General features: G+C 35.8%; 5 protein-coding genes, 1 long non-coding RNA gene, 1 other non-coding gene and 1 pseudogene across 11 annotated transcripts; 4 read left to right on the plus strand and 4 right to left on the minus strand.

The window, feature by feature from the left end:
- Window positions 1-1398: 1398 nt before the first annotated feature.
- On the minus strand, window positions 1399-4662 carry LOC110817071 (vignain-like). Of its 3 annotated transcripts, none has more exons than XM_088209533.1 (5): window positions 3622-4662; window positions 2454-2820; window positions 2111-2343; window positions 1902-2042; window positions 1402-1826 (listed from the first exon to the last, which is right to left on the minus strand). In XM_088209533.1, exons 1-5 carry the CDS (start codon window positions 3643-3645, stop codon window positions 1569-1571), a joined length of 1023 nt encoding a protein of 340 aa, XP_088065659.1. In that variant the 5' UTR covers window positions 3646-4662; the 3' UTR covers window positions 1402-1568. The 3 variants fall into 3 exon arrangements, with proteins under 3 accessions (XP_021901158.2, XP_088065659.1, XP_088065660.1); XM_088209534.1 differs by having other exon boundaries at window positions 2454-2833; XM_022045466.2 differs by having other exon boundaries at window positions 1399-1826; window positions 2454-4662.
- A 328-nt stretch (window positions 4663-4990) lies between these two features.
- LOC110817146 (uncharacterized) lies at window positions 4991-6078 on the minus strand. The gene is made up of 2 exons (XM_022045567.2): window positions 5824-6078; window positions 4991-5368 (listed from the first exon to the last, which is right to left on the minus strand). The coding sequence occupies exons 1-2, from the start codon at window positions 5926-5928 to the stop codon at window positions 5282-5284; spliced, it is 192 nt and encodes a 63-aa protein (XP_021901259.1). The 5' UTR covers window positions 5929-6078; the 3' UTR covers window positions 4991-5281.
- Window positions 6079-18493: 12415 nt separating this feature from the next.
- On the plus strand, window positions 18494-20176 carry LOC110817224 (Transducin/WD40 repeat-like superfamily protein). The gene has a single exon (XM_022045670.2). The coding sequence runs from the start codon at window positions 18606-18608 to the stop codon at window positions 19890-19892; it is 1287 nt and encodes a 428-aa protein (XP_021901362.1). The 5' UTR covers window positions 18494-18605; the 3' UTR covers window positions 19893-20176.
- A 2183-nt stretch (window positions 20177-22359) lies between these two features.
- Window positions 22360-40334, plus strand: LOC110817109 (uncharacterized). Of its 2 annotated transcripts, none has more exons than XR_015813951.1 (3): window positions 22360-22551; window positions 22756-22891; window positions 40204-40334. It is a non-coding gene; the product is annotated as an uncharacterized LOC110817109 (long non-coding RNA). The 2 variants fall into 2 exon arrangements; XR_015813952.1 differs by having other exon boundaries at window positions 22379-22551; window positions 22776-22891.
- Window positions 22372-22443, plus strand: TRNAT-UGU (transfer RNA threonine (anticodon UGU)). Its single transcript has one exon. It is a non-coding gene; the product is annotated as a tRNA-Thr (tRNA).
- On the minus strand, window positions 23139-26324 carry LOC110817103 (protein SIEVE ELEMENT OCCLUSION B-like). The gene is made up of 7 exons (XM_022045502.2): window positions 26042-26324; window positions 25834-25935; window positions 25194-25642; window positions 24973-25082; window positions 24703-24842; window positions 24117-24605; window positions 23139-24046 (listed from the first exon to the last, which is right to left on the minus strand). The coding sequence occupies exons 1-7, from the start codon at window positions 26255-26257 to the stop codon at window positions 23429-23431; spliced, it is 2124 nt and encodes a 707-aa protein (XP_021901194.1). The 5' UTR covers window positions 26258-26324; the 3' UTR covers window positions 23139-23428.
- Window positions 37545-41154, minus strand: LOC110817104 (sieve element occlusion protein). Of its 2 annotated transcripts, none has more exons than XM_022045503.2 (7): window positions 40670-41154; window positions 40302-40430; window positions 39794-40233; window positions 39391-39500; window positions 39159-39280; window positions 38511-39002; window positions 37545-38338 (listed from the first exon to the last, which is right to left on the minus strand). In XM_022045503.2, the coding sequence occupies exons 1-7, from the start codon at window positions 40844-40846 to the stop codon at window positions 37742-37744; spliced, it is 2067 nt and encodes a 688-aa protein (XP_021901195.1). In that variant the 5' UTR covers window positions 40847-41154; the 3' UTR covers window positions 37545-37741. The 2 variants fall into 2 exon arrangements, with proteins under 2 accessions (XP_021901195.1, XP_021901196.1); XM_022045504.2 differs by having other exon boundaries at window positions 40302-40409; window positions 40670-41153.
- Window positions 41155-43976: 2822 nt separating this feature from the next.
- Window positions 43977-45889, plus strand: LOC110817107 (cytochrome P450 86B1 pseudogene; annotated as a pseudogene).
- Window positions 45890-58325: the final 12436 nt, after the last annotated feature.

Here is a 58325-nt window from a genome sequence, read left to right on the forward strand (position 1 = left end):
GCCATGGAACATCAGATTATGTAATATATGTATACACATACAATAACCGACAAATATACTGGGTTAAATAGTTCATTAATTATGATTAATTTTTAAATTAAAGCCCATATCTCCCTAATCACCGTACGGCATTTCATTAACGGGATTCTTTGTCCTTTTCTCGAGTATTATGTTTTACTTTCAACGCTTCCCCAAGTGCATTATTTTTTTAACCAATGTATTTTTAGCTTTAGATAATGGTATTGTTGTGTAATCTAAAATAAATTATATACCATAATTTTATATAAATTAGGATTAGTTAATATTAATTTGTATGTTATAAAAAAAAAAAAAAAATTAGTTGTTTGACCGGGAACGGGCAATGACCGGTTAACGGTCAAAGATTTGGCAATGCGTGCGGGGTGGAGGAGTGGGCTTTTTATGGAATCAAGGCCACACGGTTGGCCACTTGGTCCCATCTCCTACGATTATAATAATTGCTTCCAAACCCCATAAAAAAAAAAAAAGGTAAATTAAACTATTAACAACACACTTTGAATATATATATATATATATATGCACACACACCATGAGGACGGTAGCCTCATTTTCTTTTCTATTTTAAATTAAAATTTTGTGATAGTTTATAATCTTAAAATTTCAATAGGAACAAAACTATTCTATGGTCTGATTGTAAAATTTCAAAGTAATGAACTATTTCAAAATAAATTATGAAAATCTTCTAATTTGTTAATCAAACCAAGATATAAAGTGTAAAACTATAATTGATCTAATTTATACACTGTATTATTTTTATTCTTATTCATTGACAAGTTACTAAATCATTTTTATAATCTAAAAAGAAAATTGTAAAATATTTTGGTATTATTAAAAAATAATTATAAATAATATTTTACCAACTCACAAGATTAATTTATAAGGATGTGGGGCAATTTAGGAGGGTGGTTTTGACATTAATGTGTGGTGTAAAGTATAATTTATGATTAATATTTATTATTTAAGACTTAATTACGTTAGAAAAAAAAAATACTGATAATTTTTAAAAAAAAAATTAATGCACAAGCAACTCAAAGACTACAATAGATTGCATGAGGAATGATTTAAAGGCGGTTGTTGAGAATTGATATCAGCAACAGGAGATGAGCTGGTAGAAAGTGATCCTTACCCTATTGCATGGAAAATGTCAAATTATTATTATCATTATTTTTTAATATTTCCTCATATATGAAATTTTTTATTATAAGTAGAAATATAATACTAGAATTTGGGTTCCATTGTAACTCAACCGATTGATTCTAATATATACATATATTTTGTATATCAATGTACTTTTTATATTATATCTTACCCTATTAAATTGAATTGTTTAAAAAATTTATTAAAATTAATTACTGATATTATTGATAGTATTATAAATTTGACTAATAAAATTAATACATAATATGTTTTCACTTGTCAAACATCAAACAAGTGTTTATTCTGACTCAAACAAGTTTTAAATACACATACATATAAATCTTCTTGACCAACCTAAAAACATAATACAAACCCACAAACTTTGTATTCATTTATAATTCATCCTTGCTTGGTTGCCTTTTTTTATTATCATTATGCAACTTGATAGGATAGGATGCCTCCATGGCTATTCCACATTTACCTCCTCCTTCTTTAATATCTCGTTCCATTCTTATGTAACCTTTTTCTCCCCATTCAATTCCCCAAGAGTTCCTCACTAACCAGTATTTAGTTCCATCTGAGGTTGACCCATATCCCACGAGTGTTACTCCATGATTTAATTCTGTTCCACACTTACCAGTGAAGACTCCCTGCAAATTTGTTACCAACACTTATTTTATGCAAATGAATTTCTTTATAATTTTTTTTAGCGACCTATTTCATACCTCAGCATAAAATTGAAAATCCTTGCCACCAGCATCTATAGCAACTGAAATAGGTTGGTTGACAACAGCTTTCAAGAGAGCTTTCTCATCATTTTCAGGAACCATTTCGTAACCATCTATGACGATCATTGGAGCATTCATCTACAAATTGGTAAGAACCATGTTATTTATACCGAATTGTACGTTATTTATTTACCGGTCAGTATTACCTTTGATATTTGACACTTTTCGTCTTTGCCTCTGTAAGGATAATTTTTTTCAGTTGTTAATCCATCACTTTTCTCTAAGTACTTGAATGCATCTTCCATTAATCCTCCATCGCAACCATGGTTTTCTTTATTGCAATCAATCAATTCTTGCTCGGATAAGCTGATCAATTCTCCCGTTTTGATTTGGTTGATACCTTCTACTGAAGCTACTGTTGAAAACGCCCAACAACTACCTATAACATAATTATTTTTTAATGAATTTTCTACTTATAATACACAAATAAAAATATGAAATTTATAAATATTGATAAAGTAGAAATTTAAAGAGTGATGAAATACTTACCACATCTGCCTTGGTTCTTGATAGGAGCAACTGCTCCTTTTTTTCTCCAATCGACAAAAGAAGGAAAATCCTCAGTCTTCTCATGGATAAAGCCAGTAGAGCGCCTAGGACCATGGAGCATCCTATAGTGACTGACCTTTGAGCCGCCATAGCTATTTAAGAACTCATAGTTGGTCATGTCTGCATAAGCATTTAGTTTAAGCTTATAGGGTTTATCCATCTGATTCACCTTGTGAATATGCTTTAAGTTCTCCTTGAACACACTGAATCGCTTTTTCTTTTCCTCTAAATCACGAGAAACTGTGTGATGGCTCCGCCATTTCTCATACAAGTTCCACAGACTCTCTTCTGATGCCAAGTCGCTCTCCTGGTAATCGAAACTATTGGTGAAGCCGATTACCAAAAATAAAGAAAGTGTCACAAACACAACTTTATAAATATTCATAACTGTAATAGTCACGAAAATACAGAATTGTTTCTAAGAAAAAAAAAAAAAAACAGGAAATTATGGGGGAGAGTGAAAGCTGTTTGATTTGTTTTAGAAATGCAAATATGTCCTTATATAGTGCAGTAGTAGATAGTTCATGATTCTAGCTTTTTAGCTTTAAGCATGAATCAAGGTAAAGACGATTGTTCTTTTAGAACGTAATGCAGCTATTTTTAGGGTTGTTTTTGTACATTTTGTGCTGAGCTATATGCGTGCATGCTTAACATGCCATCCTTTTTTTTTTCCTTTTTCCATTTTTTTGACCTTTTTATAGAAGGAGACGAGTTGATTATGTTGTATAGATGGTTTTGAACAGCATGTCACTTGCAAGTTCAGGTCTGCTTAAAACGGTCTTGTCTTTTTTTGGTTCTCAAAGTGATTATCCTTTAAAAAGTAGCTAAACACTTTACACATTTCTTGATATAATTGTGGCAGACAACTGTTGATTTTACATGTCTAGCATAAAAAATTCATCTTGTAACTAGTAGTTAAAATCCATGGTTCCAGAAAGATAAGCTATTTGATTCAAGTCCTTTATTTATCCTTTGCCCTTATCTACCTGTAGAAGCTGTAATCAATGGAAAACCTCTTCGGCCCAGAAAAAAACAAAAAGCTAAAAAGCTGTTCAACTCATTAACATATAAATATCATTATGTACAACCCATTCACGCATAAATTCACCTCATACTCAACAAGCTGAAGCATTTTTCTTCACTGAACCAACCACCTAATCTTGGCGTTTGGGGTAGTAGAAAATAGAGTTTCCATGATCGGTTTTAGTTTAGGACCTTCAACCTCTTCAACTTCTTTATGCTCATAATTTGCCTATCAGGACAAACAAATGGAATGACAAGATGGGATATGGAAGAAAACAGACGCTCCTGCAAGGAAAATTTTTACACCGTAAAGTAACAGTATAGGCATATTACGCCCTTAACTCTGCTTGCCAATACATGTTCGCCAAAACTCACAAAGGAAAGATTAACTCAACAATGAACTCAATCATTTGCATACAAGGGCTTGAAAGCAAGCCCATGATGAAACATTGCCATAGTTTTTCACTTCCGTATACAAGGTAGTGTAGCCTTTCAACATCCATCCAGTTTACTCCCATTTAGTAGCCTCACCATAAAACTTGTAACTTTTTCAGGAGATAAAGACTAAAATTAGTTCCGGAAAGCAGTTAAATGCATAAACATTGAATACATAGTTCCCATATTCTAGATCTAGCTTTTTGCTCGGGTGAAGCGTGTTCATTCCTTATGGGCATAATTCTGCTTGGTAACGAAATAAAACCAGTGAATGCAATTGAACCATATTCCCAAACATGCTAAATTCACTCCATACCTTTTTTCTTTCCTTGTAAGGAGTAACGTTAAGAGGCACCACCCATTTAGAAAAGATTTTAAGAAAAGCCTTAAACCACATTGTCATTAGGTTTTCCCCAAATCCACACCATCAACAATGGGATGCTGTATCAACAAAATGGTCAAATACCTAGAACTAATGATCTCTAATGCTACTGAAAAAACAGCGAATGCCCTCAAACACTCTCTAGTTATTTTCTTTCAGGATTGACTTACAAAAATGACCGTGAGAATCAAGATATAAGAAATTTTTTGTTAGCTATAAACGCATTAATTCCCGACCATACAGAAGGTTGCTGTACAACCTACTGAACCAACACCAAAGACAAGTTAACAGGGCCTGTCCTTCCCCTGTCTTGCCTTCTAATTAGAGAAGACTAGCCTCATGTCAAAAGAAACTAAATAAATGCTTAACTTTCAAATCCAAATTACAGATATTTCTTCAAGATCAATTAAATATCATAATCTGAAGTCAGAAATATTAAGGAAAAACTAAAACCAGGAATGTAAAGGCAAGCATCTCAAAGTTAATCATACTGCCTTCTCAACATCATACCACAAATGAGTTGAGTTGATTTCCTTACATAAAGATTGATGGTAACCTCTCTCAACGTCATACCGAATTTGGTAGCGAGGATTTACATGCTCATACATAAACCCATAGAATTTGTAGACAAGCAGTATTCATCCATGAGGAAAAAGTGCTTGAATCATTCCCCTAAGCTACAGAATACAAGACAAGAATATGAAGAAACTTCAAATGTAACTTACAGTCTCCATAATGCAGAGCTAACCCAATAAAGCAGAAGGAAACATTAACATGACGTTCAGGGAAATCATCGTCTGATATGCAGCAGCTTTATGTGCTTTCTTATGAGGACTTTCTTGAGTCCAAAACGTTAATAATTCAAGGTGAAATAAACAAAAAACCATAATAGCAAGTACAAAGAGCAATTGCAATTAGATAAACAAAACTATGCAAGAGAATCTTTTTCCTTAGCTTGCTGAAGCAACTGTTCTCTAACTCTCCTGATCTCCGCTTCCTTCTCCATTCGTTCTTTCTATTACTTCAACATAAACAACGAGAAAGAAATCATTTTAACAACAATACATGCAAAAGAGACAAATTATAACAAAAAGAGAAAGCAGAACAACGCATTTGTCATCACAATGCGCATGGAACATACCAAACCACATGGTTCAGTTATGCAACTAATAACATCACATAAGTTCAATAATCTAGCACGAGAATTATCATAAACACCCAACAAATCAAGGTTGAACATCAAGTATATTAGGCGTTTCAGAGATCAATTTGGTGATTCGCTGTTGGAGTAATTAAATAATCATCAAGTACATTAGGCGTACGGTATAAACAGATTAAAATTCAATAACCTAGGGTTTTCACGCCTAAATCGATGACTAAGAATAGGGAGTACAAGAGGAATTAGAAAACTTAAGCCGTTACATAAAAGAACATTAGGAGGGAAAGAAAGTATTGAAAAGAAAATTGGACCTTTTCGTCTTGATGAAGAGCGATCCAGACGTGGACCTTCTCCATCGATTGCCAGAATATGAAGGCTCCAAATGTCATAGCGAAATATGTTGCTACTCTCACCATTTTATTTTCCTCGGTTACCTCTCTATGTCTCTGCTCTTGACAGCTTCACAAAATTAAGCTTACAGGAGAACAACCGATAGATCGGGTTTGAGACGAAGAGACAGAGGCTGGGGATAGAGGAGGAGGAAGTCTCTGAGAAATGTTACAGTGAGAGTCAGGTGGATGACAAGATACTGCAGCTACCTTGAAATGGGCTTTTTTCTGGCCCAAATATTACCAAGGCCCAAAATGACCATTAAATTTGTTTGACATCTTAATTTATTTGTCCAATTAGTTATTTGTCCAATAACTTTATAATAAAAATATTTTTAACATATGATACTAAATAATTCTTTATTTTTTGATGGTTTCCCCCCCCCCCCCCCCATGATGTAATAAATCATATTCTTAAATTAAAAATGATGGCAATGGGTCAATATTCCTATTTTTTAGTGTTAAAAATTATAATATTTTATTTTATTTGTTGATGTAATTTGAATATCTATTTAATTAATATTATAAATATTTTGGTCATATTAAAAATCAGTTGACATTGGTTTAGAAAAACTTTAGTATTTTTAGTGTATTAGGATTTACAACTTTCATTAGTAAATTTTTTTTCAAAAAGTACATATTTTTGCCAAAACATGTAAAATTTTCTGTTTTTTTTTTTTCTGTCTTTTACTATTTACTTTGTAATATTATGTGCCGTATCCAAAACTATTTTTTCTTAACATTATTCATATTTATATTATCTATAGTGTATTTTATTCATTAATTTTAAAATAAAAATTAATATATTTTAACTAATAACATGCTAATACATGACCTACACAAAACTATCTAACCAGAAAACTTACCTCAATCAATTAATACCTACGATTTTAAATTGTCAAGAAATGTAATTCAATCGTTGTCTCTTTCCAAGCAGCGAAGTTTAATTATTTTGATCAGTCACTTTACGGCTCAAATTAAATATAAATTAACCCAAGATATTTATGCGGTAATATTTAACCATTAATTAAAGCTATTTTGTTTGCTTGACCCATTCCAATTTCTCTTTTTTATACATTTTTTTTTGACTTACTGTTCATTCCTATGCTTCCTGCCATCAAACAATGAATATTCAATTAATTAAGCTTAAAATTATTACATAAGATTTTGCAACTTGTATAGCTTACAATAATTATTTGTAAAAATATCATTAAGTAAAGTCGTTTGAGATTTTCGATTACCTGGATCTGTTGAATATTAATCAAATATCTATGCTCAAAACTTTAATTCACTATATGTAGTTGGTCAATTAATGTAAAGTGCAAATTAAAAAAAAAATTAGATCGTAATCTTTAATGAAAGTGATATAACATGTTATAGAGAGCCTAACGCTCTATCGTGGTGTCAATTTAATCATAAAGTATTATTTTATTAAGATTATTTTTAAAATTAAAATTGATACTAATTTTAATATAATAAAAAATAAACTTAAAAAAAAAAAAAAGAGCACACAAAAGTAGTGTGGTGCTCAAATCAAAAGTATCTATAAAAAGATTCATTCAATTATTTTTAAAATTCCAAACAAATACAACTCATATAAAATACTATTAATAAAATTAATTTTCTTATCAATATGTATATACATATACACAATAGTAATAACTATATTATAGTTTTCTTATTATTAATTGACTCCAAAGCAACAACTTCAACATATATTATTTTTGCAACGTAATATTTATTAGATAAAATTTTGAATATATATATGTAATACCCAAAAATAATTTTAATGTAATTTAAAATTAATTTATACATATAATTTTTATTTTTTATTTTTAAATTTTAATGTAGTGTAAAAATGAAGAAAATTTGATGGGAAATGAAATTGAAAACAATTTTAGAAAAAAATAGGTAAAAATTTGAGTTATGATGGTATTTTTGAAAAAAAAAAACAGAAACTGGGGGTCAAAATATAGTTTTAAAAACTTATGCCACGTAGGATGCCTGGTCAGCAACTCTGACGAACCAGAACGCGCTGCGTAGCGGACGCTGACGCGGTGCCATGCGGGCGATCCGCGTACCCGCGATCGAACGGCCCATATCCGTTCCCGCGCGCACGGACGGCCTGGATGCGTTCCCTCCCCAAACGCAATTAGATGGCCAGATTTAAACGGGATCAATAATACATATCTTATTCCTATTTAAATACGATCGAAAGGCCCAGATTAGATCGTAATGGATGATCCAGATTTATTCCTTATTTAATCGTGATCGGACGATCCAGATCAAACGCGATGGACGACCCAGATAAAAAAAGAACGAGTATAAATAACCACTTTCATACCAAATCCTAACCCTAGCCGCCAAACTCCCCTCGCCAGAGAAGAAGATCTAGTCGTCAGGAAGGAAGCTGCCGCCACCCGCCGCCGCACCGGAGCCCTTTACGACCACCAAAAGAGATAAAAAAAAAAAACACCCCTACGGCCAAGTTGGAGCAAAAAGACTGGCGGATTGGCTGAAAACTACGGGCGAATTCTGGCGGCGCTATCGCGAAGAATTTCACAAAATGCCTTCGATGAGATCCTTCCCGATTTCTGTTATGCGTAATTGTTTTACCATTGTGATCACCGTTTCCTTCTCTACAGGTTGACCAGAGCAAAACATCCAACCGCAATGTGAGCCAGAGGAGCCGCCGCACCAGAGAGCCCAGCCGCCGGTGAGTTTTGATTTTTTGTGTTTTTCGGCCGATCGAGACACCTTAACGTATTTTTTCACTGGGATTGATGCAAAATCGGTCGAAAATAGCCGACCTGAGGTGGACCACTACTACGGGCGGCAGTGCGGTCACCGGAGCACGACAGAGCCGCCGTGTTGGAATTACAGAATTGGCCAAAAATGAATCCTGAGACTGATTTTGGATTTTTAGGATATTTATAGATACTTATAGTGCGTTTTAATTCCCGAAGAAAAATTCAGAGAACCGGGGGACCGCTAGTAAGCGCAGTTAATAGTTTAGTTTTTCGAGGATCAAATTGAGTAATAATCTCTCATTATATACTCTGTTATAGAACTGAAGTCAAATTAACAATAATACGGTATTTTGTACAATTTAAAAAATATTTATAATTAGTTACGGGTTACTAATAGAGCAGGATAGTATTTCATTGATCGATTTTATAATTTTGAATGCATTTATTATTTGATTTATGTGATTACCATTAAATTAGAAAATGGAGACTAAAAAAAACGAAAAAATTGTGTGATTAAATGAATGGATGAAACAATAGCCTTAATAGATATTTTAAGAGATTGTGGACGAACCGAGTACAATAAGAAATCCTACCATGAAAGTTGTCTCATATCGGACGGGGTATCGAGACTTGGTAATTTGGTGCTCATACCGGACATGGTATAGGGATGGCCCATTTCACCCTCATATCAGACGGAGTATGGAGACGACCCGTTAATTGAGAATGTTAAAGAAAAGGGTTCACGTGTAGTGGAGACATCCATATGAACCCCAATGGATAGCAGCAAGCTGATGGAAATAGACAATTGTTGTTTGATTTATTGATTATGGATTTATAATGTGTGCATGTTACTGATTGCATATGAAATAATTATAAGTGCTATGTTATTATCTCTATAGGTTGTTTTTATAAATCTCGCTGCGGTAAGTGGACGGTAAATAGTTTTATTATTAATAAATGCATTTGTTTAATTAAATACTCCATTAGTTGTTTTGATTTTCTACCAACCTTCATTTCTATGTCAGTGAGTAGCGTGATATTCTTACTGAGCTAGTGTAGCTCATTTCTTATTTAACCATTTCAGATTAAGAGGATCAGGATCCAAAGTCCGATCCACAAAAGGGTTGTGAGTAGGATGCTAGTTTCATTTATTTTTCGCTTATTTTTTTATTTTTTTGTATTTCTTTCAAAAGAGTAATTCCCATAACATTATTCGATACTTTAAGTTATTACATAAGGAATGTAAATCTTAACCATTTATTTCACTTATGCGCTTAATTTATAATTTATTTTCTTTAGACATTCCGGAGTCGTTACAGTTAATACTACGTTCCTCGGACTTGTTCCTTACACAAATCCTTAGGAAACACAAAAAATAATGAATTGTCACTCAACCGTTCTTTATGAAATGTAGGTACAGATAGATGAAAAGAGGAAGACCCCCATTAAACCGAGCAGCCCGGGAGGAAATGAGGGAGTTACCTGACCCTCCCCCGCTGCCACAGATTGAGCCACCCCTACAGCGGGAGGATCCCAAGCCATCCCGATATGACCCTGTTCCTCCATAGTACCACCCGACACCACTACAGTATAATCTAGTGTCCCAGATACTATGTCACCCGGCACCACCATAGTACAATTTGGTGCCTCCATCGTATCATCAAGTACCACTACCAGGCCATCCAGTCCATCCTCAGCACAGTCCAGTCCCTCATCCACGGGACCCAGCTCCTCTCATAATGGGCCCAGTCTACATAGAAATGTATAAAAAACTAAATTCATCTACTTTTGCAGGGGGATCCTCATTTAAAGAGGTCGAGTTCTAGTTAGCTGAGATAGAGAATGTCTTCAAGACCCTTGGAGTGATTCTCGAATAGAAGGTCATCCTTGCTGCCTACATGTTAGTAGGAGAAGCAGACCGCTGGTGGCAACTCATGCAGACCACCCTACACTTTCCAGTTACTTGGGAACAATTTCTGACAGCCTTTCATGCAGAGTACCTCCTAGAGTATCTTCGACATCTGAAGGAAATGGAGTTTGCACACTTAGTATAAGGGGACATGACTGTATCAGAATATACTCACAAGTTCCTAGAGATGGGTCGATCTTCTCCTGAGAGTATGATGGATGAAGGGAGAAAGGCTAGAAGGTTCGAGTGGGGTCTCTGTCCTGAGATCAGACAGCAGTTGTTTGTGTTTGTACTCGAGCTCAGTACTTATTCGACTGTTCTGGCCAAGGCACAATTAGCGGAGAAGAGTCTTTGCACATTCCTTCAAGCAGTAGGGAATCTCAGGTCCTCAGCCCCACACCCCGGACCAGCAGTTACTGCACCTGTTCAATAGAACAAGAGACCTAGGCCGATGACTCAGGCTCCTCCTCAAGTTCCAACAGCAGGATGCGACAAGATCTGTCAGCATTGTGGCAAGGATCATGGGGACCAACCTTGGTATCGCTTCAACAACACCTGCTGCATATGTGGTAGCGTCCAATATTATGCAAGGGAGTACCCGAGGAACCAGAACCAGACCAGACCTCTTATCCAGGGTAGGGCTTACAATCTTACTCAGCAGGATGCAGAAGCCAACCCGAATATGGTACAAGGTATGTACACTATCTGTAACCATCTTGCTCATGTCTTGATTGATACTGGTGCATAACATTCATTTGTTTCATATGTTTTTGTATCAAAATTAGATGTATTACCTGAAAAACTTGACTTTGTGTTGTTTGTATATATTCCGGGGAGTAGGACACTACTGGGAGAGGTTGTATACAGATAATGTGTCATAGATATAACATATAGAAAATTGAATATGGACCTAATAGAAATTGACACAGGGGACTTTGATGTAATTTTAGAAATGAACTGGCTAACGGCGTATCACGCCACTGTAAATTATTTTAGTAAGAAAGTTGTATTCAACCCTCCTAATGAGGATCATTTATAAATTAATAAAATCATTTAACATTTGTTCTCCCATGAAAAATTTTCTTATTATCAAGTACTTTAACTCAGATGTTTTCTCTAAGTAGGCAAACCTAAGAAAGAAATTTGTATTAAAGAGATTTCGATTGTCCGAGACTTTTCAGATGTGTTTTCGGATGAACTGTCTGGACTGCCAGTGGATAGAGAAGTCGAATTCACCATATACCTTCAGCCAGACACTCAGCCTATCTCGTTTGCTCCTTACTGCATGAGCCGCATTGAGATGGAGGAACTGGAGAAACAAATCACTAAATTGCCGAACAGTGGATTCATCCAACATAGTGTGTCCCCTTAGGGTGTCGGAGTCACATTTGCAAGAAAATGAGATGAGATGTTGAGGTTATGTATTGATTACAAAGGTCTGAACAGTGTCACGATCAAGAACAATTATCCCCTCTGCAGGATAGATGACCTCTTTGATCAGTTACAGGGTGCCCAGATTTTCTCCAAAATAGACATGCGTTTAGATTACCATCAGGAAAAAATCAAGGCAGAAGACATTCCTAAAATAGTATTTCAAACCAGGTACGGATACTATGAGTTCCTGTTCATGCCATTTGAACTAATCAATGCTCTAGCCATCTTCATGGATTTGATGAACCTAGTGTTTAGACAATTCTTGGGTCAGTTTGTCATTGTGTTTTATCGATGATATCTTGATTTATTCAAAAAGTAGAGAGGAACACACTCACTATCTGACTCATGTTTTGCAGGTTCTTAGAGAAAATAAATTGTATGCAAATTGAGTAAGTGTGAGTTATGGCTTGAGGAGACTATCTTATTGGGACATATCATATCAAAGAATAGAGTGTCAGTGAACCCCAAAAAAGTCGAAGCAGTTCTCGACTGGGAAAAATTGACCTCGATTAAGGAGATCTATAGCTTTCTGAGGATTGCAGGTTATTACCGCATGTTTGTGGAAGAGTTTTCTAATCTAACTGCTCCTCTGACTTGGCTCACAAAGAAGAACATCAAGTTTGAGTGGAACGAAAACTGTGAGAGAAGCTTTTCAGAATTAAATAAACGGCTAACTACCGCACCTGTGTTGGCCTTGTTGAGCGAATCGAGTGGATATACAGTTTACAGTGATGCTTCTTACCTAGGGTTAGGTTGTGTTTTGATGCAGCATGAGAAGGTCATAGTCTATGTGTCTAGGCAGTTGAAGAATCATGAAAAAAAACTATTCCACCAATGACTTAGAACTTGTCGCAATTATCCATACCTTAAAGACTTGGCGCTATTATTTGTATGAGAAGACATTTCAGATCTATAGTGATCATAAGAGCTTGATATACATACTCACTCAAAATGATCTCAACATGCGTAAGAGAAGGTAAATAGAACTCTTTAAGAACTATGATTGTGACATCATGTATCACCCAAGTAAGAGCAACGTAGTAACCGATGCACTCAGTAAAAAAAACACAGGTACATTAGCTCATCTGATGATTTCAGAATATAGACAGATAGGGACCGCACAACAGGTACGGCTTCAGAACCTAAAGAGGGTCACATGTTTGGGCCACCTAACTGTTCAGCCGGAGTTAATTCAGAGAATAATGGAAGCTCAGTCCGCCAATTCTACCCTTGCAGCTCTCAACAAAGATGCAAAACAGGGAGTTAACTCAAAATTTCAAGTCCTTGCCGATAGATTGCTTAAATTTCAGGACAGAGTGTGTATTTTAGGTGATAGTGAGTTGAAATGGGATATCATGACAGGACATCATGACAGTCGCCCGTAACTCAAAGTTTGTCATGTATCCTAAAAGTACTAAGATGTATCAAAGTATGCGATCTCGATTTTGGTAGAACGAGATAAAAAGAAATTTAGCTGACTTTGTTTCTAAGTGTTTTGTATGTTAGTAGATCAAGGCAGAGCATCAACGCCCAAGTGGGCTACTTCAACCATTACCAATTCTGGAGTGGAAGTGGAAACATATCATCATGAATTTAGTGACAGGATTGTTTAAGGCACGCTCAGGACATGATGCCATCTGGGTAATTGTTGACCAGCTTACCAAGTCTTCCCACTTCTTGGCCATCAGGATGACTGATCCCTTGGATAAGTTGGCAAGAATGTACATTCGAAAAATAGGCAGATTACATGAAGTGCCAGTGACAGTAGTGTCCGACAGGGACCCAGGTTCACTTCTCAATTCTGGTTTAGCTTCTAGTAAGCCATGGGAATAAAACTGTCCATTAGTACTGTATTCTACCTTCAGACTGACGGACTGTCAAAAAGGACGATCCGCACTCTTGAGGATATGCTCCGAGCTTGCGTTCATGATTTCGAAGGCTATTGGGATGACCATCTACCCCTGATAGAGTTTGCCTACAACAATAACTACCAAGCAAGTATTAGTATGGCTCCGTACGAGACATTATATGGTCGCCCCATGCAGATCGTTGATCTGTTAAGAAAAAGTGGGTGATAGAAAACTGTCGGCCTAGACCTTGTAGATGAGACTATAGCCAAAGTAGTTAAAATCAGGAAGAACATTCAGACGGCTTAAAGTAGACAGAAGAGTTATGTGGACATCCGGAGGAGGGATTTGAAATTTGAGAAAGACAATCGAGTTTTTCTTAAGGTCACTCATTTCAAAGAAATCAGTAGGTTTGACAAGAGGGGAAAACTAAGCCTCTGATTTATTGGACCATTCGGGATCTTAAACAGAATTGGTACCGCCGTCTATAGACTGACACTGCCTCTAGAGCTTTTTAGGGTCCATAATGTGTTTCATGTGTCCATGTTATGCAAGTACAACCTGAACCCCTCTTATGTCTTGGCCCACGAGTCTCTTTCATTTCAGGAGGATCTGTCCTACGAAAAAGTACTGGTCGGTATTGTGGACCGAAAGAGCAGATTACTCCGCAATCGGAAAATTCCCTTTATTAAGTTCCTATGGCAGAATAACACACCGAGAGAGGCCATATGAGAGCTAGAATTAGACTTCAGAGTCCAATATCTCTAGCTGTTTGATTGAGAGGCAGAAAGATAAATTTGCGGGATCAAATTTCTTTTAAGGGAGGAGAGTTGTAACAGCCAAATTTAATTATAATGTAATTTAAAATTAATTTATAAATATAATTTTTTATTTTTATTTTATTTTAGTGTAAAAATAAAGAAAATTTAATGGGGATGAAATTGAAAATAATTTTGAAAAAAAAGAGTGAAAAAATGGGTTTTAAAGATATTTTTGAAAGAAAAATCGAAAACTGATGGTCAAAATATAATTTAAAAAACTTATACCATGTAAGATGCTCGGTCAGCTGTCTCGACGAACCAGAATGCACCGTGTGGCAACGGATGCTGACGCGGTGCCACGCAGGAGGCTATGCGGGTGATCTGCGTGCCCGCAATCGAATGATTCAGATTCGTTCCCACGCGCACGGACGGCCAAACTTAAACGCGATCAACGGTCCAAATCTGCTTCTTATTTAAATGCGATCGGACGGCTCAGATTAGATCATGATGGACGGTCCAGATTTACTCTCTATTTAATCACGATCGGAAGGTCCACATCAAACGCGATGGATGGCTCAGATCAAAAGGGGACGAGTATAAATAACTCAATTGACATCAAACCCTAGCCCTAGCCGCTAGACCCCCCTCATCGGGAAAGAAGATCCAGCTGTCGGGAAGGAGGCCGCCACCACTCGCCGCCGCGACGGAGCCCTTTCCGACTGCCAAAAGATGTAAAAAAAATTTTTTTTGCTCGGAATTCAATTTTAAACACCCCCATAGCCAAATCATAGCAAAAAGACCAACAGATTGGCTGAAAATCGCGAGCAAAGCCCGGCGCCGTCGCCGCAGAAAATTTCACAAAATGCCTCCTATGAGGCCCTTTCCGATTCTCGTTCTGCATAATTTTTCCATCATTGTGATCACCGTTTCCTTCTCTACAGGTTGATAAGAGCAAAACATCTAATTGCAACGTGAGTTGGAGGAGCCGCCGCACTAGAGAGCTAGGCCACCGGTGAGTTTCAATTTTTTGTATTTTTTCGGCCAATCAAGTCCCTTTAACGTATTTTCTTGTAAGGATTGATGGAAAATTGGCTGAAAACAACTGACCTGAGGCAGACCGCCGTCGGAGCACGATGGAGCTGCCGTGTCAGAATTTCAGAATTGGCCAAAAATGGGTTCTGAGACTGATTTTGGATTTTGGGACATTTGTAGGTACTTATAACGTGTTTTAATCCCTAAAGAAAAATTCAGGGAACCTGGAGACCGCTAGTACATGCAGTCAACAGTTTAACTTTTCGGACATCAAATTGAGTAAGAATCTCTCAAACTATTCTCTGTTATGAAATTGAAATCAAATTAATAATAATACGGTATTTTGTACAATTTAAAAAATATTTATAATTAATTACAGGTTACTAATGAAGGCAGAACTGAGAATTATCTATTGTTGATTCTGTTGAATTATTTTACAGTTAATTGCAGGATAATATTTTATTGATCGATTTTATAGTTTTAATGCATGTATAGTTTGATTTATGTGATTACCATTGAATTGAAAAATAAAGACTAAAGAAAAACGAAAAATTGTGTGATTAAGTATATGGATAAAACGACAGTCTTACTAGATATCCTTAGAGATGGTGGACGGACTGGGTACAATAAAAAGCCCTACTGTGAACGTTTTCTCATACCGGACGGGGTATCAAGACTTGGTAATTTGACACTCATATCGAACAGGGTATGGGGACGACCTATTTCACCCTTATACCGGACTAGGTATTGAGGTTTAGTAATTTGACGTTCATACCGAACGGGGTATGGGGACAACCCATTAATTGAGAATGTTAAAGGAAAGGGTTCATGTGTAGCAAAAATATCCATACGAACCCCCATGGATATCAGCCGGCTGATGGAAATGGACAGTTGTTATTTGATTTATTGAATATGGATTTATAATGTGTGCATGTTACCGATTGCATATGAAATCATGATAAGTGCTATGTTATTGTCTCTATAGGTTATTTTTATAAATCTCGCTGCGGTAAGTGGACGGTAAATAGTTTTATTATTAATAAACACATTTGTTTAATTAAGTGCTACATTAGTTGTTTTAATATTCTATCAATCTTAATTTCTGTGTCGTTGAGTAATGTAATATTCTTATTGGGGTAGTATAGCTCATTTCTTATTTAACAATTTTAGATCAAGAAAAGCAGGATTCAGAACTCGATCCACAAGAGAGTTGCAAGTAGGATGCTAATTTTATTTATTTATTTGTATTTTTTTTAAAAGAGTAATTTTTATAATAATATTCGGTACTTTAAGTTATTATGTAAGGAATATAAACTTTAATCATTTATTTTGCTTATGCACTTAATTTATAATTTATTTTATTTGTATATTCCGGGGTCGTTACAATATAAATTAATTGGTTTTAACATCCTAAAGACTAACAAATTTACAAGAAATGGCTTAGAAATAGAATGATTTTTAAAGAAACAATAACAGTTCTTAACATTTTAAAATATAATAACAATTTTATTTAACATGAATAAGGAGAAAGAATTAAATAATTATTGCAAATACTTTATTTTTTTAATACACGTCAGTATCACTTGTGAAGTTTATAAAATAAATTAGTTGCTGATATTTAATTTATTAGAGTCGATTCTTAATTAATTATTATAATATGATATTAACAAAAATCAAGGGAAACAAAGATTTGGTGATTAGTCTAATAATATGATTTGATCAATTAAAAAGACTTTCAATTTTTTTTTTGGCTCCTTGGCTTCTTCTATTTTGTTTTAGTTTCTAGGGATTATAATTAGGTTGCTTAATTTTTAATTAAAGATAATATTTTACAATCTGATAATTTATAAAAAGCAGACTCTTATTTTTTTCTTGTCCTTCATCGATATTTTCTAAATTGCTTTCTAAGATGTGATACTTCATTTGAGACTGGAAGGGGGGAAATTAAAAAAAGATTTTAATTTAAATTGAGCTGATTCATTAGGTTTAGTGGATCATACTTCATAATGAACCAATTAAAACGTGGGCGAAATCCATAGGGGATAAGGAGAGTCGCAACTAACAGGACACGACCATGTTCATGTTCTACTGACTGCACCCTATCCCCATCACAGACCCACAATGTTTTGACTAAAGGTTTTGCTTCTACTGTTTTCAATGAAACAATTATTAATTTCATGTTTAAATATTAATTAGGGAAAATTTAGTCATAAATTTGATGGGTTTAGGAAATAATGCTGCAATAAATCAAACAGGAAATTGAAAAAAGTTAGTGAAACAGTTCTTAAAGTTTGCTTTTTCTATTTAACTGAACGGATGTGGTATTTTCTTCTTTCTTTTTTTTTTAATTAAAAAATAATAATAATAATAATAAGATATGGGTCCCACTTAGGATATGTTTTTATATGTATTTTTGTTTTAAAATTATTTTTTATTGTATTAAAATTTGTATCTAATGTATAAAACGTATGAATTTCTAGTTGACAAAAAAAGAAGGTACCTACTATGTTCCCTCGATAATTCATCAAAAATCGTATAATACGACACCGAATTAAAACCCAAATCCCAACTGGCCGTATTAAGAAAAAAACCCCTCCACGCGTATTAGTCGTAGCCAGCCGTACTCAACTGCTATATACGACAACCTGGTCCACTCTTCCACTCACTAATTTACCAAAATGCCCTCTTCACCCAAACAGCCGCAACCGAGAAACTTTTTACCACCCTATCTCCTCCTCCCCCTTCTCAACTTTCATGTCCCCTCCCTGCTCCTCTTCATTGATATATATTATATATATATATATATCCTCCGACAAATCGTACCATCCCCTTTTTTCTCCATGTGGTCCCCTCCCTTTCTTTCTATATACTTCTCCCAGTCTTCACCGCTAATTTGCTTATAGCTTCTTCTCTTCCTTTCCTCCCATAGCTGTATCCATCTCTCTGCAACATCCAAAATTTAGCTGCCAACATGAAGCTCCCATCATGGATACTCACCTGCTCCAACCCTAGCGATGCCTCAACCACTCCGTTTCCCAAACATCTTCCCCACTCTTCTCCCGGTCCGGCATCATCATCTTCTTCAACTTCTTCCAGCGACACTAGTTGCAGTAGCCTCCAATCCAACCTTTCTCTCCAGACTCTTCCCTCTGTCCCTTCTCTTCAAAACATCTTCCCCGACCCAGCACAACTCTCCGTTTCTCATCTCTGCCTCACCTCTCTCCACCCTCGACCCAAGCTTCCCATCACCTGCCTAACTATCCACGCTAATTTCCTCTACGCGGCTTCCGCCCACGAAATCAACGTCTACGATCCAACCTCTTGCCATCATCTCGATGCAATCAACGCCCAAGATTCCTCCTCCGGCTCTGTAAAAGCAGTCGCTTTCTGCAACGGCAAGATTTTCACTGCTCACCAGGACTGCAAGATCCGAGTCTGGCAGATGTCTTTCGCTACGAAACGCCACAGGCTGTTAACGACTCTTCCCACTGTTAACGACCGTTTGCGCCGTTTCATACTTCCTAAGAACTACGTCCACGTCCGCCGCCACAAGAAACAGCTCTGGATCGAGCATGCAGATGCCGTCACGGCGCTAGCAGTTAATAACGGTTTGATTTACTCCGTTTCATGGGACAAAAGCTTAAAAATATGGCGGGCATCTGATCTCCGTTGTTTAGAGTCTGTTAAAGCACACGATGACGCCATAAACGCTGTCGCCGTCTCCGCTGAAGGCGTTGTTTACACTGGATCCGCTGATCGGAGAATCCGGGTATGGGCCAAGCCGTTTAGCGAGAATCGCCACGCCTTAGTAGCGAGTTTGGAGAAACATAAATCAGCAGTCAATGCGCTTGCCTTAAACGACGACGGATCGGTGCTGTTCTCCGGCGCATGTGACCGTTCGATCTTGGTTTGGGAAAGAGAAGACAGCGCTAATCACATGGCCGTGACGGGGGCACTGCGAGGTCACGATAAGGCGATATTAAGCTTGGTCAACGTCTCTGATATACTCCTGAGTGGGTCATCAGATTGTACGGTGAGGATATGGCAACGCGGAATAGAAGGGAAGTACTGTTGCTTGGCAGTTTTGGAGGGTCACCAGAGGCCAGTGAGGTCGTTGGCGGCAGTTAGAAGAGGAGAGTCAAACGGTGTGGTTTCAGTGATGAGTGGAAGTCTGGATGGTGAGATTAAGGTATGGGAGGTCTCGGTTTCGAAACCTGAGAGTCCCTTGTCAAAACATGTATTAAAATGGAGGCAATAAAGATAATAGAAAGTGGGTTTTAAGGATTTGGGATCGTTGGATATGATTTTTTGATGTTTTGCCTACCACTTGTTTATTAATTCGTTGTCTCTAGTTGATTAAAGGATTGTTTGGCACGAAATTTCGTCCAAGTCATCGGGTAGGCGAAATTGCTTTGCCATTAAACTTTTTTGTTTATTGTGTACATTTCGTATGTATTCATTCCAAATGTGGTGCATTTTAGCACCTGCATATACATGATTATGACTACAATTATAATAATTCTTTAGCTGAGTTTTAATTCATTGGGTCTTCTCTCTTTGTTTAGTCTATCTTTTGTCTTATTCAGCAGCTGGGGTGTACAACGTATAATGATAATTGGTGCTAAAAATTATAAAAGACTTAAACCGATATTATTATTGTAATTAACGGCCAATTAAGTAAATGTCATATATAATATTGTTTATACGGCGAGGCAAATTGAATTATATAGTCTGTGAAGGATACAAACAGAAGAGACAAGTTGAGTGATAAAATACATTTTTTAGCAGAGCCAAACAAATTAATTAATAAGTGGGCTAAAAGCCCATACCCTAGCTTCTACAGCTTTTACCTAAATTCAATTTTCAATTTAATTAGCTAAGCTAATCATTTTAACCTACTTATAAGTACTCTAGATATATTCAGCTGTTTGTTTCTTGAAATAATCATTTATTTACTCATAGATTAATTATATTTACCTGTTATAATGATAAATTATTTTCTGAAAGTGAGAGTAACGTTAATACCCTTATTTATTTACTTGTTGAATGTGTTATTTATGTACTTAATTGCCTGGAATAACAGGTTTAAGAGTTAAAACTAATATTATTATATTACATAATTAATTAATTTTCGAGGGAGAGTTTTCTGTAACGAGTAGCATATTTTGACTTGCTTTTACGAATCCACCATTGCAAGTCAAAAAGGTTATTACGTGTTTTAAAAATGTCTCCTTTTGTTAGGCATCACTTGTTAATTCTTCCTACAAAACTATACATAAAGCAACTTTTGAATATGTAAATATTCAATAAATTAACTTAATTAATTAGGAAATTAAAGTCATGATTTGCATGGGTTTGAATCTGGATAAGAAGCAAAAGAAAAGATTGTCCAACTTGATATACATATACATATATATATATATATATTCCTTTTACATTGGAAGCAAAGTAATATTCTAAAAAGTTCTGGTCCAAAAGCATCGACATTACCCCCAGTCAGATTGTACATGTATACGAAATATTATTAGTTAATTGGAAACAATATATTAGGTCAGAAGAAAACTGGGATATATTGAATATATAGAAAAGAAGTGTCAGATCTAGAACCTCATCTCTTTCTACCTTCAGATTCCTTACAAAAGCAAGTCCACCATATACATATGAAGGTATATAATATTTAAATACATTTGGAAACAGTTTATGGGTTGGGATGAGAAAATCTATACATGCAAGTTGACAAGTTGCGGATGAGATGAGCGTGTAAGAAAAAAAAAAAAAACCATGGTTAAAGCACGCTCTATTCCTCAATACTATTCGCACACCGACCAATATTAATTATCATTATTATAATACGTAATTTATATTAATTTTAAATATATAATTTTTTTTTTTTAATTACCTGCAAGCCTAACAAATTAGAAATAATACTAAATTATTCACTTTTCTCATGTTTTATTTATTTTATAGAAAAATATACTTAAAATATATAAATTACATAACTAATATTAACAAAAAATGGATATAACTATAGTAAAAAAAAAAATAAAATCATAATTTATCTCTATTGTTGACATTCAGTTGTTTGTTTTTCGTGGAGGGTCGGATTCCCCCACTTCTATCCCTAAAAACAATAATAATTAAAAGATTTTTTAATAAATAAGATATTAATTATTTAAAAATAAAATAAAATGACAATTTAATAATAAAAGTTAATTTTTATAATTATATATATATATACACATAACGTGATTTTGCTACTGCTAAGGCTGAACTATCATTTTCAGTGGTTGTTGTCATTAATATATGTGATATTTCAAACATATGGTAAAGATTCATAGAAACATATGCTATATCCACAATTCTCCAATATTTGTGATTGGAAAGAAATGCAATTTTTTTTTTTTTGGCAAAACTATAGCTAAGAAAGTGAGGCTTTCATGGGTTTTTGATGAAAAATAATGCAAGATATCTAAAATATTTAATAAAATTTTATGTAAAAATTCATGTAACAGTTTATGTAAAGGTAAATTACTCATAAATTTTTAAGGTTTTGTGTTATGTTAAATTAATTAGGACCTTTTTGAATTATTACTCGGCCTAAGAAGGATTAGAATAATAGAGAAGTTTAGGAAATAATAGAAATTTCTATTTTGGAGGAATGTAAAAAATGAGTATGGCCTTACGAAGTGACGCTGAACCTTAAGATAGTCAAATAATTCATTTGATACCTTCATGAAGCCCCTATAGCTCAGTGGTAGAGCGTCAGTCTTGTAAACTGAAGGTCTGTAGTTCGATCCTGCATGGGGGCAACCCGTTTTAGGTAGAAATGTGAAATTATTTTGCCAACGGAGAGGCTAGATTAGGATTTTTCTTCCGTTAGCTCTATATTATTCCCGCTGCCATGGAGATGCGAAGAGGTTGGTTTCATTCTTAACCGAATCATTATGTTAGTAGCTGCATTGCTCTTTCGTTGTTTCTCTTTTTGATTCTCGGTTTTCATTTTCGATCAATTTGTAGCTTTGATTTGTAAGCTTATTGCTTTCAATAATTGCGTTAGTAGCCGCTCGCATTTCTCTCTCGTTGTTTCTTGTTTTGATTCTCGGTTTTCAATTTTCCATCAGTTTTTAGCCTTGATTTGTAGGCTTATTGCTTTCGATAAACATTGCGTTCTTCAATGGGATTTCGAAACCACGGGGCGCGCCAACGAAAGCGTAAATCAAACATCAATCCAATGCTTATTTGCAGTTTTCCTTATAGGTACGCATTAATCTAATGTTCGTAGTTTGTTTCGAGATTTTATTGGCAAAATTTCCATGTCGACATTGTTTCGTTGTGTGTATTCAACCATTGACGTTTTTAGAGCATGATCTGCGAAAATAAAATGAAAAGAAAGAGATTTGCATCTTTCCTGAGATTTGATTTAATTTTTCCAAACAGCGCAAGACATGGAAGGAACTGGTTGGTGTAAATATGGTTGCAAGACTTTAATTAGATGGTGGGAAAATTAATTTAAATAAAATATGTATAAGCAATTCAAATAAGCATAAGAACACATATCTTTGCACTCGAGACACCAGGTACATACGTCTATTATAATTATGAGGGACATCTGTATATATATCTATATGGAACTGGGTATTAGATTATATGTATAGGCATGAATAGAACACACAGAAAATCCGAGCTTCTAGGACACGAGCATAACTGTTTACGATATAAAGCAGGAAGCAGCGATTATTCTAGAGTAGAGTCCAACGCTGAAACATAGTGCAAACTTGAAGTACTTGGAAGATGTTAATCAGTGCAGCAACGGTACATGAGGAACTTCTCCATGGGACGACGACACTCAGAGCAGACTACCCTCTCAGGAATGTGTCTTGTGGTGCCTGGCAATATAAGGCGATTGCAGTGGTGGGGGCTGTGGATCGCGTCCAAATGCTCATTCATTGCTGGCACAAAGCCATTCGGTCCTACACGATCTTTCCATAAGGTGTATTCGTTGAGACACTTCAAGAATGTGTCTCCTTTTGCTCTGGCCATCTCGTTTGATCCTTTGAAGATCACAGCCCAACCAATGTCACTGCCGTCGAAGCTGAGCATGGTCATAACCTCTTGCATGATTGGGTCGTCATCCACTTGTTTGTCTTGCTGTGTTTTGGAGTGCCACATGCTCTCAAGCCGCACCCAGAAATACCAGATTAGTGTCAGATCTGGCAATGTGTGGCTCAGCGTCTCCACCTGAATGATTGCATTGTTTTTGCGAACTCTCTCTCTTGGATTACTCTTACCCACATAAAGCATCTCTAGTCCAATCTTGGCAGCTTCAGCCACTGCTTGTGCTGTAACTGTGAATTTCCTGATCCATTCTATATCTTCTCCGCCATACAAGCAGATGTATTTCCCATCTTTCATCTGCAATTTTTGTCAAGTTAAACAAAGAATATATGGACATCAATTACCAAAAGAATGTAAATAGATGTACCCAAGTAAAGATTAATGGTTCAATATTATCTGCGAGTAACTCAAGACTCCAAGACTGTTGTTTCCAAATAGCTTCCTCTCTTGCCCTGGTGAAAGGATAGGCAAGGCCTCCCCAAATCCACATCATGTGGATTGCATTGCGATTCACTTCTCTACCTTGGGGATCCAACACCACCAGCAAAGGTTTTTTGTTGAACAGCCACTCTTCCTTGATGTACCTTATAACCGCTGGGTCAATTATTGAAGGGTGATTCACCATGTACCATGGCATCATTGACTGCAGATACTCAAAATGTTTTTGCCTCTCCTCGTTCCATGCAACTGATCTGTCCACAACGGGCACCCACACCACCTCATACTCGCTCTCTGGCCTCATGTTCTGCTTCGATTCATTGTACATCAATAGCAGAATTTGAAGCTCATCTACTGACAGCTCCAAGTCTGAAATAAATAGCAGAACAAGCTTCTTCTTCAACACGTCAATACTGACCTGTGAATTTCACAAGTAACCATCCTATGGAGTCATCTTACGGATTCACAAACTGATCATATGTAATCATGATAATCAGCTCAATGATCAACCAAACCTTTTTCCCTGAAGAGCAATTGTAAAGTGGCAGACCATCTTTTGCATAAAACAAAGCTCTAAGAATCTTCATGTTATCAATATGGGCTGTCTTGAAGAGGCGGACAAGCGTTTGGTAAGCTTCGATATGTTTTCTCTCCTCTGCATAAGAAACATATATATGTGTGTGTGTATAAGAATTTCTCATCATAAAGATTTAACTTGTGCATTTTACACTTAGTAATATTCACAGTAGGATCCATATATTTATGTCTAACATAATGGAACTCACCTATTAGTTGATGGCAAATTTTGAGTTGATCGTTAAGATGGTCATGGATGCTGCTGAGTTTGTGTGCCAAGCTTAATAGCTCCCAAGTTTCTTGAGTAGATGCTATGAATCTAGAAACATATGATATTTAATTTATGTGTTTTAACTAAAAATCGAGTGAAATAAGATGTGAGATTGATTTTAGTTATATCAGGAAGCAATTTAGAAGAAGGAATGCATACTCATAACCCATGCCAATGAGTCCAATAATTTGTGCAGCAGAGGCTATAGTGCTGCGGATTGTCCAGTAAACAGCAATAGGGATATGAGCTGTGGCTGTTGATAATTCAGGCGAATCTTGAGCAACGTACTGAGATGGAAGTTGCTTGAACTCAACAATGCACCTACTCACATCAAGCATGGCCCGGATCAATTTGGTAACAGCCTCTAACCTTGGCTTCAGAGTATCGCTGCGTTCCAAGATTGTAGGGAGATGCTTGAGAATTGCTACTCCTTTGGCCAGTGGGTTAGTTTGGTAAAGCTGAGCGTCCAGCCAGAATTCTCCATAAATGAGTGCAAATCCTGCTAAACTCAGCACTACCTTTGCGTCCCATTTGTAATTTGATAAGATGTTGAGTATTGCTATAGTTGTTGTGTGTGCGTCTGCCGCAGAGAAACATTTGGAGCCCAACTGTCAAAATTGTCAAACTTTAACATAAGCAAAATAATAAAGTGATCAAACGAAAAAGATTTAGTTCAGATATCACAACACTCTTATTGGGGAATTAATGACACAAATATGAGTCCTAACGCTGCTCCTATAACAAAATAACGAAGTGATAAAAATTATTGTGAGGATAAAAGGGATGATGGTCCAAAAACCTCGCAGTAAATTCTATAAATGGTACGGGACACAAACTCAAACATGTCATCAAACCCAGAATGGAGAGCCTTCTCATCGACTGCCTCCAACGATTTCATTTCCTACACATCCATACCAAACCATTGTTATTTATGTCTGTTGAAGAAAGCAATGCATATGAACAGAGCAATCACATGTGTGTGTGAGTGTGTGTATAGATATATATACAAGGGCAACGCCAGGTGCAGCAGGAGTAGAGCGGTGAAAAATGTCTTCAACGATTTCAAGAAGAGGTTTGACAGTGAAGTCACGGTCATCAGGAGCATTAGTGGCTTCGATTTGCTTGATCATTGCATTGTCATCTGAGGACGAGAACAAGAAACGTTCCCTTCTGCGTCCTGCCGGAGGTTGTTGAGGCACAAGCTGTGATTGTGAGGATGCCATTACTTACCTCTTGATTTCTTGGCTTTTGCTTAATTTGAATATCTTGGTCGCACCACTCTGGCCTTTATATTGTTTCATAAAATAGAATTAATATACCTTGCTTGTAACTGGGTTTAAACAGTGAAGTACAGGTGGAGGATTAGGATATATATATTTTTAGTCACATCAAATATTTATTTTTGTTTTGTTCACTTTACAGGGTTAAAGGTTTTACTCATAGATTCTTGATATATGTTTGCCTTTACTTTTGAACTTGTGTGAAACACATTGATTAATAATTATGGGTTTCAGGCCTGGATTGCCTGATTAACAACAACCATATTAATGCCATTTCTCTTCTCAAAATGTAGCTCTATCCTAGAATTTGATAACCTAATAAATTAAGGTTAATACAGATCAAACCAAGAAAAACTGAGAAGAAGCAAATGAGTTTTGAGAAGGAAGAGAGCATGATTAGGTCATTAAAGCAAATTGTTGGAAGAATTGATGTTAATTAATTATACAAGAGATGCTTAGTATTTCCTGTAATTTTATGGTTACTCTTGGCCATATAGCTGGGCTCCTGGCTTTTCCATGAGAATTAATTGAGACCCAGTAGCATATTTTCAAAAAGCCTAAGGAACTACTGCCTACCTCTTTATCCACCTTTGGCTTATAAAAGATTCCCATATAGTTGAAGTTTACTTATAATATATTGTTGTGAATCACATTTATTTCTTTCTTTACTTTTATGATCTTATGTTATAACGACGTTTCAGTTCAATTTTATCTTATAGTGTGTATCATATTTATCTTTATCATTACTTTTATTATCTCAAAGTTATAACAGTGTTTTAGTGCAATTTTTTTCTATTACTGGATTACAATACTAATCTATATAGATTATTATTTAATTATATGGTTGATATATATATATATTTTTTATAAAACATTATAGATTTAATTCGAATTTTTTATCTTTGTATGTCTTCATTAAGTTGCATTATAATTATCATATATATACATATATCATATAATTAATAAAAGTTACGAATTTTTATGAAAAAATAAATAAATTAATCTTAATTTATGAAATGTAGCTATAATTTTTATATTTTAAATCATAGTTACTTCCATTACCTTGAACTATGTTAATGTCAATTCTCATTTGCCACTTAGACAAGCATGAACAAAAAATATCCAAACATAAAAAATTACATGCTAAAAATCTAACAATAAGGTCAATAGGGTCTAGGGTCTTCTATCTATTTTATGATGTAATATCCCGAGTTCGAGATGACTAAATTATATTAATAATAAATTTAAAAAATTTTTAAATTTAATTTTTTGAAAATTTTGAAGAAATATGCATTTTAAATGTATTTGAAAATAATTTTCAGAAGTCATACCCAAACTAGAAATAAGAAAGAATCTATTTGAAATAAAAATTTGAAAACTGGGACAAAAGTGTAAAAACGAAAAAATGGCCATGTTGGATAGTCACGTTAGCAACATGGCCAGCTGTCGTGCGTCGCGTGGCAGACACGCAGATACGCGTTCCATGTGAGAGGCCATGCGGGTAATCCGCGTGTCAATCGATCCAACGGTCCCGATTTACTCCCGCGTGCACGAACGACCCAGATCTATTTCTCCTTCAAGCGCGATCAAATGGTCCACGTACCCTCAATCGAACGGCTTTGATTCGTTTCTTACATAAGATAGATATGACGGTGGAGATTGGGCCACACAGTCTCAAACAGACGACCTAGATCGAAAGTAGAGAGGTATTTAAACCTCTCCACTTGGGCCCCCAAAACTCTAGCCGCTAAGGAGAACCGAAGAAAAAGAAGAGGGGTGGCCGGAAAGTGAACCAGTTGTCAAAGAAGAAGACCAGCCGTTGTCATCGCTGCACTGGAGCCCGTTGCCGACATCGAAAGGTGAATTTTTTCTTATTATTAGCTTCATTTTCTGATTTTAAACCATCCCAAACTCTTATTGGCACTGAAAGACCAAAGGAGAAGTCGAAAATGGAGAGCGGAGCTCGACTGAGCCGTCGCACTCGAAACCGAAAACTCCTTCGGTGAGCCCGAATCCTCTTTCTGTTCCCTTCCATTTTTCGACCATGGTTTCCTAACGTGTTTCCAGTGCAGGGAAACTGAAGGAAAACCGCGACTGTGAGGGATGAACCGGAGCTACAGCATCGAAAACCCTAAATTGCCGGTAAGTTCCATTTTTTTCTCTTTTTTCGCCAACAGAGGCTACATAACCCCAAATTTTGTAGGATTTCGCACAGAACCGGTTGAAACTGACCTGACCAAGATGAAAAAATCACCATAGGCAATGGAGCCAACGCCGAAGCATGGCGGTGACACCGTGCTGAAAACCTAAACCGACCTCTTGGAGAATTTTAACCCCTTTTGGCCGTTTTTCTCATATTCCCATGCTATTTGATGCATGCTTTGGTTTTTGCAAAAAAATTCAAGAAATTTAAAAATCAGGAACAACTGAGAAGTGCAGTGAAAAAGGTGGTATTCAAGACACTGACCCGGGGTAAGAATTCCTCGCCATTTCTTCCGTTACGGTTAAATTAAAGTTTAATAAATAGTAAACAGAAAATTATGAATGTTGGTGACCATTTGATTAATTAAATACAGGTTACCGATGGAGCTAGTAATCGGTCAGTGTACAATTATCTCTAGTTTATCTTTGTTGCCTATTTATTGCCATACTATTTTACTTGCTTACTGATATGTCGTGTATTTTAATTTATCGATTTTAATTACTTTTCTTATTTATTAGTTACTCAACCGTTTTCATCCTTATTTGTTAATTTGGTTTGAAATGAATGTCTTAATTACATTTTCCTAGACCATTAGGTCTTAGTTTATATCGCATATTAAATGATAGTTATATTTTTTGTAATTATGAAATGAGATTGTTGTACGTATTTAGTGACTGATGGTGATAGAGACATGTATGTATAAAGTAATGTTATTCAACTGAGGGACTTATCGGGTGTCATGAAAAATGGTGTACGAACCCAGTACATAGAGTAAACTCTACCATGGATGTTATCCTCAGTCGAACGAGGTTGAGAAGTCCCATATCGAAAGGAGTTGGGAGTTATTTTGGTTACACTTATACCAGATAAGGTATTGAGGCGGTTGTATATTTGACGCTATTATCGGACGGGGTATGATGATGGCCGGTTAAATAATAGAATGGATACTTGATCTATGTATAGTGGAAACCTTTATGGACCCCCAGCGGTATCGGTAAGCAAGTAAAAAGGTAACGTTTGGTTATTGTTGGTCTTTTAGAATCTATGATGTGAATTATTATTCTGATTGCCTCCTTCGTAAATAGTATCGGGGAACTTAAAGGTGATTTAAGAGATTAACGTTTTCAAGTTAAATGAATTTACTTAAAAAGAAAAATAAGTTCCATTGATTGTTTTATGATTTTTACAAACCTTTGATTTTTCCGTATCAGTAATAAAATGTTGATATTGTTACTGAGTTAGTGTAGTTCACCTCCTTATTATTAATCATTCCAGATCAGGACGAATAAGATTCGAATCCTAAACAACAAAAGAGTTAACAAAAGGTTGCCTCCTGTTTTTCTCAATTACACAGCGGAGGTCGACCTCATAGGTTTTCAGTTTACACTTGTCTTCTTTTTATGTATTTTTTTTTCAAAGGGCATTCTCGTATCCCTATTGGGCATATCAATTAAACTATGTAAGAAATGTAAACTCTAAATTCTGAATTGCTTCCACAAACTTATAAATTTCAATATTATTATTTAGTATAAATGTTTGGGTTATTATAGTTGATATCTGAGTCGCTTTCCTCGAAACCATTCCTTACACATAAAGTTAGAATAATTTAATACAACCTAAATCTCAATCCTTTGTTGTAAAACGTAGGTACAAGGACATGAGAAGAGGAAGACTCTCGCTAAATAGAGCAGCCCAGGAGGGATCGTTTCGAGAGGATGTTGATCAGCTTTTCAAGATGCTGGAGAGACTCATCTCTGCCCAGCAGACCAAGGAGGAGAGGAGGGAGCTGTCTGATCCCTATCCACCACTGCCACAGTATGAGCCACCTCCACATCGAGAAGATCCAGTGCCACAATGGTACAAATCTGCTCCTCTACTGTATCATTCGACATCGTCATAATACAATTCGGTGTCCCCACTGTACAATCAGGTACCACCACAAGATCACCTGGTCCCTCCCTGACATAATCCAGTTCCCCTTCAGTAAGAGCCACCTCCACCTGTGATGGATTCATACTACATCGAGAGGTACAAAAGACTTAATCTATCTACTTTTATACGTGTATTCACTTTTGAAGAAGCTGAATACTGGTTAGTAGAGACAGAGAAGTCTTCACAAATCTTAGAGTAGTTCCCAAATAGAAGGTCATTATTGCCACTTACAAGCTCGTGGGTGAGGCAGAGTATTGGTGGCAACTGAAATAGGTCACGCTACCCACTCAAGTCACCTGAGAATGGTTCATGACAATCTTTAATGTTGAGTACCTTCTAAAACACCTCCAACATTTGAAAGAGATGAAGTTTGCACATTTAGTCTAGGGAGATTTGTTGGTATCAGAGTATGCTTGAAAATTCTTGAAATTAGGTCGATACTCTCCTAAGAGCATGACAAACGAAGGCAGAAAGACAAAAAAGTTTGAGTGGGGTCTCCGTCCTAAAATTAGATAGCAGTTATATGTGTTTGAGTTTAGCACATACTCAGCAGTTTTGGCAAAGGCACAGTTGATAGAAAGAACCTCTGCATTTTTTTCTCCAACAGTGGGTAGGTCCAGGCCCCCAGTTCCACATCGCAGGCCAGCACCTACTGCAACGAATCAACAGAACAAGAGACTAAGGCCCACAACTCAAGCTCCTTCCCAGACCTAAGTGATATGACGTAACAAGATTTGTCAGTATTGTAGTAAGGATCATGGGGATTAATCTTGTTATTGCCTCAACAACACCTATCGCATATGTGAGAGTGCCCAACACTATGCAAGAGTATGCCCGTAGAATCAGAATCAGAATCAGGCCAGACCCGCAGTTCAGGGCAAAGTCTATACACTTACCCAGCAGGATATTGAAGCCAACCCAGACGTAATATAAGATACGTACATTATCGACAAACACCTTGCGTATGTTAATTGATATTGGTGCTTCACATTCTTTTATTTCACATGTTTTACTTGAAATTTAAATGTGTTAGCTGAAAGTCTTGATTCTGTATTGTTTGTGTCTACACTTGGAATGAGACACTAATAGGTAATTTTATATACAAAGCTTGTATTATAGAAATAGCAGGTAGGAAATTGAGTGTAGATTTGATAGCACTTGACATGGAGAATTTTTATGTAATTATGGAAATGAACTAGTTAGCAGCGTATCACGCTACTGTGAACTATTTTCATAAGAAACTTGTATTCAACATTCTTAATGAAGAGTCTTTTACAAATTAATAAAAGTCTTAGATATTATTCACACGTAGTAGCTGTGTTGTTTATCAAATGCCTTAACTTATCTATTTTTTTTACGTTAGGTAAGTCTAAGAAAGAGATTTGCATTCAAGATATTTCTGTTGTTCGAAATTTTTCAAATTTCTTCCCTAATGAACTATCAGGACTGCCAGTGAATTGAAAAGTTGAATTTGTCATAGATCTTCAGCCTGATACCCAACCTATCTCGGTTGTCCCATATCAATGAGTCGTGTCGATATAGAAGAATTGAGAAAACAAATCAAGAAGCGGCAAGATAATGAGTTCAGTTGACATAACATATCTCTTTGAGGTGCCGGAGCCACATTCGTAAGGAAAAGTGATGGGTGTTTGAGGTTGTGTATTGATTAGAGGGAGCTGAACCGAGTTACAATTAAGAAAAAGTATCCCCTCCCCAGGATTGATGATCTTTTCGACCAATTACAGGGTACTCAAATTTTTTTCAAGATTGACTTGCGTTCGGGATACCATAAGATAAAGATCATAGCAAAAAACATTCCTAAAACGGCCTTTAGAACCTGAGATGAACACTATGAGTTCCTAGTCATACCATTCGGGTTAACTAGTGCACCTACAATCTTTATGGACTTGATGAACGAGATCTTTAGTTCGTTCTTGGATCAGTTTGTCATAGTGTTCATTGATGATATTCTGGTTTATTCGAAGAGTAGAAAGGAACATGCTCAGCATCTGACTCAAGTCTTATAGGTCCTCAGGAAAAAGAAACTATATGCAAAATTGAATAAATATGGGTTTTAACTTGAGTAAACTTCCTTCATGGGACATATAATATCAAAAGATGGAGTGTCAGTGAATCTTGAGAAGATTGATGCAGAGATGGACTGGAAATAGTTGACTTCAGTCAAAAAAGTTTGAAGCTTTTTGGGTATGACAGGTTACTACCGCAGGTTTGTAGAAGGATTTTCAAGTATAACTGCCCTCCTAACATAACTTATGAAGAAAAATGTCAAATTTGAGTGAAATAAAAAATGTGAAAGAAGCTTTACAGAACTTAAGGAACGATTGACTACTACGCCAGTTTTGGCTATGCCGAATGGAATAAGTGGATATACAGTATATAATGATGCGTCTTACCGAGGACTTGGTTGCATTATGATGCAGCACGGGAATGTCATATCTTATGGGTCCAGACAGTTGAAAACTCATAGAAAGAATTACCCCACCTATGACTTGAAACTTGCTTTCATTATCCACACCTTGAAAACTTGATATCGTTACTTATATGAGAAAATATTTGAAATTTATACAGACTATAAGAGTTTAAATCATATATTTACCTAGAAAAATCTCAACATGTGTCAGAGGCATTGGATAGAGTTTCTCAAGGATTATAATTGTAAGATCTTGTATCACTCAGGTAAGGGTAATGTGGTAGTCGACACTCTCAGTAGGAAGAATGCAGATATATTAGCTTACATAATGGTTTTTGAGTGCAGAGTGATTAAGGTTATACAACAGATACAACTCCAAGATTTAAAAAAAGCCACATGTCTGATCCACTTAGCAGTCCAACTTGAATTAATCCAGAGAATAAATGAGGCTCAACTAACTGATCTCACTCTAGTAGCTCTTAGAAAGGATACATAACATAGTTTAAACACAGGATTTCGAGTCTCTACCGATGAGTTACTTAAGTTTCAAGATTGGTTTTATGTCCTCAATGATAACAAACTGAAAAATAATATCATGATAGAGGCTCAAAGTTCAAGGTTTACCATGAATCCGAAAAGTATTAAAATGTACCAAAGCATGCGGCTCTGATTATGGTAGAACGAGATGAAAAGAAAAATTGTCGATTTCGTCTCAAAGTGTCTTGTATGTCAATAGATTAAGGCAGGACATCAATGCTCAGGTGGATTACTTCAACCATTATCAATTCCGGAGTGAAAATAGAAATATATCACTATGGACTTTATAACAGGGTTGCTTAGGGCACGCTTGGGGTATGACGCAATCTGGGTGATTGTTGACTGACTCAATAAGTCTTCTCATTTCTTAGCGATCAGAATGACTGATCCCTTAAACAAACTAACTAGAATCTATATTTAAGAGATATTGAGGCTACATGGAGTTTCGGTGATAGTGATATCAGATAGGGACCTCAGGTTCACCTCTCGGTTTTGGATAAATTTTCAACAAGCAATGAGGACGAAATTATCTCTTAGTATAACATTCTACCATTAGATAGATGGACAATCAAAGTGAACCATTCGCACACTGGAGGATATGTTCAGGGCTTTTATTCTAGATTTCAGAGGGCACTGGGATGACCATCTGCCCTTGGTAGAGTTCATCTATAATAACAATTACAAAGTAAGTATTAACATAGCTCCGTATGAGGCATTGTATGGCCGACCCTGTAGATCGCTGATCTGTTAGAAAGAAGTGGGTGACAGAAAATTGATTGGTCCAGATCTTGTAGATGAGGCCATAACGAAGATTGTTAAAATCACGAAAAATATCCAGATGACCTAAAGTAGACAGAAAAGTTATGCGGACACTCGAAGGAGGGATTTAAAATTTGAGAAAAGCGATCGAATGTTTCTTAAGGTCACCTCCTTTAAAGGTATCATTAGGTTTGGAAAGAGGGAGAAGTTGAATCCCTAGTTCATCGGACAGTTGGAGATCTTGGACAGGATTAAGACATCCGCTTACAGGCTATCACTACCTCCAGAACTATCTAGAGTCCATAATATATACTATGTGTCAATGCTACGCAAGTACAACTTAGACCCCTCAAATATCTTATCTTACGAGCCACTTCCACTTCAGGAAGAGTTATCTTACGAGGAGGTACCAGTTGGTATTTTGGACCGGAAGAGTAGAATGCTTCGCAACAGAGAGATTCCCTTCATCAAGGTGTTATGACAAAATTATTTATAGAATGAGGCCACTTGGGAGTTGGAATCAGATTTCAGGACCCAGTATCCTCAACTATTTGACTAGTGAGATGGCAGCAATTTGAGGGACTAAATTTCTTTAAAGGGGAGAGAGTTGCAATACTCCGGCTTGAAATTTAGGCTCGGGATGACTAAATTATATTAATAATAGATTTAAATTTTTTTTAATTTTAATTTTTTTTAGGAATTTTTTAAGAAATATACATTTTGGATGTATTTGAAAATAATTTTCAGAAAAAAGGGCCAAATTAAAAATAAGAAAATACTTATTTGAAATAAAAATTTGAAAATTGGGACAAAAGTGCAAAAACAAGAAAAGTGACCATGTGGGACAACCACGTCAATAGCACAACTAGTCGCCATGTCCTGGGTGGCAGACATGTAGATACGTATTCCACACAGGAGGCTACGCATGCAATCCGCATGCCAACCAATCCAACGGTCTGGATTCACTCTCGCGCCCACGGATGATCCAGATATGTTTCTCATTCAAGTGTGATCGAATGGTCCACGTACCTTCAATCAGATGGCTTTGATTCGTTTCCTAAATAATATAAATCTAACGGTGGAGATTGAGCCACACAACCTCGAACGGATGACCCAGATCGAAAATGGAGGTATTTAAACCTTTCTACCCAGACCCCCAAAACCCTAGCCACCAAGGAGAACCAAAGAAGAAGAAGAGGGGCAGTCGAAAAGTGAACTAGTCGTTAGAGAAAAAGACTAGCCACCGTACCGAAATCCATCGTCGACGTTAAAAGGTAAGTTTTTTCTTCTCGTTTGATTCATTTTTTGATTTTAAGCCACCCCAAACCCTTTTCAGCGCTAAAAATAAGAGGAGAAGCCAGAAACGGAGGACAGAGCTCGGTTGAGCCGCCACACCCAAAACAAAAACTCCTCTGGTGAGCCTGAATCCTCTTCTCGTTCTCTTCTATTTTTCGACAATTGGTTTCCTAATGTATTTTTTGGTGCAGTGCAATCAGAGGAAAATCGCGACCGGGAGGGAGGAGCGATGGAGCCGCAGCATTAGAAACCCCAAATCGCCAGTAAGTTTTGGTTCTTCCTATTTTTTTTCTAACAGATGCCACATAACCCCGAATTTTATAGGATTTTGCACAGAACTGACCAAAATTGGCTTGACTGAGAGGAAAAATCACTGTAGGCGGTGGAGCTGGCGCCGTAGAACGACAACACCACCGTGCTGGAACCCTAAACTGGCCATCAGGAGAATTTTAACCTCTTTTAGCCGTTTTTCATGTATTTCCATGATATTTGACGCATGCTTTAGATTTTGTAAAAAAATTGAAGAAATTCGAGAACCAGGAACCGTCAGGAAGTGTAATGAAAAAGGTGGTGTTCCGAACATCTACTCGGGGTAAGAATCCTTCACATTTTCTTCCGTTACGGTTAAATTAAAGTTTAATAAATAGTAAACAAAAAATTATGAATGTTGGCGGCCCTTTGATTAATTAAATACAGGTTTTTGATGGAGTCAATAACCGGTCAGTGTACAATTATTCCTAGTTTATCTGTATTGCCTATTTATTGTTAGACTATTTTATTTGCTTACTATATGTCGTGTACTTTAATTTATCAATTTTAATTGTTTTTCTTATTTATTAGTTACTTAACTATTTTCATCCTTATCCATAAATTTAGTTTGAAATGAATGTCTTAATTGCATTTTTCTGGACCATTAGGTCTTAGTTTATATCGCCTATTAAATGATTATTCTATTTTCTTGTAATTATGAAATAAGATTGTTTTATGTATTTAGTGGCTAATGGTGATAAAGACATGTATGTGTAAAGTAATGTTATTCAACTAAGGGGCTTATTAAGTGCATGAGAAAGAGTGTACAAACCCAATACATAGGGTAAACCCTACTGTGAATGCTACTCTCAATCGAACGAGGCTGAAAAATCTCATACTAGAAGAGGTTAGGAGTTCACCATCACAATATTATTTTCCTCTGTCAACGCTTGCTCTTCATTTTCCCTTAGCTTTTTCTTACCCTAGCTAACCTCAAGTCTTTTTTTCTTCCTCTAACCAAATTCAAACTTCCTCTTGCCTTAATTTGCTTAAAAAGAAAAACTAAAATCTTATTTGCCCAAAAATGAAGTAAAATTTATTTTTCTATAATCAAATCAAGTTCTAAACTCTGTGTCTTAATGAAACAAAAACGTAAAATCAATTATCAAGATGATAGTTGAGATATAAATTATAAAAATTTTATCTATTTTTAAAATTAGAATATAAAAGGCAATGGTAATTCACGGTAGAGGTGTCTGTCTAATTCTTCAATACTCGTTATTTTACCAAACCTAGAAAGATTGATAAGGGTCTCACCAAGAGCTAAAACAAGAAAACAATGTATTGACATGTGCCATAACGCCAATTTTACCTATATTACTGTACTTTCCTCTAAATGAATATTATGATGATATAATAAACGGAATATATATATATACATACGATAAATTATCAACCAAATTTGGTTTATGCAATGTGAAACTTTAGTTTTTGTAATCAAGCAAATATTTTCTTTTTCTTCAAACCCATAAAAACCCTATTTACAAGTTTACACAATGCCCAAATACTAAAACCAAGTCGAGCCCAAATAACTCAGCACAGCCTATCAATTTGGCCCCAGCCTTTTGGTTTCGCTCACCTTTTTCGGGCGAAACGCACCGTTTTCATTCTTACCCATTACCTTTCCTGGAACCGTGGAGAATAAGAAGGGAAGGCGAGAGAGAGACAGAGTGACAGATGAATGGTGATAGAGAGCAGATAACGCAGAGAGGAGTTTCTGGCTCTCTAATGATGGCAGTTCGTCAATGGTGGCTCTAATTGACTTGAGGAAAAAGATTTCATTGACTCAACCAAGGAAAAACTGTGCCTTCAAAAACTTTCACACTAACAAATATATACATAACCGTTCTGTTCTTCATTATATAAATATATTATAATCATATGTAGATGCCAGTTTTTTGCCAAAGAAGCAAAAAATTATTTTCTGCAGAGATGTTTTTTAGTCTACTAGCCTTCAACTTCATTGATATACAATAAACTTCTTCAAGGGGTGTTTACATTTCTCACACGCCACACTTTCTTCCATGGATTCTTCGGTGTAGGGAATAACACTAGTGTGACCGCAAGGCTCGGCATGAAGAGGTGTTTCAATTGCAGTTCTAGAAGCTCCCATCAATCTTACATGTTCTCCCCAATCAGGAAACTTGTTCAAGAATTCCCTGAGCTTGTTTCCTGAAAGCTTTATGATGTCTGTGGATGACCCTTTTCCAATCAGCGCCCAACCCTTTTGGCTGTCATCAAAATCCAGCATTTCTGAAACTTGTTCTAGAATATGATCTGTATTTGCTTTCTCTGCTGGTCTCAGTCGTGATCTCCTCATGCTCTCCAGTCGAATCCAAAACAAGTGCAACTTTCTGAAAGAAAGCAAGTTTCTATGCATATTTCTGTTGGCGGTGAGTAAAATGCTTCTTATTTCTTCATCTGGGTTCTTCTTTCCAGTGTAAACCATTTCAAGTTGCATCCCAGCATTTTGAATTTCCTTCATTTTACCATTGAATTCACCAATCCATTCGAGGTCCTTGCTTCCATATATGCAAACATTTCTCCCTTCTTTTATCTGAAATCAAGCAAAAACGAAATCTCATCAGAACAAATAAGAAATTTTCTCCATATCATACTCACGGTAAGTCCAGTATAAACTCTATTATCTCTAGTCCGGCAGGATCAAAACCCTAACAACTGATACTAATTATTCTACAGAAATTTACAAGACTTGGTGATGAAGTTACCAATTTAGCAAGAAGTGGGTCAATGTCATCTATCAAAAGTTGCAATGACCAGTTCTCTCCTTCCCAAAGCTCATTTTCTCTTGAAACTGAAAAAGGATATGCCCTGGCACCCCATATGAATGTCATATCCAGTGCATTGGAATTAGTCATTTTGCCTTGCGAATCCAAGACTACCATGATGGGCTTGCCTTTGTAGCTGAATTCCGTTTGTATAAAGTTCACCACCGATGAGTTAAGCAGGTGGGGTTTCCGCAGTGAGTACCATGGCAAAGAGTTGGACAAGAAACTGAAACTTATCTGTTCAGCATCGGTCCATGTGAGTCCGTGAGATGATATGGGAACCCATATGATTTCATAGTTTCCCTTTATCATGAGGTGATAAGGATGATCATAAGTCTGTTGGACCAGAAAGAACAATTCTTCTGATGGAAGCAGCTCTGGCTTTGAAATCAAAAGTATGACAATCTTGTTTTTCAGCTCAGATACACCCATCTGCAAATGAATGCACAGCTGTTAAATAAAATAGAACAATCTTGCATTCAGAAGATACACTTCTGGACATCTGATTGATTATATGAGCACCCAGAAAAAAAAAAGAAATTGAAGAATGGAATTGAAAAAAAGAAAAAGAAAAGCAATTGGGTTTACGAGTTTGGAGCAATCTCTAAATGGCAAATCATCATTGAGAGCAAGTAACATGTGAAGCACCCCTTGGTTGTCAACATGGGTCTCCTTGAAAAGGTTCTGCAGCTTCTGGTAAATCTTTTTCTCTGTAAGTAATTCAAGAAAACAAGAAAATTTGATGCTTCTTTTTGCAAAAGCTGCATTATATGAATCTGTGAAGGCCTTCAATATCATTAAAAAGAGTGTAAAGATTCACCTATTTGTTGGTGACATGCCTCTACCTGCCTTCTCAGGAGACTGTACCTACTGCTTAATCTGTAAACCAAACTAGAGAGCTCCCATGCTGCAATTGTTGAATTTAAGGACCTGATATCCCATTAAAGAAAAAATAAATCATATCAGAAGTTATCAAAATGGTTTAGAAATGATCAGAAAACAGAAGAAGGTGATGCCTTTAGCAAGTGATGTTTTATATTTGTGGTGCAATAGCTTAAAAAGTGCTGATTGCTAGCAGATTCAGGTGATGGATCTGTAATGTTACAAAGATTAATGGATTGATTGAATGTTTGAATTTCTTGTGATGATCATGAATGCAATTAATTTAATAAGACGAAACAGAAACATTTGCAGGCTGATTAAAGGGAAAGAAATGCACTTGCTCTGGCTTCAGGGCTCTGAGATCGGTGATTTGAGATGAGCATGTTAAGGCACTTCTAATAACCCAGTAAGCAGCCATATAAATTTGAGACTTGGTAGCAGCCACCATCTCATCATCCAGCTTTACATTTTCCAGTGGCAGGCCTTCAAACTTGATGATGCACTTGGCAACATCAATCATGGCCTTGGCAAGCAAGTTTAAGGTCTTAAGCTGATGTTTAAATTTGCTTATATCATTTGACAATCCCTTCAAAATTGCTACTGATTTTGCTAAGGGGTTAGAAGAGTATAGTTGCCTTAACAGCCATAATTCACCATAGCATTTTGCAAAAGCTGTAAGTACTAATACCACTTTGTCACCCCATCTATAATTTCTCAATAGTTCAAATAACATCATTGATCTTGCATGCAGATCCTTTCCCCCGGAAAATCTCGAAAGCATCTGCAACCACGGAGCTTTAGAACGGGTTTGCATTTCCAAAAGAGATGGAGAGACAAGGAGGAAATTACCTGAAGTGAAATGTTACAAGTTGTGTGTGCCAGTGGTTCCTGTGATCCAACTACTTCAGTGCTGCTTATCTTATCATTTGATGTGGAACCAGGATCAAAATCAGAAACCTGAAAAAAATTTGAAATAATCTGAAGAAAAAAGATCAAATACTTCCTTCACAATCAATGATTAACCCACTAGCATCGTTCAGGTATGTAATAATGTCCATTATGAATATCAATTGTTGGATCATTCAGAAATGATGTACTGCAAGTTCTGATCAGGTTAACATAAAAGCCGATACTTTTATATATAATCAGAGTCAAATAATTAACTAATTGAAATGAAGAATGTGACCCAAAATTAAGTAGAGCCTAGCAAGAATTACTAGTTCTTGAGATGGTGTCCCAAAACGAATGACATTCTCTACTGTGTGAAGCAGCATGTGGGATTCAACAAGGCGAGCATCAGGGTCATGGCTAATCAGAAGCTTCTTTATCAGAATCTCTTCATTTAAAGAAGAAATATAACTTAGCCAGATGGGATCAAATTCAAGTGGCCTCATGGCAAAGACAAAATTGAACCAAAGGCAAAGTGGTACATCATTGATTAGATAACATCTGAGTCTATAGAGAAGAAATCTGGCCAAGTATCAGTTAATATTTGAGCAGATGAGTTAGAGAAAACTCTTTCAAAGTTTTGATTATAATTTGAATAGAGTCTGAAGATGAAGCATTCTGCTTTTCATGTGGAGACCACCAAAAGAGTACGTTTTTAGTTAAAGATTATTCAACAGTGTGACTAGAATCAATTCTCTTTTGCACTTTTTTCTGCAACCTTCCTCCTTTTTTATCATCAGAGAAACCACCAAAATTGTAACACACAAGTCTCAAACATCAATAATCCGATAATCTTTCGAACCCAAATCACTAATCCTCATACGTTTAAACTCCAGTTATTATTAAGTGTATGGTTCGAACTATCGCATTTAAATGTGAAATTGGAATATCACAAAAACAAAGTACGGAATAATATACAAGATTTGACAAATTTTTCTGAAGTCTAATTTTTTATTAAAACAAAATGATGATGCAGCCTGCAGGGATGAAAATAAAAAAGAATCTAATGGAGAAAATATTAACACGTACAGAAAAATAAAATGACAGTGATGGATACTTTATCTTTAATTACAGTCTCATATTGGGTAGAAAACTTGTATTTATGGAAAGGAATATTATGTTCCTATTAAAAATTGGCGTGTTTGTAGCACTTTCTAAGCTTCAAAGCAGATTAAAGTTTGGGCTTTAATGACAGTAATGGAGTTCCCAATTTTCCTACTTCAGATACCTTCCTACCATTATTATTTTCTCCACTGTATTATTTGTCTGATACGTGAGAAGAACAAAGTAATGTGTCTGTTTAGTTGAATTCTCCATATGAAAGGAGTAATTTTTTTGGTTGAAAAGAAAATTTGTCCCATTATTGTCTTCAAAAACTGTAATAATCTTGAGAAGTAAGTCTTGTTGAATGCATAGTTTTACAAGAAAAAACAAAGGTGTATGGTATTTATCTTCTGTTTATATTGATTTACTCTAGCTCGAAAAACCCACTTCATTAAGATTCCGGAAATTCAATTTGTTCTTATCTCCTTGGAAAATTAAATGGGTAAATGTTACATGTTTTATCTTTCACCAATCATTTTGTTCTAATTAATTAATCCGAGGTTATTAACTATGATTAAATTGAGTCCTCATCTACTTCATTAATACCCAACCGCTCCTACTTAAATCACTCATTTCCACTAATATAAACTGGAACTGCTACCCTAATCACACATCTCCCTTTATATTCTCTTAAGAATATTATTTCCCTGGATGGAATTTCTTCAACATATAGCTGACTCAGTACTCCCATAAACAATATGGAAAATTGTTCATTAATATTCATTTCATCTATATTTACCAACCAAGTCATTTGGCTCGAAAACGACATCCATCAAAGTAAAGAGACTGAATTAAAAGCATCGCTTCATGGTTTTCCATCAGTAAGATACCTCATTGAAGACTTTTTCTTAACAGTCTTGAGATGATCACTAATTGTTGTGTAATTAAATGAGAACTCTTGACATTATTGGCTTAATTAGAAATAATAATCCAATTTGAGAAAACTATAGCTGTGTATATGTATTATTATTACTCGTATGGGAAGCACTATCTTTGGGTGCATCCAGAAAAAAAAAAAAAAAAAAAAAAAAAACACTGGTGACATTGATGGTGAATATGAGGTAGACAATTCTTTTGGCTTTTTTTTGTTTTGTTTTGTGGAGATTGAGAATGAGATATGCAGAGTGAAGAATTGGAACGATGTAAAATTGCTACATGGGTTTTGTTTTTCACTGACGTAGAGACGAAGAATAGCATTTCGAATTTAAATTGTTATCTCCTGATACGGCAATTTAAGTCAAATATTATGGAGCAAGCGCCATAATAAACTTTCTCACTCGTGCTGAAAAAATGTTTCTTCTTCCAACTCTCTCCGTAAATGAAGATTGATTGATTATTTTTAATCGGAACTAAATTCTTGAAAATTTGTTAGAATTTATTTATATGTTATTCTAATTATAAACTAATTTATGTTAGTTAATTTTTTTTCTCATATTTTAATATAATTTATATTTATTTAATCATATTAATTATAACTTTTTTTACAAATAATTTCTATATATATATTTAAAAAAAACATAATTTTAAGATAGTTTTGAAATTTGGTAGCATTTTCATAGAGTTTATATGTGTGTATATATATTTATAGCAAAGATAGTGGCTGAAAATAGAAAAAAGAATAATTTTACATTTAAAATACGTCAGAAGCTTGCTGCTTCGCATATCACAACTATTTCAATTAAATGTAGTATTATATATCCATCCATACATTAAACAAATAAAGATTATTTAGTAATAAAATATTCAAAAATATATCAAGACATATATATTTTATATATGGTATTGATGCCAATAGCTAGTTAGACCTTTAAATCAATAACATAAAAATTATTAAATCCACATAAAAATTTATAACTACAAATTAATTAGTTTAAAGTGAAATAAAAAATTTAAATGAGATCTTAGAGTAAAATTAGGTTTGAGTAGATTGTACATAATCAAGGTTTTGTGAACGTAGAATTGAGTAAATTGTGCCGTTTTACACTCAATTAGAACTAAAATCTTTTTTGTTTGAGATCGAAACTTATTATAAAATTTAAAATTTTTAATTACAATACTAAATTGTCTACAGTTTTTATATATAAATTATTAATTTTTAATATTTTTTATTTAAAATTTACATATTTTAATAATTATATTGTTTGTCTATCAAGTTGTTTGTCGCTGATAGACATACAATACAATAAATTTCTTAACAAAAACATATATAAAATCCTACTAAAATTAAAAATTTTATAAAATTAAAGCAGTACAAGCATTGTTTAACTCAGCAAGTAAGTTGTCTCCTACCAAAGCAAATTTGATCCCATGAATTAAATGTGCAAATTCAGTACAAAGTGGAATGCGAATGCCACAGCAATCAGACAAGTAAAGCAATCAGCACCAAACACATGAATGCGATTGATTTCCTTTTCCATTCTTAAGCCTATAAAGTTTGTTCAATACGTCATATAACAATATACAGAAATGATTTCAGCACGCAAAAAAACTAATATAAACATACTTCCAGAGTCAATCAAGTTGGTTCCACCATTAATCAATAATACCTCCATATTCTCTTCCTTTCATTTATCATAGTAATTAACTTGTCCTCATTTCTTTTTCATATGTAATACCCATTAAACTACCACTCTCTCTCTCTCTCTCTCTTTCTCTCTATCTATATATATATATTTACACACAATATAAACTTCCAGAGCCAATGAATATTGCTGTGTCTTCAATGGCGTGGTTATATGTTCACTTCTGTTTCTGGGATGTAGGGATTGCATTATTGGGTCTATTTATTTTCAGCTGCATACTGGAGAGACGAAGGACCAAAGGACCGATTATGTGGCCGGTGCTTGGCATCACGCCATGGCTGTTCCTCTACGGCGACCAGCTTCACGATTGGGCTTCCAGGACTTTAACCACAGCCGGAGGAACTTATCGCTACAGAGGAATTTGGCTCGGAGGGGCATTTGGTGTCACCACCGCTGACCCTTCAAACATCGAATACATGCTCAAGACCAACTTTAACAACTTCCCAAAAGGAGATTCTTACAGAGAGAGGTTCCATGATCTGCTCGGTGATGGTATTTTCAATGTTGATGGTGATTCGTGGAAGGAACAGAGACGGATGGTGAAGGCTGAGATGCATTCAAACAGGTTCATGCAGCACTCGTTTCAGACCACTCAAGATTTGGTGAATAAGAAGCTTATTGGATTGACAGAGAAGTTTTTCAAGTCGGGAGAGAGTTTCGATCTTCAAGATGTTCTTCTTCGGTTCACGTTTGATAGTATTTGCAGTGTGGCATTTGGGGTTGATCCAGGCTCTTTGGCCATTGATTTGCCTCAAGTTCCTTTTGCTAAAGCTTTTGAAGAAGCAACAGAGCTCTCTCTCTTACGTTTTATGATACCTTCTCTGTTCTGGAAACCCATGAAGTACTTCTGCCTGGGATATGAGAAAAGGCTCAAGAAAGCCATTAAAATCGTTCATGATTTTGCTGATAAGACTGTAAGAGACCGGAGAAGCCAAATGAACAGCAACTCTGCTAACCTGAATCACCAATCCGATCTCCTTTCAAAGCTTATGCAGATCGAAAACAACGTAAAAGCCAACGGAAACCCTCTTCCCGACAAGTTCTTCAGAGATTTCTGCGTTAGTTTCATCATAGCAGGACGAGACACAACTTCAGTAGCACTCTCATGGTTCTTCTGGCTACTCCATGAAAACCCAGATGTTGAAAGCAAGATTCTGAGTGAGATGAAAGAAATCCTAGGTCAACGCAAAGCTAAAACTGAAATTTCCAACACAGTTTTCACAGAGGAAGAATTAAAACAGATGGTTTATCTACAGGCAACATTATCAGAAACCCTGAGACTGTACCCTTCCGTGCCATCTGAAATGAAACAAGTTGTAGAAGATGACGTGCTCCCAGACGGGAACATGGTGAAAAAGGGTGCTCGAATTTTCTTCTCAGTTTTCTCCATGGGGAGAATGGAGTTCATTTGGGGTAAAGACTGCCGGGAGTTTAAACCAGAGAGGTGGATTAAAGACGGACAGTTCGTGAATGAAAATCAATTCAAGTACGTTGTCTTTAATGCAGGTCCAAGACTGTGTTTGGGAAAGAGGTTTGCTTACATGCAGATGAAAATGGTGGCTGCTTCCATTTTGTTGAGGTACTCAGTTAAGGCCATTGAAGGGCATAACGTTGCTCCAAAAGTGACAACTACGTTGTACATGAAGAACGGGCTTATGGTCACCCTCAACCGTAGGCCACTTGCCACTGAATAAGAAATTATATATATATATATATATATATATATGTATCAATCATCAAGGAGATCATTCTTGTCCTATTTACCTACTATTAACATATATATATATTTTCCCTAAGCTTTCATTTGGTTGAAATTGAGAATTATGGTCTTTGAATCTCCAAATAGTGAAGATGAGTTTTCTCATAATGCAATATAATTATTATTTGACAGTAGACAATAAACAGATAATTTTTTAAGATAAATTTTTTATTTTAATTTCTGATTTACTATAAATGCTCTTAATGTAAAGATTATTCGTGTTATAATATCACGTTTTTATTAAATAATTTTACAAATTGATAGAGAATTATATAATTTTTTATCAGAAACTTATGTAATTATTAGACCTTTTGTTTTCTTTTAAGAAAAAAAATATTGAACAGGTTTTCAAAAGAGATTCTTTTTGTTTTTTTTCAAATAAAGCCTAAATTTATGTAATATGAACTAGTATAAAAATAGAAACATATTTGGATAAATAAAAATAGTATCTTTTATTATATAATGTAAGTTATTCATAACGAAAATAGAGATATATTTTTACTTTTATAAGTTGCCAATGGTGTTGATGTGGGCAATTTTGAGATTGGATTCTGTTTGATGTAAAAAATTTGTTACAAATAAACTTGTAGTACTATCAACAAGTTTGAATCACTAATTGATAGGATCACACCTATTATCTCTAGTTAAACACTTGCAATTATTTGTGACAATAATATTGTTTGAGTCCACATTCAAGTAAATAGATGTTTCATCGGTTAGTTTAGAAGAAAAATACATCTTAGAATCTGATGAGTTCTCATTTTGACCTAGAATCCATACAAACAATACTTAATTTCACAAGTTTTTCCAATTTTTCAGCTCTAAAACATAAATGCATTCCCTTAAGTAAGATAATCTGTTGAGATGTGCAGCTTTAACCATTAGATTTAGTACATAGACCCAATATTAGAGGATCGTGTAATGATTTTCTTGAGATACAAAGTCCTGTTGATTGATGAAAATTACGTTATACCTATTCTTTTCAAATAGTCCTAATCCTACAATTTAAAACAAATTAAATTAAGAAACTTACAATAAAAATAAATTATAAATTATTTTAATATATAGAAATAGATCATATGTATGTACCTTGAAAAGGAATTTGGATGGTAAGTACTTTATACAAGAAGCTTCAATTCTTCATATCACACAAATTCCAGTCAAACAATCCAAAATATTCATTTTCTTTAGGCACCTTCTCTCAAATAATAACTTACAATAAGTGTCCACAATACCCAATCTAGATCAAGATAAGTTGCCACACCCAGGAAATAATTCAAATACCTATTGTCATTCATATTTGTTTCTCTTTGATCTGCCACAAATTCACTCACAAACAATGGCCAACCTTGGTCTAATAAGAATTCTAATATATATTTCATATTACTCATTACTGCCACACGCTTGATTAGGGTTGCTACTTTCCCATGCACTACCATACGAGAACGCACACCAATACTATTTAAATATTAGCTTTCCAGCGAATGTTAAGTTTATTAGTTACATTCGAACAAAAGATAAGTCTATATCATAATTTAGACTAGAAACTATGACAAGAATATTTAGATTTACTTTATACACTAACTCTGCTCTTGCTATTATATACTTTCAAGTTCAATTTATTAAAATTACTACAAGAGATAGTGACGTGAAGACTATACTTTGGATTTAGTTTGAAGATGTTATTCTTAGATCTGGTGACCATTGGGTGAATGGAGGTGGAAGGGTGTTGAGCAAGTGGATCACTACCGGAGATATTGTGTTGGGTATCAATAGGTGATGAACAAGCGAACAGTGGTCCAGTGGAATGGATGTTCGGTTGGGATAGAGGAGACTCAAAGAAGTCGTGGTTGGTGGTATGGATTGGCACACTCAGTGAGGTAGGTATCATGGGACTTGGTGGGGGAGGTATTGGCAAGAGATGACCCAACACGGAGGCCTCCTTGGCCACTTTAGGCGGTACCATTTTCGATTAGTTGCTACTTGAGTCAATACCATCACTGGCTAAGAAAGAAGATTGAAATGGGAACTCAGACTCAACAAATACAACATGATGTGAAACGTAGATTTTTTAGATGAGCAGTCATAGCATAAGAAGGTACTTTGAGTAAGTGAGTAGTCGAGAAATACACATGGACAAGAGCGAGACTCTAACTTGTGAGATGTGTAAGGACGTAACCAGGGATAACAAAGGCAACCGAACACACGAAGTGTTAAGAAATTTGGAGGAGTTTAAAAGAAACATTCAAAGGATAATCTCATTGAGAGATTTTGTTTAGGCATACGATTGATGAGATATACAGCTGTAGCAAAGGCAAAAGGCCAAAATGAGGGGGAGGATAGAAGCGTGATGAAATAATGTTAAGCCAGTTTCAACAATGTGACCATGTTGGCGTTCAGAGAAGCCATTATGCTCAATTGTGTGAGGTGGGGTTGTGTTGGTTTGATGAGGATAAATATGCAAGCACATCAAGAAGAATTATGAGTGAAAAAGGAGATTATTTTTTGAATTGAAAACTACATTACAAAACTAATTCCAGTGCCTATTTATAGGCTTTACACTTAACTAAATTGCAGAAAATCTTGGATACTAACTAATACCTGCTTTGACTACAAAACAAAAAATCTACTCCAGATATTTTACTAACAACCATAACTAAAATTGAGAGATTTCTGCAGCTAAACTTGAGAGATTTCTGCAGAAGTTTGCTGCTGCACATTTTGAATCATATCTCCAACAATATCTCCAACACTCCCCCTTGATTCAAAATCACACACTCCAAGCAAGGCCTTAAGATATGCATGTCTTTGACTTGATAAAGCTTTTATAAAAATATCTGCAACTTGAACTTCAGTATTGCAAAACTTCATAATTATTTCACTTTTGGTGACCAATTCTTGAATGAGATGGAATCTCAGCTCAATGTGCTTTGTTCTCCCAGGAAATGCTAGGTTCTTTGACATTATAATTGTTGATTTATTATCACAATATAACTCAGATCCTCTTTCTTGCTTCTGTTGTAAATCACACAGCATTCTCCTGAGCCAAATGGATTGACAGGCTACTGTAGCAGCAACCATATACTCTGCTTCTGCTGTTGACAAAGCTGCTGTTGCTTGTTTCTTGGAGCACCATGTGATGGCACCTGATCCTAGCCCAAACACATTTCCAGAAGTGCTTCTTCTATCATCCAACGAACTTGCCCAATCACTGTCAGTAAATCCAACTAATCTGAAATTGGTTACTTGAGTGTACCAAATTCCATAATTCAATGTCCCAGCTATATAACATAGAATCCTCTTTGATGCTCCATAGTGTTGCATTAATGGATTACTCATAAATCGTGAACAACTCCAATCGAAAATGAAATATCCGGTCTGGTATGTGTTAAATAGATCAATCCACCAATTAAGCTTCTAAATTGCTTCTGATTAGCATTTTCTGCACCGTCCTCTTGCTGCAATTTTTGATTCACGTTCATTGGTGTAGCTACCATCTTGCAATTATACTTGTTCAATTTCTTCAACAGGTCTGCTGCATACTTCTTTTGGTAAATGTGAACACTCCAGCTTCATCTTGTAGTATCTCTGGCCCAAGAAAGTTATGCAGCAGTCCTAAGTCTGTCATTTTGAACTTGCACATCATGCTTGACTTGAACTCTTGCACAATTGCAGAATCTAAACCCATGTAGATTATATAATCTACATATAAGCAAACTAAGATACATAATAGGCTCATTTTCGCTCCTTGCAAAATCAGTTTCCCGAAAAAATGCATCAATCTTGTTGTACCACGCTCTTGGGGCTTGCTTCAAGCCATAGAGAGCTTTCCTTAGCTTATAAACTTTTCCCTTTTTTCCATTAATCACAAACCTTCAGGTTGTGAGACATAGACATCTTCTTCAAGTTCATCATTGAGAAATGTTGATTTTACGTCAAACTGGTACACCTTCCATATGAGTTAGGCTGTCAATGTCAAGAGTAATCTCACCATTTCAAATCTGGTCACCGAAGAAAATGTCTCCACATAATCAATCCCTTGTTGCTGAGAATATCCCCTTGCAATCAGTCCAGCCTTTTGCTTTTGAACACTTCCATCTGCATGAAATTTTTTCTTATAAATCTATTTTAAGCGCACTACTTTCTTTCCATTTGGCATTGTTAGTTGAAAAATAAAAAATTTGAAGATAAGATCAAAGTTGGAAATCTGGAAATCTGAAAAATAGAAATTTTCTGCAAAATAATTTTTTGAAGAACTATATTGCTACAAATTTAATTACAAATTAATGAAGAAATAAACTACATTTAAATAAAGGATCATAACTGTAAGAAGCAAGCCACGATCTCCACATACTGGAAAATAAAAAACTGAATCCTAAAGTCTAGGAACTGCTATTGACTTGGTAAAAAATAAACATGCAGGAGTGTAGTTTCTAAAGCACAAATAAATTACACTCCTCCTTGCATTAGGAGCTGCAAACTCCAAGTTTTAATCGAAGAAGCTCAAACTTGTTTGCTGGAAGCGACTTTGTAAAAATATCAGTAAGCTGATCTTCAGATTTGCAGTGAATCAAACTCACTTCTCCTTTCTTCTGCACTTCTCTTAAAAAGAAAAGCTTGATCTTGAAATGTTTAGTTTTACCATGAAAGACTAGATTATGAGATATTGCAATTGCGGCCTGATTGTCTACAAATACATTCGTTTCATTCAATTGCTTAAACTGAAGATCACATAATAACTTTCTTAGCCACAAAGCTTGACTTACTGCTGCTGTAGCAGCAATAAATTCAGCCTCAGCAGTTGATTGTGCTGTGATTTCTTACTTTTTGGAGCACCAAGAGAAAATACCTGATCCCAAACTAAAACAGTACCCTGAAGTGCTCTTCATATCATCCACAGATCCACCCCAATCGCTGTCTAAGTATCCTATGAGCTGCAAATTTTGACAATTTTTGAACTTCACACCAAAATTAACAATCCCTTTGATATATCTCACAACTCTCTTTGCTTCTTTAAGATGCATTTCACTTGCATAATGCATGAAGCGAGAGAGAATGCTTACAGCAAAGATGATATCTGGCCTGGTTGCAGTTAGATACATCAAACCAATCAAGCTTCTAAGATAGCCTTCATCCACCTTATCAGTGTCATCATCCTTGCTTAGACTTTCTTTTTGACTCACTGGTGTTGTTGTTGCCTTGCATTCTTCTATGTTGAATTTTTTCACTATTTCTTTTGCATACTTCCTTTGAAAAATAAATACTTCACCTTTACTTTGTTTGATTTCAATTCTAAGGAAGTAGGTTAACACATCAAGGTCTGTCATTTCAAAAAACAGCCTTATCTCCTTTTTGAATTCATAAATGAGCTTGGTATTGTTACCTGTCACCAACAAATCATCAACATAAAGTGAAACAATAAAAACATCATTTCCCTTTTGCTTAATGTAAAAGGTGACTTCGGACATGTTTCTGATGAACCCCTAAGCTTAACAGATAATCATCAATCCTGCTATACCAAGACCTGGAAGCTTGTTTCAAATCATAGAGGGCCTTCTTGAGCAAATACACCTTGTCTTCATGTCCTTTTTCATCTCCTCCTGCAATAAACCATTTTAAAATACTGATTTTACATCTAATTGGAATACTTCCCAACCATTTTGTGCTGCTATGGCTAGCACCAATCGAATGGTTTCTAATCTAGCAACAGGGACAAATGTGTCTGAGTAGTCAACCCCAAATACTTGAGCATATCCCTTGACAACAAGCCTGGCTTTGTGCTTGTTTATTGAACCATCTGCATTTAGTTTGGTTCTGAACACCCATCTTACACCGATCACTTTTCTATCTTTTGGCCTTTCAACCAGTTCCCATGTTTTATATTTTCTAATCATTTGCATTTCTTCTTCCATTGCTCTTTTCCACTTAGGATCTCTAAGTGCTTCTTCATTTCCTGAAGGCTCATATACTGCTACATTGCTTCTTTCATAAATGTCAGAGAGCAGTCATGTTCCACGAACTGGTGGCTCATCTTCTGATTCGGACTGCCAGTGATCAGCTTCTTCTTGTGGTAAGCGGATGGGAATACTCAGCTTTGAGTTTTTTAAATGATTCTCAGACTTTGATGAGTCTTTCCAATCCCATTTTTCTTCTTCATGAAACTGAATCTCCCTGCTAACTATCATTCTTCCTGTTTGTGGCTGGTACACCTTGTAAGCCTTTGACACTGTACTATATCCCACGAAGATTCCTGGTATAGCCTTTTTATCTAACTTGTCACGCTTCACTTGTGGTACATGAGTAAAACATATACACCCAAAAACTCTAAGGAAGGCTAGAGACGGTTTATAACCAAACCATACCTCAAATGACGTTTTGCCTTTTAAGGTTTTTGTTGGTAGTATATTTTGCAGAAAAATCGATGTATTGGCAGCTTCAGCCCAAAAATTTTTTGGCAATTCTTTTTCATGCAACAAGCACCTGGTCATCTCCATAATGCATCTGGTTTTTCTCTCACTGACACCATTTTGCTGTGGTGTATATAGAGCTGTCAGTTGGTGCTCAATACCTGCTTCTTCACAAAACAAATTGAATTTTTCTGACGTATATTCCTTTCCATTATCTGATCTGATGGTTTGTATCTTTAGCCCACTTTGATTTACTACCAATTTCTTGAATCTCCAAAATATACTAGCCACCTCATGTTTAAATTTCAAGAAATAAATCTAGCACATGCGGGTAAAGTCATCTATAAATATGACATAATACAAATTACCTTTTAATGAAGGCGTTCTTTGAGGGCCAGCAACATCGGTGTGAATAAGGTGAAGTTTCTTTGAAGATCTCCATTGGACTTGAGGAAATGGTGCTCTACTTTGCTTGCCAAATTGATAAGCATGACAGTCTACCATCAAAGGCAGGCAATCCGGTTATCATCTCATGCCTTTTCATCTGCAGCATACCTTAAAGATGACAATGTCCAAGTCTCTTGTGCCATATCTCGGTGTTATTGACTTTAGTGGAATATGCAATGTTCTCCTCCTTGGATGGATTGAATGAGAAGCTTTTCCCTTTCATTCTTACTTTGAGAATCTCTTGACCTGAGACATCCTGTATATAACATAAGTTGTCTTCAAAAAATACCTTAAAGCCTTTTTCAATCAATTGACCTACACTCAACAGGTTTTGATCAATATCAGACACATAAAGAACGTTAGAAATCTTTTTTGTTCCTGAATTTCCAATTATGACTATCGTTCCTTTCCCTTTCACAGATATATAGTCACCATTTCCAATTCTGACTTTACTGATGTCAGTTGGATTTAAATCCCTGAAGAGTTTTCTGTCGTTGGTCATATGATTAGTACACCTGCTGTCAATTAACCAACCATCAGTTGAACTGCTGCCGACAAAGCATGATGCTACAAAAAGATGATCTTCATCTTCTTGATTTGTAACTTGGGCTGCAACTTTCTGCTCTTCATCTTTTTCTCTGCAGATTACTGCTTCATGTCCAAGCTGGTTGCATTTGGAGCACTTAGCATCGGGTCTTCTCCAACATTTGAAAGGAGGATGACCCTTTTTTCCACAATGTTTACAAGGTGGATACGATTTTTTCTGATTTCCATTTTTCCCTTTGACATTGAATGATTCTGTACCAATTTCACTTCGTTCTTGATCCTTTTTTTTCTTCTTATTTTTGTTTGCATTTTGTTGCTTTGCCGCCAAAGCTCCTTCTACCGATGTGTTGTGTCTCATCAATCTTCTCTGATCTTAAGCTTGCAAAGCATTGAGCAATTCTGCCAAGATGATGTTTGATAGATCCTTAGTGTTCTCCAAGGTTGTAATGGTTACTTCATATCTCTCAGGTACAGTAACTAGAATTTTTTCAATAAATGTAGATCCAAGAAGGCTTACCTTGTTTGCAATTGATAAAAGTCTATCAGAATAGTCTTTAATTGTCTCAGAGTCCTTCATTTTCTGTAATTCTAATTCTCTGATCAAGTTTAGAGTCTGCATTGCTTTTATCCTTTCATCACCAGCATATTTCTCTCTCAGATAATCCCAAATGGCTTTAGCTGTTTTAAGATACATTATCCTTGTAAAGATCATTGGTGACACAGCAGCAAACAAACATGCCTTCGCTTTGGATTTCTTTGTCTTTTTCTCCTTATGAGTCTTGATTTGAGCAACAGTGGGATTATTTGGCAAGGCTGGAACATCATAATTTTCTTCCACAGCCTCCCAAAGGTCCAAGGCCTCCAAATATGTTTCTATTCGTACTGCTCACATTTGGTAGTTGTCTCCATCAAAAATTTGTGGAGCAATCAAAGAAATACTGGCTTCTCCATCCATGGCGTCTGCTGAGTTCACTCTTGCACACACATAGGTCCCTAAAAAAAATGCTCTAATACCAATTGTTATTTGAAAAATAAAAAATCTGAAGATAAAGATCAAAGCTGGAAATCTGAAAATCTGAAAAATAGAAATTTTCTGTAAAATAATTTTTTGAAGAACTATATTGCTACAAACTTAATTACAAATTAGTGAAGAAATAAACTACATTTAAATAAAGGATCATAACTGCAAGAAACAAGCCACGATCTCCACACACTGGAAAATGAAAAATTGAATCCTAAAGTCTAGGAACTACTATTGACTTGGTAAATGATAAACATGTAGGATTGCAGTTTCTAAAGCACAAACAAATAACAAGCAACTCTGTTAGCTCCAAAGTTGAATTCTTTTCAATTGTCATGAGCTCCTCTACCATTGCCTTTCTCCACTCCTCTTTCTCTGTTGCCTCTTCATAAGTTGTAGGATCTGGAGCTAATAAAGCAAATTCTCCTGATTCATAAATCTCCCTTAGCTATTTGAATGTTCTTAGTGGTGTCTCCTCTGAAGATTCACTTGCTGAACTTGATGTTGCACTTGGTGTCGTTGCTGGACTTTGTTCAATTGGAGTAGAAGCTGGTAAATTAATTGAGATTGAGTTTGTCTCCCAATTAGTGGAATTGAAGTTTGATACCTTGAACTGCTACTTCCACTACTCTAATTTCAGTCTGCATTCTCATTAAACACTACATTTCTACTGACAATTATCTTGCCAGTTACAGGGTCATGACACTTATATGCTTTTGGCTCTAAACAATAGCCAATAAAAATACATTTGACTGATTTTTCATCTAATTTTTGGCAATTTTGAGAATTTAAAACATATGCAATACAACCAAAAAATTTTAAGTGTCTTGTAGTTGGTTTGCTCCCTTTCCATGCTTCATATGGAGTGCAATTCTGAACTACCTTTGTTGGGAAGTGATTTAACAAATACACCGCTGTTGCAATTGCTTCTGCCCAATACGAATTTGGCAGCCCTTTCCCTTTCAACAAACTTCTCACCATCTTCACCACTGTTCTATTTTTGTGCTCAGCCACTCCATTTTGTTTTGGAGTATGTGGCGTTGTTAGCTCATGTTTGATTCCATTTTTCTGCAAAAAATGTCTTCTCTTCATGATTTTTAATTTGAGCCAATGTTGGGCCTGGTCCAAGTGGTGTAGGATCTCCTCCGTCTTCTGTTTCCCACAAGTTTAATGCTTTTAGATAAGCTTTCATTGTAATTGCCCAAATTTGGTAAATCTCTCTATTAAATAATGGACGACTAGTTCCTAAAAAGTTTGATGAAGTCATGTAGCAATTACTTGCAAAGTATATGAATTCTCACCTTACAAACACTCAAAATCACCTTTCATAGGTCCTTCAAGAAGAAGGCTCTAATACCATTTGACAAAAAATTAAAAGAGTAGAAAAGAAACAGGAAGGATGACAAGAAACACGAATTTCTATTAATTGTTTTTCAAGATACAAGAGAGTGATATAAATTTATATACGAAGATTTTTTGCTGAAGTAGACAACTTTCTTAAATTATGGAAGAAAATCATAACATCATCAACTACAAAATATTATGTGCATATTTTACTGTTAAAAATATAGAGGACCATACATATACATAGTATTTTATACTTGCAAAATAGAAAATATCTAAACATTTCTAAGAAAAATCTTAATACATTAATAATTACTTTAAGTATATCTGATTCTATCCACTTAAATATAAATATGATGTTCTTTTTGTTTTCAAATGATTCAAATCTCTCGTTGAAAAATGCTTTGCCCGAACTATCGTCACACTCTATATTGATAATGGTGGAGAATATCTGCACGTTCCATCCGCACGCATGCACGGGACGTACGCAGAGTGTGCACGTCCCTTCCACGCACATGGTGTGGGGTTAGGACCTGCGCATATCTTGTCACGCACAGGCGGGCCGTCTGCGCGTCACCTTGTATGCGATAGGCGCCACACACTGTGCGCCTGTCGTTCGTGCAACAAGTCTACATGGATAGGCCTTGTTCGCCTAAGGCCTGCGCGTAGTAGGCCTACGTGTGCGACTGGACGCCTGTACACCTGTAGGCTAACCTGCAACGTGCCAGTTGGGGCACTATCACGTCGGGCAGTGTGTCAGCGTCGCCGCGGGTGGTGCACCACGGCTATCGGTGGAGGAGACCCTCTTCTTTCGTTTTTTGTGCTGAACATCTTTTTCTCCTTTCTATTCACTAGATTTCGCCACTTAGGGTGAATCCGATGGTTCTAAAATTCTGTAAATTGTCATTCCCCTTCCATATCTCCCCATACTTCCATTCTTCTATTTTACAAGATTTAGAGAGAGAGAGCGAGAAAGAGAGAGAGAGAGAGAAATAGTAGTCTAGTGAGAAAAGAAGAGAAAGAAAAAGAGAACAGTGAAGAAGAAAATATTAAGGTTTCGGTAAGGAATCTAGTATTTCTTTCGACGTCTTAATGAGTATTTTTAGATAAACTAATTTAATATAATTGTGATTTTGACTGTTTTGTATGCCTCTGTATTCAGATGAATCGAATTATTTTTATTTTCAAGCATGCTATGTGAATTGTAGACACTTGATGAATCACATGAAATAAATATAATTTGTAATCGGTAAAAATAAAAAGTATAAAAGAAAAGAAAAAAAAAGTGGAATAAAGCCTGTATGGTCCGAAGTGTATATGTATTGATATGCATATTGCATCAAGTGTCTCGCTAAACTTTTTATTTTTGAGGGGTATCTGTTCCCCTTACCATTCGGGGTATCTATTTTTTTCTCGCTTATCTGGTCTTGAAAGACAAAAGAGGACAACTCCTAGTGAATGACAGCGTACCCTATAACGAAGGTAGTATCACACTATTTGTAGGGGTCACTCGTGGTTAAGTAATGCCATGACTATAGATATCTGTTATGACTATTATGACTGGTGCGACTGTAGTCATAGATCGTACCATAGTTTGGCCAGCCGAAAATGGGTTTGAGCAAATTGTCTTATCTGTATCTGATATGGTTATTCTACTTGGATAGTTGGAAAGTTGTATATGCCATTAGAGATGGAAGTTGTAACGACTTCGTGAAGTATGATACGAAAATCTGAGCATTTCACGATTTATTTGATTTTCTTTATTATCTGACATGATATATATTTGATTGTATATATTAATGTACTGTTTTCTTAACAAATAAATGGTTTTCATAATGTGAGATAAGTAAATAAGAAAGTTGAATGATAAGCTCTTAAGTCAGAATAATTAACTTTTGAAATATTACGATGTTAATTTAATATTGTTTTCTTTACTAAATATATGAAACTCACTCTTTCCATACCTTCCCTCCAGATGAGGAAGAAAGTGAGAAACCGTAGGCTTACCTACTCTTAGAAGTCTATGAGGATCTCGTGGATCCACAAGTTTGAGTGCATGACTGTTCCTGCACTCTGATGAGTCCAATGTTTTATTGTGTATTTTGTAGCTACTTCTGGTCTCAATATATGTATGTATTGGAACTCATATGTATTTATAAGGGATTTGTAATAATTTTATTCCATTGCATAAATTTTATCATGCACTCGTTATTCTATATCTGTATCTGACACCAATTTACCTTAATTAACACTTGAGATGTCACAGATGGTATCATAACAGAATTTTGAGGATCAAATTCCTTGCCCTGAGGCCTTAGATAGATGAACCCTTTAGAATACCTAGGAAAGAAATAAGTCATCTTTTCAAGATTAGACCACCAACTCATGTCTTCATTTCTTTTGTACGAATGACGTGAGCAAGACCATCCGTAGAGCATGCTAAATGACCTGAAGCCCCGGATCATCCGATCAAGATGAATGTGCAGAACTTTTTCGAGCCATCCAAGGATTAACTGTAGCCATAGGACAAAATCAAGCCAACCGTTATCCATCCCCTGCCCTTGAATACTGAAAAATAGATCGGTGTATCTCCCACAATATAACGGTATTTAAGAAACTTAACCCCCACACTTTGAAGGTGGCTCTGATCCTTTAGTAGTCGAAGGTTGGATCCTACAGATAGAGAAGCTCTTCTCTGTCCTAGACCTGACTGAA

The sequence above is a fragment of the Carica papaya genome, chromosome 8 (assembly GCF_054855325.1).
Source record: "Carica papaya isolate Zhongbai chromosome 8, ASM5485532v1, whole genome shotgun sequence".
Taxonomy (NCBI): domain Eukaryota; kingdom Viridiplantae; phylum Streptophyta; class Magnoliopsida; order Brassicales; family Caricaceae; genus Carica; species Carica papaya.

What these genes read in the sequence shown, in the direction of transcription:
- LOC110817146 (XM_022045567.2), bottom strand. Translation starts at nt 5,928, where the DNA reads ATGGTGAGAGTAGCAACATATTTCGCTATGACATTTGGAGCCTTCATA. An exon ending in CTCTTCATCAAGACGAAAAG is followed by an intron (nt 5,369 to 5,823) that starts GTCCAATTTTCT and finishes TTGAAGTAATAG; the next exon opens with AAAGAACGAATGGAGAAGGA.
- LOC110817103 (XM_022045502.2), bottom strand. Translation starts at nt 26,257, where the DNA reads ATGGCATCCTCACAATCACAGCTTGTGCCTCAACAACCTCCGGCAGGA. An exon ending in AATTTGCCATCAACTAATAG is followed by an intron (nt 24,843 to 24,972) that starts GTGAGTTCCATT and finishes TTTCTTATGCAG; the next exon opens with AGGAGAGAAAACATATCGAA. An exon ending in AACCATTAATCTTTACTTGG is followed by an intron (nt 24,047 to 24,116) that starts GTACATCTATTT and finishes CAAAAATTGCAG; the next exon opens with ATGAAAGATGGGAAATACAT.
- LOC110817104 (XM_022045503.2), bottom strand. Translation starts at nt 40,846, where the DNA reads ATGAGGCCACTTGAATTTGATCCCATCTGGCTAAGTTATATTTCTTCT. An exon ending in GGACACCATCTCAAGAACTA is followed by an intron (nt 40,431 to 40,669) that starts GTAATTCTTGCT and finishes TTTTTTCTTCAG; the next exon opens with ATTATTTCAAATTTTTTTCA. An exon ending in CTCAGAGCCCTGAAGCCAGA is followed by an intron (nt 39,501 to 39,793) that starts GCAAGTGCATTT and finishes ATGGGATATCAG; the next exon opens with GTCCTTAAATTCAACAATTG.
- LOC110817224 (XM_022045670.2), top strand. Translation starts at nt 18,606, where the DNA reads ATGAAGCTCCCATCATGGATACTCACCTGCTCCAACCCTAGCGATGCC.
- LOC110817071 (XM_022045466.2), bottom strand. Translation starts at nt 2,898, where the DNA reads ATGAATATTTATAAAGTTGTGTTTGTGACACTTTCTTTATTTTTGGTA. An exon ending in CAAGAACCAAGGCAGATGTG is followed by an intron (nt 2,344 to 2,453) that starts GTAAGTATTTCA and finishes ATTATGTTATAG; the next exon opens with GTAGTTGTTGGGCGTTTTCA. An exon ending in AAAAGTGTCAAATATCAAAG is followed by an intron (nt 2,043 to 2,110) that starts GTAATACTGACC and finishes ACCAATTTGTAG; the next exon opens with ATGAATGCTCCAATGATCGT.